The sequence below is a fragment of the Nesoenas mayeri genome (assembly GCF_963082525.1).
Source record: "Nesoenas mayeri genome assembly, chromosome: 2".
Classification (NCBI taxonomy): domain Eukaryota; kingdom Metazoa; phylum Chordata; class Aves; order Columbiformes; family Columbidae; genus Nesoenas; species Nesoenas mayeri.
In genome coordinates this window covers 76586453-76647400 of record NC_137543.1, presented here as the reverse complement: position 1 = coordinate 76647400, position 60948 = coordinate 76586453, and the positions used below count along the sequence as shown (strand labels likewise).

The following is a 60948-nucleotide window of genomic DNA, read 5'->3' as shown; positions in this document are numbered from 1 at the left end:
CACCTTTGCCTTGTGATAATAGTAAATAACTCTTATCAGTCTTTATATTATTGCACAAAAAGTAAATGGTACTGAGAAAACACAAGGAAGAGCAGAACCACCGGTAAGCAGCAGAAGCTATAAGGCGACCTTCCCTTAATGAGCAGAAAGATGTCAGCAGACTCAGGATAATACTCTTTTTTTCCCTACTAGCAGCAGTCAGTTTTTCCTCTGTTCTCAGCTTTGTGCCAGGCCCCATGTCTCTCCTGTACTGGAGCTCAGCAATGAGGAACGGGGCGTAAAGGTGAGATTCTGCTTGTTTGGAACCGTGCCATGGGGAAAGCAGGAAAAGGAAAAGTGTAAGGATGTAATTAGTGGGAAGAGAGAATGAGGTGAGACAGGAAAGGTAGGAAATATCCTGGCTTGTTGCTTTGACACACAGTGTTGTGTGGGACAAAGCGGGCGGGAACAAATAAATCTTCTGACTAAACAGGATTCCATCAAAGACTTCTAAGCAGTTCAGGTGTGGCTGACTATTTACTAACGTTCTCCACAGCCTGGTGCCTGGAGGAGAGCCAGCTGGCTAGGCATCAGTCAAGACAGGCCAAAGAAATGATTTATGTGAAGTAACTAACAGGCAGTAAGTAATAGGCAGTAAGCTGTTCCACAACTATTGCAAAATTTAATGCCTCCTAAACACAACTTCCTTGTGGGGACACCATAGGTTGTGCCCTTCTGAAGGGAAGACCTTTGTGGGGTAAGATTGTGGCTGCCATCTCAGAAGCCAGTGGTGTTAGCTATCTTTGGGAGTGTCAGTGAATTTTCCAGGTAGCCTCTTGCACATTGACAAGCTCATTCATCTTAGGTTAAAAAAAAAAAAAAAGAGGTAGGAAGTACTTTTGCATAAATGGACATCTCTCAAACATGTTCAGGCCTATTACTGGGAGCTTAAACTAGGACATACTCTCCCATGCATGTTACAACTTCCACTTTCATACAATGCCAATCTTAGTACTGAAGATCAAGCTACATTACACTTTATAGCACCAACCCTGACATTCAGATGTTGAGAAAGGTGGGAGAATAATCAACAAAGTTGAGCAGCTCTCAGTTATTAGCACAAGGGATTTACTTATAAAGTGAGATCATCCACCTCATGGCTATTACTGAAGCAGCTTGATTCTAGCAGTGAAGTCACATTCATGCTGTTCCTGTATCTCTACACCGTGCTCTATCAGCCAGGAATTACAGCTGTAATCAAGCATATCTGCTCAAACTCAGTGCTGGCCCTGCCAGACCTGGTGACAGCAGCCCTAGAGTTGTGAGAGGATGAGGAAGAACATTGTCTCTGCAATATACATTGAGAAGGCTGATTATCTTAGGTATAAGGCAATCTAAATGCATATAAAATTTGAGTGCTGTTATTGAGCCTACGTTAATCATGCAAGCTGGGAAATGTGTAAAGCACAAGCAAGCAGTGAGTCTCTGTGGCATTGACTTCTTCAGTCTGTGTGCACCGTGGTTCCAAATAAGCCCGTATTGCCTAGGCAAAATTTCCCATTACTCAATGAAACCTAGCTCTCTGCTGCTCTGGCTAATGGAGAGCTGAGGATGGTTTACATTTCTAACAGAATTTACCACACTTCCATGAAGACTAGGTATCTGAAGTATGTGTTACAGAGCAAACAGAAATAATAGGCTGATGTAGAAATAATGAAGCTGCGACAGTCATAATATATATGCAGGTGTGTGTACTGTATCCTTGAGGATAAAAGTCAGTACATGGCTAGGAAATGCTACTATTAACACTGCCTCTGCAGACTTAATTTGATTCCTTGTATAAATGCATTATAACACTATTTTTAATTACAGGATCACCTTCAACTTTTTGCACAGAGTCCATTCCAAGCTCCTGACACAGAAGAGTCGGAACAAATTTTGACTTTAATTTCTCTAACACAGCTACGAGCTCACTGTCTGTAATTACTATTTTTGGAAAAGGGACAAAACCAAATACCCTCACATATTTTGAATGAGATTTGCATATCTGTTTATTTTCTTGCAATCCCTTTCAAGAGCATATGGGCTGAAGGCATTGGAACCTAATTTAGAAATCCATACTGCAGTCTTTCAACTGCGCCAAATACCTCTGCTCCCAGAACAACTGTTGTGCAGCCACCAAAACTGCAGATTAGTTTGCAGGCACTGGCACAGAGAGAAGCATGGAACACTCTGCTTTTCTGCAGCAGTTTAGTTCTGTCATCCCTACCCATCACATAATTCAGAGAAACCAGCATGGGATTCCCCATGAAGATGGGTGTGATGGTCCCATACCAGGAGAAAGAGTGACATCTGAAGCCGAGTGGCATGGGAGAAAAACAAACATGACATGGGAGTCAGGACCTAACTGTCCAGGTTGCTTGTAATTTAATAACTTTGTTTTTTGGTATTTCTCTTAATTCTCAGCTTAATAACACATAGTGGGTTAAGAGCCATTCTGCACTGGAACATTGCTTTTGCTTTTGTTTTACTTTCTCCTTTAGGCAAGGATGCCAATGTTATTTACAGAAGTTATTGAACTACTTTCTGCAGATCATATTTACCTTTATTTTCCCTTAATAATTTGTGTTATCGAATTATTTTTGCTTTCTTGCTCTCATTGTTGTCTTTTTTTTTTTGTTGTTGTTGTTTTAGGTTTCCAAATGTCAAATCCTTTAATATATGATACTGGGAAAAGATCTCCATATGGGTGTCTTGGACATGAAGTACAAATTGAGCACATCAAGGCATATGTTTGCAGACCATCTTTTTTCACAGATAAAGCTGTGATTGTGATTCATGATGTATTTGGATGGCAGTTCCCAGACATTAGATACATAGTCGATTTGATTGCAGGTCATGGATACATGTAAGCAACCATCTTTCCTATCTTCCTCTTAAATGCACTGATGGGTCACCAGGCCTAAAGCTTGTGATGTTTCCCACACACATAGGGCAACTATACCATCTCAGTCTGAGCGAATAAAAACACAAAGGGACAAAACGTTCCCATGAGGTCACCCAGTCTACCAAAATTGACCCATCAAACATGACTACCTGGGCACAAAGCCACAAGGAGAGTCATGAAGTGCCAGTGTTCGTGCTTATGTGGTAGCATGGGTGATTAAATGTTGGTATCTATCTTTAAGTTGTATAAGCTTTTCAGAACCAAACCTTTCAAATAGTTGCTATTGCTTTTACTAGCAAAGAGGCATATATCTGTTTAATTAAATCAGGAGTGTTGCTTAATCCCTTTACTTTTGTATTAAGTATATCTAAGGAAATAATGAGTTTATCTGTAGCTTGTTGGTGGTGGTGGTGTTGATGCTGTTATTGTTGTTTTTTCCATAGAAAGACATATATTTTTAGCTCTGCTGATTGCCAGAACAGGATGGGTAGAATATGATTCAGATAGTAACCGTGTAGATGTGTACTCTGGAGTAGAAAAGACATTAGGAAACATTTAGACATCCACAGATTCTCCCCACCTGGATGTGAAACTTGACTTGATATCATGTCTCACACAGAACCATTTGCCCAGACTTCTTCAAGGGAACAGAACCCTGGAAATCTACTGACCACTGGGCTGACTTTGCTGACTGGATGAAAGAGCATGATCCTATGAAAGTAGACAAGTAAGACGCATGTTTGAACTTTAAAGAACATCTAGCAAATGAGGGGTATTTGTATGAAATGTTAAAAGTGGCACCTGACTGCAGGGCAAGCTGGCTGCACACACACAACTCCCTATTCTGGGTGGTTCTTCCGTGGTTCTGAGCACTGTCTTGGCTGGGATTCGGAAAGGATCATCTGCTCTGTCCATCACTGCTTAACTGTCCTCATCTTGTTTTTCTTGGCCCTTTTCTAACTATGCCACACTGGCCGCACAGGCTCATAGCCCATGTTTCACAGGCTGAGCAATACTCAGCATTCTCACCCACAAGTGCTGACTCTGCCTCCAGTTCCTCAAGATAAGGAGGAAAACTCTTCCACAACTACTCATGTTATTAGCCAGCTGTCACTTGCTCATGTTGCTTTCTGCCTCGTAAGTCATGATAGGTACAGATGATATTCTCCTGAGCAACTAAATCAAAATTTGCAAGACTGCCCAAAACCTAAGATATATCTGATAAACTATACTCTTTTTTTCAATGTGAAATAGAGTGCCCACTATTTGTAGAGCCTAGCAGTGCCTGGAACAAGGTTTCCCTGTTTTTTCAGCATCTATCACCACAGCCCAAAACTCCAGAAGATTAGAGTGAGGCAGTGACACCCTATTACTAAGCTATCATCTTTTAAGCCACAAGTAGTCTGCTGACCCTTTCAAGAGGTTCCAGCAGTCACAGCCTATCCTCAACATATTTCAGCAAAACTTTTGACCATAAAATAACAACTTTTTGGAAAAAACCCCAAATGACTAACACCTATAAAAAGTAAAAATCCTACTCCAAAGAGTGAGTAGATATGTGGGCACCCTCTTAGGCAATTAAGACCTCGAGGACCTACTTGCGCTGTCTTTTAAGGGTTCACCTATAGCTTCCCTCAAGGTCAGATCTATTGTACTTTCAGAGCACAAAGACTGCAACACACCCATGACTTAGTACCCTTCCAAACAAATAAAATCTGAGAGAGATCATCCTTTCACAGCGCACACACTGTAGGCCTAGGACACTATCTTCTGATTGTGTCACTCTCATACTGCTTTTTTTGTCACACTAACCAAACCTGTGATGACCACACTACTAGGCACAATGTTTGAAAATACAGTTATTAGTATGTGCAGTCTGCATTTAAAATTCACTTTGAACTCTGTAGATAACAAAAAAGATAATTATACTGAGACCTAAGAAGACAGCAATTAAAAAAAATTTCCTGCTCTGACCAACTTTAAAAATAATTTGCATATTTTTTTATTGCACATCATGTGATACCTGATTTTTTTTAAACATTATAGTTACTGACAGTTTAATTTTGAGTGATTGCTACTTTAGTATAGTAGTGTTATAGCGTTATTGCATGTGGGCTTGGTAGAATATTTTAGTGTTAACTCATGCAACAGGAATGACATACTCAAGATAGATCTTTATCTAAACAGCTGAACTCTGTAGAGATAGCACAGTGAAACTTATCTGTTCCTATAATCCATAATGCAAGATGTTGTTCTACTTGCAGATATGTCTTTAGCTTTCCTGTCCTAGACAAAGTAATTCAATTAAAAATTTGCTTCCTTTGAAAACAATAGAAGCAGGTCACAATTCAGATAAGCATTTAAGTACATATTCCTGTACTTCCCTACACTAGAACCAGAGATGTTAACTCCTGTTCAAGAACAGAAGCTGCTGCTTTGGGCTGAAATGTGTTTTTAAAATATTCTCTGTTTAAAATGATTGGAAGTGCAGATGCAGAAAAATTCATGTATCTCTTTTAATTTTTTTCTTAAATTGTCAAGTATTGATTCTGCGATAGATTCCTTAGTTTGCTTTTGTTTACATGTCTTAGGGAAACTGATGTTACCTTGAAGTATCTAAAGGAGCAATGTGGTGCAAAGAAGATCGGTATCGCTGGGTTTTCCTGGGGTGGAATGGCAGCACATCACTTGATGCTGAAAAATCCTCAATTAGCCGCTGGGGTATCCCTCTATGGTAATGTAGAACACATGAAAACTTATATGGGCTCACATGGCTATGTGTAGTTTGTAAGTATAGTTACTGCTTTATAATAATTTCTGTAAACAGTCACCTCAAAGATGAGTTGCAGATTTTAATTATCATTATTTCAGCAACGTGCTATATTAGTATCAAAAATTAAGAATGATGGAAACCAGAAAAAAAGTTGTTTCCTTTTGCACAGAAATTTTCTAATCTATTTGTTTAGTGCTTGGAGGGTGGGGAAATATATTTTCCAAATGCTTTTTTTCCCAATCAGAATAGAAACTCTCCTGATCTTAAAAAAGTATTTAATGAGTAAACCAAAGTAGAAATTTTGTCTTTTAATTAGACATTTATCTTGCAAGAATGTTAACCTCACTAACAGACTGTTTCTCAAATACATTCTAGGAATAATTAGGGACTCTGAAGAAAGATATGATTTATTAAATCCCACATTTTTTATTTTTGGTGAGAAAGACCACACTATTTCTTATGATCAGGTAAGCTGTTGTACTGGAAATGCTTTTTCTTTTCCCATAGTTCTTTTATCTCAAACAGAAATCCTAGCTTGTTAGAAACCATTTTCAGATAGAAAAAATCAGTCTGGATTGTTTCGCTTATATATCTCCTTCCCACATATTTTGCTTTGGTTATTCAAAGCTCCTTTTTTGAGGTGACAAATGCAGTAGAGACAAGTCATCGATCTATGAGTGGCTGGATAAGCAGAGTGTGAAACTGGGCAGGGAAACCCAGCTGGTATGACCCTAACACCACAAACATTTGGATAATGCTGCTTTGGCTGAGAGAACAGGTAGTTAAACCACTGAATTTGGACTTCGAATGGATAAAAAAATAATTTCAGCCTAGTAACCGAACTTTCTGATGATGTGGACCAATGACTAATTGCTTTTGGTACAAGAAGGCAAAATGAACTGTGTCAGAAGAGTGGATGTGAATTTTAACCAAGACGATGACAACTTATGGACTCTGTTTTGACTCCTGGCTGCCATCCATATTCTCATATAACCTCTACCGTAAGCGTATCTGAGAGGCTGGATAAATATATGGGTAGGAAACTGGTGCCCTCTTCAGTGACAGGGATAACATTCCACCTCTAGCATAGTTTGTTATGTAGGAGTAGGGCCTAACTGAGGAACTGGCAGTGTGCTCTGGGAATGCAGAAGCCAGTCAATATTTACTTCTAGTTGTGTTATTCAGTATGTTGATCTGTACTTCAAATATGTGTCTCCTCTGCACAAGAAAACAAATCATTCACTCCCTGTCCCTTTTTTATGGGGAAAACATCTTTTTCCCAGGGGCACAATTTTCATGAATACATTTCTTCCATCATGTGTTACACATTGAAACCATACCTTTTTCTCCTGAAGCTCTGTCTCTGAGCTGTCTGTGCAAATTGTGTAAGAAAAAATCCTGTATTAAAAAAAAAGATCCTCAAACCAAATACATTGTTTTCTGCACTGAGGAATAACAGGTTCTGTGGGGGAAAAAAAAAAAAAAAAGCAAACAAGAAATAAATTACAGTACTGCCTCTAATCTGAACAATGGGTAGAATTAAGTTTGAAGGGGTAAAATAAGTGAACATTCTCCTTTTTTCCCCCCTGACTTTTTAATGGAAATGAGCTCAAAATGTCTACAGATGTGTACAGGTACATAATCATATGATTGGTACTCTGTGCAAGCATATGTGTACTTATCTTCAAAAGAAGAGAAGTGTCTTTTATTATACAGTAAAATTTTAAAACCCTGTGCTTTCTCATATTCTATTATTAAACTTACCAAATATTTTGGGCAAAGAATCACTGAGGTTTAGGGAGTGTGTTCTCAAGATCAGAGCTGAAAATTAGGTTACAAGCCATATTAAGTCTCTGAATAAAAAAGCACCTGTTCCTTTATGGCAATAAGATTTACTAAACCACCTCTGCAGTAACTGTTGAGGTTCTCGGACTTACCCGCACCTATTAAAAAACTTTTCTTTCTCACATTCCAAAGAGAGGTTTTCTCATCTGTTGAGCAACAGAACGTGCTTCAAGCATGGCAGTTGAGAAAAGGCGTAGATGTAGCAGTATGAGAAACAACAAGTTTAGCAAACTTAAAAAATAAAAGCCACAATATAATAGAAAAAATATTTTATTTTACAGATCACCTTACTGGAGGACAAGTTGAAACAGTACTGCAAAGTTGCATATAAAATTAAAGTGTATCCTGGACAAGTTCATGGGTTTGCACAGCTGAAGCCAGAAGATATGAAACCTGAAGACAAACCTTACATTGAAGAAGCCAGAAAGGATATGATTGATTGGATTAAACAATTTATTTGACAAAGGCATAAAGTAAAACTAAGCTTCAAGATCAGCATTTGATTTAATTAATTTTTAGAGAAGAAAATGTTCTAGAGAAAACTATCTGGTTTTAAAAATTATCAAAAAGAAAAATAAGAACATTTTAATTTATAGGTCTTAATTATTTTTTTACAAAATTTACACAAGATTGTTAAACCCAAGTTGGACTAAAGGACAATTCAGAATTAAATGTCAATTGAAATTATCTTGCTTTGTATTTGCTTCATTATTCTGCACTATGACATCAATAGTAATGATATATCCATTTGTTTGTGCTAGTGTGCATGACTTCATTCTGACTTTACCTGAATAGTTTCAGGATTTATTTTGGTATAATGATTGGTGGTCACATGTGTTAACACAGAAATGCCCCAGTTTTGCATATAGACTTTAATTAACTAACTACAAAGCATTTGTCTCAGGTATACTGCTGTACTGGGCAGAATTCCCCATGCATGAAACAAACATTTGGCTATGTTAAGGAGTGAGGAAGGAATGATATTGTTAGGTGGCAACCCCCAGGTATTCTCCTGGCAGTGTTGAGAAGGGCACGTCTAGTATTCCTTCATCAATGTCAAAGGGAAACATAACCAGTCCCTCCTGGCTGCAGAAGTAACACACTGTGGAAACAGCGGGTTTATTGTGCTGGTTCATGCTGTGGTGGTCAGGCACAGGGCTGACAAACACATACTTCCACTCAGTCCTGGTTACATTGTTTGCTTTACATTATAACATTATATCCTTTGTTCCCCTCTCCAGTTCTTCCCCTTTATCACTTACCTCCTCACAAGTACACAGCATATAAACAACAATAAATAGCCATGTTTACTCTTACCACACTGGCTTCAGTTTTGCTCCTCATCCCTTTTTCTTTTTTTAAAACTCACTGCTTTGGCAATGACTTGGCAACTTGTGTTTACTCAGAGATCTTCTAAGGGACCTGCATCCCTTTTTATTTTCTTCAACATTTGTTAATCTCTTACCCTGTTTCCTTGTCAAAGTAGCCATAAATCAAGGCTACTGCACGGATCCTGCTTTCCCTTCCATATCAAGAACATTTGGCAGTTTTGCACATTGCCATCCTGTCAGCACAACTAATTGGTCACAGTCTGCTGGTTGCCTGCTCACCTCAGCAGACTGAGGATTTTGAACTATTGCTGTGAGAAGTCACAAGCTTAAAGGCACTGTACAAACCACATGCTTCTCAGCAACATTTCCTCTGACATCGAGATAGAGGGATAAAATAAAAATATATCACAGAATCATAGAATGTCCTGAGTTGGAAGGGACCCACAAGGATCATTGAGTCCGACTCGGTGACCTCATTAATGTTTACAAATATATAAAGGGTGAGTGTCACGAGGATGGAGCCAGGCTCTTCTTGGTGACAACCAATGATAGGACAAGGGGTAATGGGTACAAACTGGAACACAAAAGGTTCCACTTAAATTTGAGAAGAAACTTCTCAGTAAAGGTGACAGAGTGCTGGAACAGGCTGCCCAGGGAGGCTGTGGAGTCTCCTACTCTGGAAGCATTCAAGACCTGCCTGGATGCCTTCCTGTGTAACCTCATCTAGGTGTTCCTTCTCTGGCAGGGGGATTGGACTAGATGATCTTTCGAGGTCCCTTCCAATCCCTAACATTCTGTGATCCTGTGTGATTCTTGTCCTGGCACAGGACAACCCCACAATTCACACCATGTGTCTGAGGGCGTTGTCCAGGCTCTTCTTGAATACCAGTGACCCTCCTGGCCAGATTGCTCCAGTGGCTCCCCCCAGGGCGGTCCCACCGTGCCCAGGGAGCGCCAGGCCACTCTGCACCCCACTGGGGTGAGGTACCTGTGACCCGACACCGATTGCTGCCCAGAGCCCTCCCCACCCCAGATCCCAGCCGCTGACACCACCCTTTGCACTCCCGAGCAAGAGGTCGACAGTTTCACACCCAAGCTCTGGAGCAAGCTGCCCAGAGGAGTGATGGAAACTCCCCCTTCAGAGAGTTTCAAAACCCCTTGGGGTAAAACCTTGAGTGATTCCGTCTGGCTTAGAAGCCATCCTGGCCCGTGGCGGGAGGTTGGACATGGTGATTTCCAGGGACACCTTCAATGACAAACTTCCTCTGACCACTCCCAGCATCCCCATGTTAACCTGGTGCTTTCTGCATGATGACCCAAGCCTGTGTTAGCCTGGGTCCCCAAAGGGAAATATGAGGTCACTAGCTGTATGTCATGTAGCCAAACATCCAGATCCTAACCCTGCAGCATTCCTGCATACCACAAAGAGAGCTCCAGGCCCTTGGCACCACTCCTGTCCCTCTATGCCTTTGTGACCTTAGAAAAATCCTCCAAGTATTGTTTGTGAAGGCAGCACCATACATAATATCATTTTTTTTGTAGGAGGTGAGTGCAGTGAAGCTTTTGCTAATCAGAAAAATACAAATTTGAGGGAGCTGGTAAAGAAATATCTGCTTTAGCTTGGCCCAAATTGAAAAATGTCAGTTGCATTTTTGACATTAAAAACCTATTCAAAGTAGGCTAGAAACACACATCACAGGTGCAGCAGCTTTCTCCTGTTTGTTTTCCCAAATACTACACAGCTTCTTAAAAATAAGTATTCAGTGGGGAGCCTCCTTAGATTAAGCTAATGAGGTGGGTGTTGTATCTGTGGGATAGCACGTGTGGGACGCAGCTGCAGGTTGTGTAAACAGCTCTATGGAAGAGGTATGAGAGCCTACCTGTGCTCTTCTATCAAATGCATAGAGCCTGGGTTGTCATGAGTGGCACAGGGTGTCTCTAGCTGTGCTTGAGGATCCAGACTCTCCTGCCATTCACAGCACATGGCCACGAGTGCCACGGCCTCTGGGGCTGCTGCTAAATTGTTCCCAGGTTTGCTTGGTTGACCTCGGCAGTGGTGGTTGCCCTGACCTCATACCAGTTCATTCCCCTCTGCTGTCAACCCTCAGTGCACAGGTAAGGAGTTTGCAAGGCAGAGCATAAACTTTCCTCCAGGTCCTTAAAAGACATATTGAGACCAGATTCCTTGCACCTGCAGAAAGGGGAGGATGGTTTCCCTCGGGAGAAAGAAAGCAGATGTTTTCTGCACATAATGCCACTCAGCCCGGCCTTAACTCTAATTTAGGCAGGACCTGTCGCAGCTCACTATCAGAGCTGGCTTTTCCACACCACATTAAAAGCACCGTGTTCAACAGCTTCCCAGCCGTACTCGCTCAAGGAAATGTCCACAAGATGGGGCCCCTCTCCTTGATTGTCACCATGAAGACTTTTAGGGGGTTTGTCTCTAAGTGGAATAATCAACACTCTAAACAGTTCCTGTCAAATCCTGCAGTAAATGCACACCACTAGCGGGGGGAACCGGGTTTCTTAGTAAGTGGGAAGCTGCAGCAAGCAAAGCTGCTGAATGTTGTCTCCGTGCAGCAAGGCAGTGTAGCCTGCTGCATTATGATAAAATGTAGAATGTCACCTCCTCCTTAGGACTCTCTAGCTATTCAGAGGGAGCCCTGGTTGTGATACAATGTTGTCACACCCTACATTTTGTTTGCACTGCTGAATGTTTATCGATTGATCTCCTGTACATGGCAAAATCAGATTGCCTTGGGACGTCATTAAAACTTGATAAGCCAATGAGTTGGAAGAAGCATGATTTGAATTGCACCCTGAGGGTATTCTGTTTATGCTTGCTCATCATGAGTCAGATTTTGTTTTTTAAAAAACAAATATAAGTAGAGGTGTACTGAGCTGTATAAGAGCATTTTACCCATGACAAACAGTATTAGTTCCAGAATGCTGCGTTAATCTCTGTAATTCTCTGTTATTTAAACTTCATTGGCTAAATAGTGCAAAGTCACATTAAAATTACTCAGCAAACTAAAGCACAATTGGAAGGGGATGGACTTTAGACAACTCAAATATATATCACAGAAGAAGTAGCATTCAAAGATTAACAACTAGTAAATCTGAACTTCTGCTATCCAAGCATCACCAGCAATCAGTAAAGGTAGGAGAAGCCTCTGCTATAGTGTGGACTGTTATGGAGACCATTTTTTCCAGTTTCATATCTGTTGCTCCTGTCACCTGAAGATCAGAGCTCGCTGGATGAGAAGACAGGAGTTACGACCTTGATGACATCCCATAAGGAAGCAGGAAAAAAGCTGCTGAGGTGTTTCTGAGCAATGGAAAGAATAAATAGAGGGGTGAAGGAGAAGGCACAGAAGTGTTTCAAACTGAAACTGTTGTGAGTCTTGTTACCTCTTTCTGTGTTGATGCTGTAGCCCCAGGCTCACCGCTGTGGGTGGGACAAGGGCACAGATGCTGTTGTGCTAGGGCCACAATATTAGAAGTTCACAGATCAGACTCTTTGCTTAAACTGAGTCTTACCAAAATTGTTTTACTATTTGGTTTTATTTTATAGAAGAGGCTTATGTGGTAGCCTAAATCTTGAAACTGGGAAAGGTAAATCAAGGCAATGGAAATGCCAGATCTGGTCTGTAAATATGCAGTGTGGGGGCTTGATTAAATGTGACAAAGCATCTAAAACTGTGAGACTGTAACATTTAGTGAGTAATTTTTTGAAAAAAGGCAAGCCATGCAGCTCTTTAAAGTCATGATGAAAATCATTTTTCAGAAAGCTATGAAAGAAAAGTCAAAAGAGATGGTAATGCAGCTGAGTTCTGAAGTGGAGAACAAACCTGAGTAGTTGATATGTAAAAATTTTTCATGTGTCCCAGCCTCAGACGAAGTTTCATGAATGCAAGTGCGAAGAACTGATCTAAACTGCAAATACAGTCAGATTCCTAAACTAGCAATCTTCTGCTCATTAAATTTGTGGTTATTGAATTACATATAGGTGAAAATTAGAATTCAATTAATAAACAACTTTTAAAATCCTGAGTTCCTGCAATTTTTATTTAATCTATTTCAGCTGTACTAGATCAATTCTGCAGGGTGTGGGAGGAAAAGAAGTGTTTTGTTCATGGTCTGCTCAACATCTCCATTAATCTCTTTGGTGAACTGTCCTTACATACTAGTGAAAATCTGCATCCTTGACAGGTTAATTAGTATTTTTCACCACCATCACTCTGTTAAAAGGTTATGCTGTGAATTTTGACCTGTTTTTAAGGATAGCCTCAGCAGTGCAAGACAATTTACCCCTTTCTGTGAATAATTAATAAACATTCTTCAAGTCATTGGTTTTTTTAAAAGAACTTACTGATGCAGTGTGTTGTTGATGTTTAATAAACCTTGGCAATGCTGCTGCTTTGTTTATACACAGCTTGTGTTTTAACATGTATTTTTAAACAGATTTATTTTAAAGAAACAAGTCTTTTACTTAAATAGAAATCAATTATTGTCAGCTTACTGCTCAGATGAACTGCTCATAAAGAAAGACAGTTGGCAAGCACAATCGTATGAGAGTTGTTCTAAGTCAAGCCAGTTATACAGAGTGCATTTGAAGTCTCATGCCTTTACTTTGCATGGGATTCAGAAAAGGTACTTTGGCTTCATTGTAATGCTAGCAAAGCTGCAGTCAAGTCTGGGAGGTTGAACTCCAGCTGCATCTTTTGGAGGTTGGGTGGTGATTGATTTCAAAAGGCCAACTTTGTTCACAGAAGGTACTGTTGAGAGGTAACCTTAGAGAGAGACAGTTCTCAGTGCTGGGAACACCTCTGCGTATCACCCCAAAACGTGCTGTCCTGTGAAAAGAGCATAACTGCTATAAAGAGGCAGGATTTTGAGTAATTTGTTGCTCACTGTAATTTCCTGTTTTGTTTTTAATACCATTTACTGTGATACACACATTTGTAGCAGAGACATTGAAGAAGGGAGGGAGTACTGGAAGTGCATTAAAGGTCTGTTTGAATTAGTTAGAAAATCTAGAAGGGGTTAAATGGTTAAGATATACTCCTAACAAAAAACAGTAAAGCATTAAAGAGTGCATTCATTTTTTATTGCCAGCATGCTGCATTTCACTTTAGCAAGGGGACCAGCCAGACCAAGGAATGTCATTCCAGTACATGTACTTACTTGGGAAGAAAAACTTGTTCTTTTTAGTAAGCTAACAGTGCCATTTTGACTGGTTAAGAGTGGCTGCAGAGCTATTAGTAGGTTAAACAGTTTCTCAAACTGGGGTGGAAAAAAGGCTATATTATGACCACCTAGTGCTTGGTGGGGAGGAGGAGTAGGAGGTACCAAAAGTTAGTCGAGTTTAAAAAAGATCCTAAAGTGGCCTATCCCCAGGTCAAAGGAATAGGAAATTAAACTGAGCTTGAGGGATCCTTCTGAGGAGACCTCTTTGGTCATAAATGCTTCAGAAACCTCTCGAGTTGAGAAATAAAGTAGCTTCTAATTTGTCCCTTAAACTGCTTACCTCTAGAGAAGTTACATATCTGTGATCTAGTGTATGTCTGTATTCCTCTGACCATTCTCAGTTCAGATTACATAGAGAGTAGCTCAGAGAAAACCCTCTGCTGATTTGCCATCTTCTAGCTGATTTATTAGAACTTTTAGAGATGTCAATTAATGATGGGCCCCTTGGTAAAGGGCTGTAGGCAGCAGGGGATACAAGGGCATCAGCAAAGTACAGGTATGCAGCAGCCTTGGATTCCCCATAGAGGAAGGGAAGGGGGACATGCACGATGAAAACTTGGAGAGGTCTCACAGGAGTAACAGCAGGAGCTACCAGGTGCCAGCCTGTGAGGAAGAGCTGTAAGAACAGATGAGAGGAGTAGTCATGAAGCACAGTGTGTGGGGATATCACATGGAAATGTAGTTATCACATGCTGGATTGCTCCAGGCACCAAGCCAGGAATGGTGGACTGACATAAACCCTTCTGGCCTCACTGCACTCCTGGGTTCTGCTGACTGACCTGGATTTCATGAATATTTATGGCACCAGACAGGACTAGGTGTCAAGAGCCGCCTGTTTACAATAAACACCTGGAGCTTTCACTTCTAACCTTGCAGTACCAAATGTCTGAAGGAACTGTGGGGACTGCATGAAAATGACTCATGATCACAGTTGTTACTTGTCCTGGTTTTGTTAAAAAACAAGTTTCTCTTTCAGTGAATTTTTTCCTGTCAGCTAAAGCCTTCATATTAACTGCATTTTCCTGGAGAACCAGACACATGTTTTGGTAAAACCTAGCAATGGAATGCAAACTTATTGATAAGCATGGATGGACATCTCGCGAGAGGGGTGACGAGGAACAACTGACCAACTGTGTATAACATTCCATTCACATGAATACTTCATATAAAATGGGAGATCACGAGGATCTCGTCCCTTTTTCCCTTCTGCTTATGGCCGACATTAGGAGAGGACCTTGCTAGTCGTCCCTGCGAACTGAGGCCTAGTGAGAGACTGAATCCAGCTCTGGTTGGCTGTGGAGTCTAATCCAGGACTTTGGGTGCCGGCTCTGCAGTTGCTGAGACTTTCAAGATTGGTTTTGTATATTTTGTATTATTTTCTCTATTCTTATTAGTAGCATTAGTAAAACATCTTTAATTTTTCCAACTCTCTTCTCTCTGTCCTTCTTTTTCTCTCCCGATCGCCTGTCCTGAGTGGAAGGGGGGAGAGGGAGGGGCAAAAGGGGGAAGTGGGGGGGAAGAAGGGGTTAACAATACATCTGCCAGGGTTTTATTGTCATCCCGCAATCTTAACCCTCGACATTACTGTAAATAGATTATATTACTGTTTGTCCTTTCTGCTCTCTTGCAGATTCCTAGATGGCACATGAATCAAGGCCCTGCCCATGTGGTATTGGAAACAGGTTTGATTATGAGGCTGTGGGAAAGAAGTGCAAGTTGAGCACTTCAAGGCGTATGTTTGCAAACCACCTGCCAGCACAGACAAAGCTGTGGTTGTGATTCATGATATATTTGCATGGCAACTCCCAAACACCAGACACGTGGATACATGTAAGAAAGATCTTATTCTTCAAGAAATCCCACTTTTTATGATTTATGTTAGAACAGTTATTCCCCTACATGAGAGGAAACTATTACAAGGGTAGTTTGAGTTATATGTCTTCATAATAAAAAAACCACAAAGGAACATTGCTGTGAAATGTTGCAGATTACAGCATGCTTCCTCCATACTGTGCTGTTTACAGAAGAAACAATGGCACACATAGAACTCATAGAATATTGAAAACACAATGCTGTAAAAAGTGATTCTGCTAAATTTCCTAACAATGTGCAATGGCTTTAAAAAATAGTGTATTCTGAAACATTCTGCTCTTAGAAGCCTTTTAAAATAAGCAGCCATTAAGGCTAAATTATATAATAGCATTTTTAAAAAGTTATCAGCAGAAATATGAATGAATGTCATATATTTTGACTATGATATTGAATATGAACATTAAATATGTGCATAGGAATGACTCATATACACACATGGGGTGTTGAATACAATCTCTTCCCCCCTTCAAATCTTTCACACTTATTTTCCGTGCCATAGAGCAGTTATATTCCAAAATGCAGCAACATTTTGCAATAACTGTATATGCTGCAAGGTACTCCATTTGCAGTATACATTGCAAATATCCATATAGGGTTGGGACTGGTCTACAGATCAAAAAAGCAAACTTTCACCTAATTCCGTAGTGTTCTAGGTTTGATATATGGTGCCTTTAATGCCCTCAGGCTATGGAGTGGGAGGGAAGTCAGATGCCAGCAGGCAATTGCCATGTGGCTGAGATCTGACTGTGGAGCTGAAAGGAGGTCTGTGTCTCTGTCAGATCAAAATACTAACTTTGTGAGGATTATGGTTTTCTGATGTTCTGGAACAATTAATTGGTCTACAGTCTGCTCCTTAGTACTGTATTTTCTGAGGACTTGACATCCCCTATTCTGCTCCATGATTGGAAGTATGGTGTTCTTGTGACTGAATGCAATAATTCTCAACACGAGATTGGACACACACCTTTCATGCTGTGCAGGGTATGGGCAAATCACTAGTATGGCAGGGTGCTTCCTTATTACAGTAAGAATCTGCTCAGTGTCTGATGAATTGGTATTTCTCCACACTTCCTGTAATTTTGCCTTGTGCTTCATTCCATGTCACACTTCTTTTTGTAACACCTTCTTTCCCTCCACCCGTAGTGCTAATAAATCAGTGGTGAAGGGAAGAAGGTTGAGGTTTCCATTGCTCTAGGCAGGAGGAGAGCTGAGAGTTTTCAGGCAGCTGTGTCTGAATGAAGAGGGTCTGTCTGTGTCTTCCCTGATTGCTTCAAGATGCTTCTGCACTGGAGCACCAATATTTTTTGAGAGGAAAATAGCAGGATTTTTTTCTTAGTGCAGTATGAGATGAGGAGCTGTAAGACCTGTGTTTCAGAGACCACATGAAGACTGCTGGCTTGTAGCATCTAATCAGGCTAGCGTGAGTGGGGAAAAACCTGTTCTTCTGCATGGGCTTGGGAAGGTTCCTTGTCAAAGCAGTATGTAACCTTTTTAATGGGTACTTAACCAAAGGCAGTGCAATTTTGCCCGTATTTTTCCAAACACAAGCATGTTGTAATGTCAGTGTTTTTTCACAGAAAAAATCAAACACAGTAAAAAAACCCCAAAACTTGCAACATACTTTGATCTGCTTTAAGCCAAACTGATCAAGTCATATCACCATGATCACTGAGATACACACTGTGTGTCTGAGAAGGGAGAGATCAAAGGCATTTAATAAGTGAAAGAGGAAAGCAGATTGCCAGGGAACCCATTGCTGCCCTGTGGGCTGGTCTTGGGAGAACACACAGCAGCATCTAGGGATCACCTCGTGATGGCAGCTTCCTGAGTCTCTGCTTGTTTCCTTCTGCTTGAGGAGACTGTATTATCTTCTAGTGACTGCACCATCACAATTCTGCTGCTGGTTGTGCAACACATTTCAGCTGAGGTCACCCCAAGCCAAGGTTTGCACACCCTCTTTAGTGCTGAGTGGACTCTTACTGTGCTTCCCTTTTTCTAGTCACCAAATTATGTCTCTTCCCTTTCTTCCCACATGTGATACCTTCACTTGTTCTTTTCTGACTTCAGTCCACCAGGTGTTTGTATGTTTGTTTGTTTGTTTTTTCTGTCTCATAAGTAAGTCTCATGACGTGTTCTGTAGAAAATAACTGTTTTACATAATTGTCTTTGTTTAAATGGAATGCATTAATGGTGGATTTATGTTAAACAGTATTATGTTGTATGCAAAATCTAAAATGGTTGTAATCAGGACCTAGTTTGGTCATCTTTTACAAGAGAGTGTATTGTTTTGCTGTGTATAACTTAAAAATAAATACTCAAAGCAGGTAAAATAATAGGGATAAAAAAAATTTATATTTTCTAGATTTGTATCACAAATTGTATTATATGGTTTAGTAATTGAAAATAGCCTGTATGGAAACCTATAAATATTTTCTAATGCTTGTAGGCATTTCTGTGGAATAGTTAACAATGATACTTAACAATATTACTTTCTCAGGAAAAAAGAAATCAAAACAAAATTACACCTGCATAGGAACCTTCCATGTTATGAATTACAAAAAAAAAATTCAGTGTTTGATTAATTAATTTTTTTTTCATTTGTCTGTGTGTGTGTGTCTGGGTGTGCAGAGGCATCTGCCCAGACTTCTTTGCAGGAAGAGAAACTTGGAAGTCTTTTGATGACTGCTCCAAGTTTGATAATTGCCTGAAAACTCAAGATGCCAGGAAAATAAACAAGTAAGACGTCAGGGAGCTGGATATGACATTGCCTGCTGCTGTCAGATATTGATTCCTGCCTCCACCTTTTTATTTTCTTTGAGTTTGGATGCAGTTAATCTATCAGTGAAGGGGGACTTTTAAAATGACTCCTTAGAAGTGGATGCAATCGGTGACCTTTTTATTTTGCCTTGAACAGAGTTCAAGGACAACTCTTTCAGTAGTGGCTTAGTGTTTTGTCGTCTGATGTTGATACCATAGACTGCTAATTCCTTCCTCTGCCTCAAAAAGCATGGTTTAAAAATGACTGGTGACACAAGCAGTGAGAAAGCATAATTCACATATTGAGTCTCAATGAGTGCAACAGACTGATGCTTTAAGATGTTCTATGGAAAGAAGAAAAGAGTTTTTGATAGCGCCATAGTAACTTGCTCAGCATGGTGTAAGTGGCCCCGGGTAGCTGATGGCCGGGTCTTTTGTCAGGGCGCAGTGAGGGCTGGTGGCTCCCTGGGGGGCAGAGTGCTGGGAGCCAAGAGAAGTGCCAGGGCTCCATCCCAGGGTCCTCCACAAAGATGGGCAGGGCAGAGACCTGGGTGTCAGCCAGGGCCAATGGAGGCAGGTCTGAGCTCAAGCTGGGAATGAGGCAGTTGGGATCAGAGGCAGGTCCAGACACATTAACCAGTACCAGACATAGTCCAGTGATCTCCAGGCAGGTCTGTAGTGATGTGGCAGGGCCAAAGCCAGGCCAGGAGGTTGGTCTGTGGTTCCATGATCTGGACAAAGGTACAGATCTACAGCTGTGACAGAGCAGGAGCTGTAGGGCAAGCAAGGCTGAGTGGCAGAGCCTCAGCTTAAAAGCAGCTCACACAGGAGACGGGTTGTCAGGCTTGTTGAGGCTGCCCCACAACACTGTATTTGATGAGAAGGTTATGGGAGATGTAACTGAATCATTCTCAGAGACCTCCTGTCTCTGAGGTTTCACTTGTCATATAGGCTGTTCAGATTAGCAGCCCCTAATATTTGCCTGAACTAATGAATTATTTAAAGTATGTGAAAGAAAATGTAGTAGCAACATGATATGGGGACCCTTATATGCATCTCTGCATTTTCTTTTCATATTTTCAAGTACTGGTATTACCGTACCTGCTAAATTTCCATTTGTTTGTATGTTTCAAAGAAGCTGATGTTGTCCTGAAATATCTAAAGGAACGGTGTGGTGTAAAGAAATTAGGGGTCGTTGGTTTTTGCTGGGGTGGTGTTGCTGTACGTCACCTGATGATGACTTACTCAGAACTGAAGCCTGGTGTATCTCTCTATGGTAGGTAAATACAAGGATGTAATATAAGCAGGTACATATGCATATCTATATTGTGTAGCTTAGGTACCTGATATAGCATTATTTCTTCAAATCAGGTTGTCAACTGATAAGGAGAGATATTTTGCCTTGGAATACATCAAAGCTGTGCCAGGGGAGGTCTAGACTGGGCATTAAGAAGCACTTCTTTGCTGAGAGGGTGGTCAAACACTGGAACAGGCTTCCTAGGGATGTGGTTGATACTCCAAGCCTGTCAGTGTTTAAGAGGTATTTGGACGCTGCCCTTCACAACATGATTTAACTTGGTCAGCCCTGAATAGATGAAGAAGTTGGACTAGATGATTGTTGTAGGTCGCTTCCAACTGAAATATTCTATTCTATTCTATTCTATTCTATTCTATTCTATTCTATTCTATTCTATTCTATTCATTCTTCAGCGAAGTAGGAAGGCTATTATGCAAAGAAGATGGTGGTGAGGATATTTATTTCTAGTTTCAGAATAGACCACAGCAGCCATGTCTTTTTTTTCAGATCTGGACAGACACACATGTTGTCCTTTGGACACCTTCTCCAACTTATTAATAGCTCCCTTTTCCTGTTCAGTACTGCTTTGCATGCTGCAGAGCTAGAACTTCACCTGGGAGCAGACTGTGTTATTTTTGATCTAGCTGCTCTCTAAAGTTAGATTGTGGTTATTTTAACACCAGCTTTCTATTTACACTCTGCTCAAGAAGCTGGGATAGCTAAAGCTGTCCTTTGCTAACGTTCTCAGAATGTAAATTTTGGTCTACTTACTAAAGCATTGACTTTCCCAGTCAGTTAAAAAGAACTCAAGCTCATATGCACAAAAACATCTTTCAAATCTTATTTATTCAGATATTTGATGTATCTTAATAAACTGGCTTAAATAGAGTTTTAATCTAGGACAGTGTTCTAGGAGCCATGGTTACAGTAGGTTGAAAGTAAAGCTGGTATTTATGGTTGCATATTGCCTGAGACATTAAAGCTTTTCACTGCAGAAGCAGAGTGCTCTATTTGAATCTGAATTTCACCTTAAGAGTCAGCTGGAGAGTTTTTTGTTTCTTTAATGTTTTCTAGGACTAATCAATGATTCTGATGATATATCCAATCTTCTGAACCCTACATTTTTCATTTTTGCTGAAAAAGATGACTTCATTCCCCTGCATCAAGTGTGCTGATAACCTCCATGTTCCTTCATTTCTTCATATTTAAATTTCCATCCTGAATTTGGAGTAAAACCCCAGCCTCATAGTAGGGCTTGAAGTTCAACAAATAAGCAGAAAAGACATAGAAGACATAGAAGGGCAAATGTAACCTAGGCAAAGAATGAAAACTAGATTTAAAAAATTTTAGTCTATTTCTTTTGTAAACAGCATGACTAGTAAGCCAGGTAACAAAGTTCTATGAAAATCCCATTGCTATTTGGGAGTACTCTCATCTGGGAGCTACTATTTGCTGTATTAATTTGGTTTTTATCGATCCTAGGAACCCACGAATGGTGTAGGATATGCCAAATCGCATCCATAGATGTCTGTTAGAAGCTTTTTTTTCAGTTGTAGTGTATTTAGCATTGTTACGCATTTCACAGGCAGAAAATACTTTTGTTATGTCTGAATTGGTACAGATTGTTGGCCCTGCCTTTATATTCTAACAATTTTTCTAGACACTTACTGTAAAGGTGTCTTTTCTTATGGTTTTTGCTTTTCGGTTTGCCTATATGGAGCTTCATTATTAGTGCTTAGCCTGAATGATAAATTAGGGAGTTGAATTATGAATAAGAAGAGGACTGGCATCATGGAATATAGCTATATTAATATAGCTACTACTGTGGTCTATATTACAGGCCACCCTGTTGAAGCAGAAGCTAAAGAAAAACTGCAAAGTCAATTTTGAAGTTAAAATTTATCCTGGACAAACTCATGGTTTTGTACATCACAGAAGATTGTATCAATCCTCAAGATAAGCCTTACATTGAGGAAGGAAGAAAGGATATGATCAACTGGCTGAATAAATACATTTAATAGAAGAACAAGAAACTTTATTTGTAATACAATTGTACAATACATTGAAGTTTTTCGCTAACACATTTTAGAAAATTGGAGGGGAGAGTTTGTTGAAATAGAAATTAAGGGAAAAAAAGCAAACAGAATATTTTAGATATAGTTTTTCAGTAGATTCTAATTGGTACTTTCATATTACTTTCTTTTGAAGAAGCCTCAGATTGCACCTAACAGTGTCATGTTTTAATATGCTGTGAAATATACTCAGTTTCCTTGAGGTTTATCTTAAGGCTTGAAACAAGTTAGACTAATGGTACATTAATGTCTGTGTGTATTATGGCCCATGTTCATCTAAGTTCTAAACAAATCACGAGCCCAAAGTTTAAGGATGCAAAGACATTATTTGGTGAAGCACATTTTGAGAGACTATTTCTTTTTGATGTGTACCTTATTCTGTGAAACTCGATAGATGATCACCTGGTCAGTTTAGGAATTCAAAAGTACAATGCAATGTGCAAACCTGGCGTTTTAATGTATGACTTACAAACTAAAGTTACTGCTTAAAGAAGAAATGTTACGTGTTTTTGCATAATGTATGTTGTTACGTAGTTCTTCCATTGATCTTATGACACCTCAGCACCCAGTCTCGGATGACAACTGCCCGGAGATTTTCCCCTCTCAACCCACGTTCCGGCGGTTTGAGAGAGCCCTGTGCTCGATATGGCCACTGCCATGGTGTGTCACACAGCAGCTGAGGGACCGAGCTGCTGTGGGTTTGCCAGTCTGTTTCTGAACCCTCTGGCAGTGTTGGCCTCTGGTGCAGCCTGTGACAGTGACTGCCATGGGTTAATTACATTTCCTGGGGAGAAAGGCCTGTGTTCTGCAGTTTGAAAGCAACTGCCATGGATCTTCACTGGGGGCTGGTACTTCCAGAGAGAAATGAAGTTATGTCCCTTTTCACCTTCTCAGTGCTACTGAAAAGATTGCTATGTGATTTAATGGGAAGAAAATGCAATTTTGGAAAGGCTTAATATTACTAATGACAATCTCTCAAATTGGACTTGTATACTGAGAAATATACATTTTGATGTATCATTTAAAAATAGTCAGCAGTATATATTAGCCATCTCTCTCCTGATGGGATTCTAATTTCTTTTGCTTTTTCCCATCTGTGTTTTCCTTCTTTACATGCTGCTAATGGACCTTCATCTTTCCCATGGGGAGGTCTTCAGAGAATTCTGGCCTGCGACTGCTAATAAGTTGTCACTTTTCATGATACCATCTATATGTAAAGTATGAGTCCAGTTGTTATCTGGGTGATACAGCTCTCACAACACATTTTTTTCTGGGAGAAGAATGTCAAGGTCTGGAAGTTTCCTGTGCCTTGATTATGCCGGTGTAAAACTATGATGATTCCGCTTTCCTGGAGTTCCATTAGTATCAGAAGGTTAGCTGGTGTGCAAGAGGACGATCAGGTCATATATTTAGAGAACAGCAGTCATCTGAAATACTGAAATGGCATGTGTGCTGTAACACTAATACCATGACGAAGCAGAAAGGAAAACAAAACAAAACAAAAATAAACAAGTAAACTGAATGAGATCAGGAAAGTGTTAACTCATAAAATGTAATGAGTGTGTGCAAGGATCAGATTTCTACAAATAAGAGTTATGTAAGTTACTGCCTTTAACTTTGTATATCTCAGAGTCACAAAGTTCACTCTTTCTATAACTGTTATTTTTATTGCCAGTGTATGCAGGGTGTGTTATTGTGAGGAGTACTACTAAAGCTGAGTACCAACCTTCTTTTTAAGCTACACAAAATGGTATTAGGCATTGGAGGCCTTTTCACCTTAAGAAACAGGTTGATGTCGCTGAACAATTCATTTAGACAAAACTTTTTTTAAAGGGTGTTCCTAGTTCACATAGGGTGTAGTATCACTTTTCAACATGACATTGCCATTGTTATTACCACCTTACACCATCCATTGGTAAAAAACACATCTGAAGTCATCAGCGGGGTGAGGTACTGAAGTAGAGACATAATTTCAAAGCTCTACACAAGACAGAGTTTATAAATCGTAGGAAAAATATTTTTTCTTTCAGAATGAAAATAAAATGTGTAAAAAGCTAAGAGTTCTGTAGATTGCTGTACATACCATTGTAATAAATGTTTAATATATTGATACATTTTTATGATAACACAGGATATTTAATACATTTTTTTCCTTTTGTATTAAAGTGACCGCCTGATCCTTGTATCCCTCCCATTCTTTGATTTTCTTTTTACTGGACTATCAGGATTATCCTTTAAAGAGCTTTATTTAAGGATATTAGCAATCAGAACTCTATTTCCTCAGAGGCACATCTAAAAAGTAGTACTAAATGCACGTTAGACTTTTGTCTTGGGAAAGTGATCTTAAGATGTTGTCCTCATGTATAAGTTGTTTTCCTGTATTCTAAGTAACTTTGTCAATGCTATTTATTTACAATTCCTAAAATGAAGTCAAACAAATGAAAAAAATCTCTACCAAAGATTTCCAGAAAGAAGTCATAATATTAAAAACCCAGCCCTTTTGTTTTGATTTGGGCTTTGGCTTTTCCCACTCGCATACTTCAAATAGTATATTATACCACACAGGGAGTTTAAATACTCCACAGCTCCTTCAAAGAACAGTAGTAAAATTAATGCAAGAAAAACTGGCAGTTTGAAGCATTTCTAGAAAATTCCTAGGAAATTACAGCAATGCTTGCAGAACCTTATCTCCACTAGAGCTGCTTAACCACATTTCCACTCCCTTAGTCACAGGACTGTGGCTCTGGAAATTCTTCCTTATCCATAAGACTGTTCCCCATTACCTTAATATTAACATCGAATTTCATAAATTAAACAGATTTTAATTTAATTTTGTATTGATTCCCCCTTCCTTGCTGAACAAGTTGTTCAGCTTTTCTACTTGGAAGTCCAGACTTACTTCAGCACATTCACGATCTCTGTACGATACATACTGTTGGTTGCACTTTGGACTCTAATGCTGTGTTCCAATTTGGCTGTTGTCATTTTTTTGTAAGAGTCCACTCAGCACTAAAGGGAGTGTGCAAACCCTGGCTTGGGGTGATGTGGAGAGTTTTTGGCTGTGGTGCACCAGGACCATACGGAAATAAGCAGAAGCTGGTCTGCCCTTGACCCAGGCTGCAGGAGGGGCCGTCATCACTGTGGACAGTGCCCTGCAGCTAATCACCATCGTGGTCGGGGGGGGAAGAGTGACTGCAAGTGTAGCAAATCGTAGCCTGTGCTTGCCGCCTGGCCTTTGGGTATAGAGTATATAAGGGCTGGAAAAACGTGGTCTGGTGGACATTGATATTCAGTGTTGTTAAGAGTTCATTAAAGGGTATTGATGGTAAATTCATATTGAATTAGACTCATTACTCTCGCCGGCCCGCCCGTCGTACTCAAAGAGGTCCTGTCGGCAATTTTGCATTCTCCACGTCGTCTCACGACAGGGTGACCTCAGCTGAAATGTGTTGCGCAACCAGCAGCAGAATTGTGATGGTGCAGTCACTAGAAGATAATACAGTCTCCTCATGCAGAAGGAAACAAGCAGAGACCCAGGAAGCTGCCATCACGAGGTGACCCCCAGATGCTGCTGTGTGTTCTCCCAAGACCAGCCCACAGGGCAGCAATGGGTTCCCTGGCAATCTGCTTTCCTCTTTCACTTATTAAATGCCTTTGATCTCTCCCTTCTCAGACACACAGTGTGTATCTCAGTGATCATGGTGATATGACCTGATCAGTTTGGCTTAAAGCAGACCAAAGTATGTTGCAAGCATATTTTTTTTACTGTGTTTGATTATTTCTGTGAAAAAACACTGACATTACAACATGCTTGTGTTTGGAAAGTTACAGGCAACTACGGGTGGAGGGAAAGAAGGTGTTACAAAAAGAAGTGTGACATGGAATGAATCGCAAGGAAAAATTACAGGAAGTGTGGAGAAATACCAATTCATCAGACACTGAGTACTTGTGATTGAGCAGATTCTTACTGTAATAAGGAAGCACCCTGCCATACTAGTGATTTGCCCATACCCTGCACAGCATGAAAGGTGTATGTCCAATCTCGTGTTGAGAACTATTGCATTCAGTCACAAGAACACCATACTTCCAATCATGGAGCAGAATAGGGGATGTCAAGTCCTCAGAAAATACAGTACTAAGGAGCAGACTGTAGACCAATTAATTGTTCCAGAACATCAGAAAACCATAATCCTCACAAAGTTAGTATTTTGATCTGACAGAGACACAGACCTCCTTTCAGCTCCACAGTCAGATCTCAGCCACATGGCAATTGCCTGCTGGCATCTGACTTCCCTCCCACTCCATAGCCTGAGGGCATTAAAGGCACCATGTATCAAACCCACAACACTACAGAATTAGATGGAGGTTTGCTTTTTGGATCTGTAGGCTAGTCCCAACCCTATGTGAACTAGGAACGCCCTTTAAAAAAATGTTTTGTCTAAATTAATTGCTCAGCTAAGTCAACATGTTTCCTAAGCGGAAAAGAAAAGGCCTCCTATGCTTTATACCATTTTGTGTAGGTTAAAAAGAAGGTTGGTAATCAGCTATAGCAGTACTCCTCACAGTAGCACAGTCTGCCTACACTAGCAATAAAATCAACAATTTTAGAAAGAGTGAACTTTTAACTTTGTGATTCTGAGATATGCAAAGGTAAAGTCATTAACTCATATCTCTTATTTGTAGAAATCTGATCCTTGAACGCATCCTTTCAATTTTATGAGTCGGCACTTTTGGGATTTCATTCAGTGGTCATAATCTGCTCTGAGCTCTTGCAACTTGTCTCTGCTGTCTCACGCTCTTGCTGTGCTTCAGGTATGTGTGGTGGTTTGTTGGTTTGTTTGTTTGTTTGTTTGTTTGTTTGTTTGTTTTAATGGCTTTCCTCCTGAGAAATGTAAAACAAGTGCATTCTGAGGTCTGACTTGGCATGTTTGGGGGAATTTCATTTTACCTTCATGCTTTGTTAAAGAGTGCATGCTCATTCAAATGCCACCATGGTGCTACCTTTTCCCCCAATTGTTTGAGATGATCATTCAGAAAATTTTATTTTCCCTTCTGAGATGAGGAAAGAATCACAGAACACTTAGTATGAAATGCATTCTACAGCATATGTAGAAACACTGGTACATTTTGACTACACTATGAAGCTTGTAAGTCTATATGGCTTATGAACCTTAAAAGCCAATGCTACTGTTCACAGGCTTTTGTCTAGAGCTGATTTCCTCAGCTTCAGTATCTGCATCTTTAAATATTTCATGTTTTACATTTTACTTTACATTTTACCCAATAAAGTGAAATATTTGCAATTAAACCCTTCAAGGATGTACTGTTTGGCAAGGTAATTGTGTTTGTGTTTCTGGAGTTCTGAAATATATGTTTATTTAATATTCAAGTGCTGGCTTTTGTACTATTTTCTGATTTTAATCTAATCAAATGAAAACAGTTTCTGAATGGAAAATCAGATATCAGCTCTTTTCCATTATATATTTAAACTGTATTGTGTCTTATGTGTTCATCTAATAATTCATTTTATCCTGGTAGACTTATCTTAAACTTCTATGTGTTTGACTACAACATGTGAAAAAAAAAAAACCACTGGATAGATGGATAGATGGATAGACGTTGATTAATAATAATAGTAATAAAAATAATGTAGAGCATTAGTATCATGTAGTAGTATTAATAGCATGGAGGGTGTTGGTATCTTCTTCCAAGCAGCAAGTGATGGGACAAGAGGAAATGGCCTCGTGTTGTGACAGGGGAGGTTTAGATTGGATATTAGGAAAAAAATTCTTCACAGAAAGGGCTGTCAGGCATGGGAACAGGCTGCTCAAGGAATTGGTGGAGTCACCATTCCTGGAGGTGTTTAATAGGCATTTAGATGAGGTTCTTAGGGACATGGTTTAGTGCTGGAGTTAAGTTATAGTTAGACTCAATGATCTTGAGGGTGTCTTCCAACTGAAATGATTCTATGATTCTGTATGATGAAGAGTGAAAGAACTGGCTTCATCATTATTTAAATAATTTGTGGTGACTCCTAGCTAGTTGGTCACAGCTTTATTTTTACTCTATTTCTTACTGTAGGGCAGGGAAATCCTAGTTATGTACCACTGAAGAGTTCATAACAAGAAAGTCTAACAAGATTATTATTTATAAAAAATCACCCAGGGGGCTTATGGACTTCTTCATCTTAGTTCTAATAGTAATCAGCATATTCACAATATTACTGTAGTGATTCAAAAATTCAGCAGTCTATGATACCTCTGTATTTGGATCTTTTTCATGACGGTATGCTGGAATATTCTCAACTGAATGGTTTTTGCACTTTAGTCTCACACATGGCAAATGAATCGAGGCCCTGTCCATGTGATATTGGAGACAGGTTTGACTACGGAGGCCGTGGGCAGGAAGTGCAAGTTGAGCACATCAAGGCGTATGTTTGCAAACCACTTGCCAGCACGGAAAAAGCTGTGATTGTGATTCATGATATATTTGGATGGGAACTCCCAAACACCAGATACATAGTTGATATGCTGACAACTAATGGATACATGTAAGAAATTCTACTGTTTTCTAAGCGTATTTTTTATAAGAAAGATTGTTGAACCAATTATTTCACAGAGTTGTTTTATTATTTTATTTTAAATACATATATATAACCCATACAAGTGGGAATAATTTCATAGGCTTCACTTACAGATTTCTCTAAAGAGGTTCCTGTTTGTTAGAACAGTGTCAGAAGTTTAACAAAGTTGAGTAGTCCTACCGTAACACGACAATAGGCAAGTACAGAAGAAAAGAGGGGAGATATAGAAAAATCTTATCCTGTATTGTTCATTGGGTTATTGGAGTGCCTCCATAGCCCGAAGCAGCCTGCTTCCCCCCCCAATGTAGTTTCTGTTTAACTTTGCTGGTACGGTAAAAATTCCAGAAAAGATAAAAGTGATTCCTTGAAGGTACCGTGTACCAGTTCGTGCCAAAGAAAGACACATTTCTTCAAATATATGAAAAGCATACCAGGCATTCTCTTTACTGTGTTGCTGGGCCAGCATTCCTTCTGATGTCAATGCATGTACCACGTAAACTGTAGGCCTGTTTTTTTTTTTACCAGAAGGTAACCGCCAATATTTTTATTTGTGGTTAACAATTTGTTAAATGATGGATTTTAACAGGGCAAAATATATCTGGAAGTTGTGCTAAGTTTCCTTATTAGACACAGAAAAAGAATAAGGGTGGCTTGTACAGTGCTTTGATGTAGATTGAGTTCTGTGCATATTCAACAGAATAAATTTTTTGTATAGTGCAGATGGACTTCCCTTTAATCCATTCTCAGTATGATTTAATAGGCATAAAATATTTTTGGTTTTCTTGCAGTTCTCCTCCTTCAGTGCCTCTCAGTGTGATTCACAGTAATCACGTGGTGAGTCCTTTTCTGCATCCGTGATGCTGAAAGGAATAGCTGCAGCTAAAATCTTGTACTGAGCCCAACCCAGTTTCCCCTCAGTGAAATGCTTGTGAGCCCAGCGCATCCCTTCAGCTTTCACAGAATATTATCCTTCAAGGTGCTGCCCCTGTATATAAAAGAAATGTCCCCTGTTTTTAAAAGAAAATATTAAACCATGGTTTCTGCTTAAATAAGAAATGCCATGTGGTTTTGCATAATATATGTTGTTACATAATATTTCCATTGATCACATGACACAAATCTCTGCATTGCAACAACTCAGGGTTGCATCTGCCTTCAGCACCCAGTCTCAGTCGGCAGCTGCCTTGTGAGTTTCCCTCTCACCCCATGTCCTAGTGGCTCTGGGGAGCCCTGAGCTGGATGTGGCTTCTGGCACGTTGTGTCATACGGCAGCTGATGGACTGAGCTGCTGTGGATTTGCCAGTCTGTTTCTGAACCTGCTGGCAGTTTTGGCCTCCAGTGCAGCCTGTGACAGTGGCTGCCATGGGTTAATTACATTTCCTGGGGAGAAAGGCTTGTGTTCTGTAGTTTGAAAGCAACTGCCATGGATCTTCACTGAGAGCTGGTACTTCCAGAGAGAAAAGAAGGTATGTCCCTTTTCACGTTCTCAGTGCTACTGAAAAGATTGCTACATGATTTAATGGGAAGGAACTGTAATTTAGGAAAGGGTTAATATTATTAATGACAATCTCTCAAATTGGACTTGTATCCTATCAGAGAAATACACATTGTGATGTATCATTTAAAAATAGTCAGCAGTATATATTAGCCATCTCTCTCCTGATGGGATTCTAATTTCTTTTGCTTTTTCCCATCTGTGTTTTCCTTCTTTACATGCTGCTAATGGACCTTCATCTTTCCCATGGGGAGGTCTTCAGAGAATTCTGGCCTGCGACTGCTAATAAGTTGTCACTTTTCATGATACCATCTATATGTAAAGTATGAATCCAGTTGTTATCTGGGTGATACAGCTCTCACAACACGTCTTTTCTGGGAGAAGAATGTCAAGGTCTGGAAGTTTCCTGTACCTTGATTACCCCAGTGTGAAACCTGGATGACTCCGCTTTCCTGGAGTTCCATTAGTATCAGAAGGTTAGCTGGTGTGCAAGAGGATGATCAGGTCATATATTTAGAGAACAGCAGTCATCTGAAATACTGAAAAAGCATGTGTGCTGTGACTCCAACACCATAACTAAGCAAAAAGGAAAACAAAATTTAAAGTACAAATTTACTACTGTTCTTTGAAGGAGCTGTGGAGTATCTAAGCTCCCTGTGTGGTATAATTTATTCTTTGTAGTACGCGAGTGAGAAAAGCCAAGAACCCATTTTGAACACCATGATTTCATACTGGAATTCTTTGGTACACTTACTTTTCATTTGTTTGACTTCATTTTAGGAATTGTAAATAAATAGCATTGACAAAGTTACTTACAATACAGGGAAACAGCTTATACATCAGGATAAAATCTTAAGGTAGCCTTCCCAACACAAAAGTGTGGTAGAACTAATGTAGATTTAGTGCTAATTTTTAGATGTGCCTCTGAGGAAACAGTGAAATAGAGTTTTGATTGCTAATATCCTTAAAAAAATGCTATTCAAAGGATAATCCTAATAATCCAATAAAAAGGAAATCAGAAGAATGGGAGGGATACAATAATCAGGCAGTCACTTGAATCCAAAGTTCTGTCTTGCGTAGATCTTTGAAATTGTGTCTCTACTTCAGTACCTCACCCCGCTGATGACTTCAGATGTGTTTTTTACCAATGGATGAATAGTCTAAGGAAATAATAGTAATGCCAATGTAATGTTGAAAAGCAATACTACACCCTAGTACTAGGAACGCCCTTTTTAAAAAAAAAAAAAAAATCTTTTGTCTAAATGTTCATGTTCATGTTAACCTGCATGAACATGTTTCTTAAGGTGAAAAGAAAAGACCTCCTATGCTTAATACCATTTTGTGTAACTTAAAAAGAATGCTGGTACTCAGCTATAGCAGTACTTCTCACAGTAGCACACCCCGCTGACACTGGCAATAAAAATAACAGTTACAGAAAGAGTGAACTTTTAACTTTGTGACTCTGAGATATGCAAAGTTAAAGGCAGTAACTTGCGTAACTCTTATCTGTAGAAACCTGATCCTTGCACGCACTCATTACATTTCGTGAGTCGGCACTTTTGGGATCTCATTCAGGGGTAACAATCTGTGCTGAGCTCTTGCAACTTGTCTCTGCTGTCTCACACTCTTGCTGTGCTACAGGTATGTGTGGTGGGTGGTGTTTTTTCGTTGTTGTCTGGTTTGTTTTGGTTTTTTTTGTTTGACTTTTTGTTTGTTTTTAAACAAGTGTGTGCTGAGATCCGACTGGTGTTTTTGGGGGACTTTCGTTTTACCTTCATGCTTTCTTAAAGAGTGCATGCTCATTCAAATGCCACCAGGGTTCTACCCTTTTCCCAAATTGTTTGAGATGATAGCTCAGAATTCTTTCATTTTCCCTTTGAGGTGAGGAAGACCTCTCAGGAGGAGGACTCAGGAGAATCTGTTGAAAGTGAAAGAGCCACAGAACACTTAGTATGAAACACGTTCTACAGCAAATGTAGAAACACTGTCACATTTTGACTACATTAAAAGCTTGCGAGTCTATATGGCTATAAAACACTCAAGCCAATGCTACTGTTCACAGGCTTGTGTCTGGAGATCATTTAATCAGCTGCTGTATCTGCATCTTTAAATATTTCATGTTTTACATTTTACTTTACATTTTATCAGATAATGTGAAATGTTTGCATGAAAAACTTCAAGGATATACTGACTGGTAAGGGCATTGTGTTTGTGTTTCTGGAGTTATGAAATATATATTTATTTAATATTCAAGTGCTGGCTTTTGTTCTATTTTCTGTGTTTCGTCTAATCAAAAGAAAACAGTTTCTGAATGTAAAATCAGTTATCAGCTCTTTATCACTATATATTTATTATGTTTTTTGTCTTATATGTTGATCTAATAATTCATTTTTTCCTGGTAGACTTGTTTCAAATTACAAGTCCTATATGTTTGACTACAACATGTGAAAAAAAAACAACCAACAAACCAAACCAAAAAGTAACCAAAACCAAAACAAAAAACCCACACACACATAAAAAACCCAAACAAACTCATATGGGTAGGTATGGCTTATTAAAAAAAAAACACAAACCACAACATAGAGGATTAGTGTTATATAAATGTGTTCCTGAAGTTAATATTGCTTCAAAATAAGATACAGCTTGTCTTGAATTGGTCTGTGAAAATGAAATCTCACAGGAGGTTCGACACTAGCCCTGCTAACGCTGCTGGGATATGCTGAATTTTACAGTCCAGAACATCTTGGTCCCTGGAAGTCTGTGCAAATCCCCTGGCTGCAGGCTTGTTTGCTTGTTTGTTTTCCTAAAGGTGTCCCTTTAGTGCCACAGCTATTGAAATCTCACTAGTTCAGGGGCTGTTCAGTAACCTGCTTTTCCCCGTTTCTCTCTGTGAGAGCATTTGACATAGTCAAGATTGAATGTCCTTATTTCTATACTAATGAAGGTTTCTTAGATAGTGCAAGCAATTTATCTGCAGAGAGTTTACAAAAAGATTTATCTAAATTCTCTCCACATTCTTTAATAATTTGGAGATGCTCTACGCATATTCAAATAAGTTACTTGGATCATTCTGCAGCAATAGGAAGTCAGTTCACCCAGTTAGTTAACCTGCGGCCTGTGGCATAAAATTTTTAACTTGAGATCGAGGAGCTACATGTATCTGTGTTAGATTCAGCCGGTATTTTTTGACCTCTGTGATTTACTTGTTTATTTTCATTTAAATAATAGTTTGTAAAACATTAACTGTACCATACTGTTAGCTTGTTCATAAAACATTTAACTCAAAAAATTTTTCCTTATGCTCAGATTTTCTTTTTCCTATCTTGGAGTTCAGATGCTTTCCTTATTAAATATTAAATAAATATAATTTTCTACTCTGGCTTTCACTGTTGTATTTTTCTTGGCACCTTCCTTAAGTATCCTCCTTCAAAAGTCTGTAACATCTGAGGGTAAAACTGGTTTTCAAAAAAGATATCTCGACACTCAAAAGTCTATTATGAAACATTTTAAATCCCTGCAGGAAAATATCACATTTAATCTAAGTGTGGTTGTTTGTTTCTACACAGTAGCATTTTTTTTTTCTTCAGAACGCAGAGTCCTATATTAAGTCTTTACAGTCTATACTAAAGAAAGCTATGCATTCCTGGCAAAGGCTGAGCCCAAAAAGTTCTAGTGAATGGAACCAAATCCAATTGGCAGCTGGTCATGAGTGGTGTGCCCCAGGGCTCAGTAGTGAGGTCAGTCCTGTTTAATCTCTTCATCAGTGATCTGGATGATCAGGATTGAGTGCACCCTTAGTAAGTTTGCAGACAACACCAAATTGGGTGGGAGTTTTGATCTGCTGGAGGGTAGGAAGGCCATACAGATGGATGTGGACTGGCTGGATCATTGGGTTGAGGCCAATTGCATGAGGTTCAACAGGCCAAGTGCCGGATCCTGCACTTGGGTCACAACAACCCCGGGCAGCACTACAGGCTCAGGGAAGAGTGGCTGGAAAGCTGCTTGGCAGAGAGGGATCTGGGGGTGTTGCCTGACAGCCGGTTGCATATGAGCCAGCAGTGTGTCCAGGTGGCCAAAAAGGCCAACAAAATCCTGGCTTGTATCAGAAACAGTGTGGCCAGCAGGACTAGAGAAGTGATTGTGCCACTGTACTCAGCACTGGTGAGGCCACACCTTGAATACTGCATTCAGTTTTGGGCTCTTCATCACAAGAACAACATTGAAATACTAGAGAGAGTGCAGAGGAGGGTGATCAAGCTGGTGAGGGGCCAGGAGCACAAGTCTGATGAGGAGCAGCTGAGGGAACTGGGGCTGTTTAGCCTGGAGAAAAGGAGGCTGAGGAAGACCTTTTTGCTCTCTATAACTACCTGAAAGGAGGTTGTAGCATGGAGGGTGTTGGTCTCTTCTTCCAAGCAGCAAGTGATGGGACAAGAGGAAATGGCCTCATGTTGTGACAGGGGAGGTTTAGATTGGATATTAGGAAAAAAATTCTTCACAGAAAGGGCTGTCAGGCATGGGAACAGGCTGCTCAAGGAATTGGTGGAGTCACCATTCCTGGAGGTGTTTAATAGGCATTTAGATGAGGTTCTTAGGGACATGGTTTAGTGCTGGAGTTAAGTTATAGTTAGACTCAATGATCTTGAGGGTGTCTTCCAACTGAAATGATTCTATGATTCTGTATGATGAAGAGTGAAAGAACTGGCTTCATCATTATTTAAATAATTTGTGGTGACTCCCAGCTAGTTGGTCACAGCTTTATTTTTACCCTATTTCTTACTCTAGGGCAGGGAAATCCTAGTTATGTACCACTGAAGAGTTCATAACAAGAAAGTCTAACAAGATTATTATTTATAAAAAATCACCCAGGGGGCTTATGGACTTCTTCATCTTAGTTCTAACAGTAATCAGCATATTCACAATATTACTGTAGTGATTCAAAAATTCAGCAGTCTATGATACCTCTGTATTTGGATCTTTTTCATGACGGTATGCTGGAATATTCTCAACTGAATGATTTTTGTCCTTTAGTCTCACACATGGCGAACGAATCGAGGCCCTGTCCATGTGATATTGGAGACAGGTTTGACTACGGAGGCCGTGGGCAGGAAGTGCAAGTTGAGCACATCAAGGCGTATGTTTGCAAACCACCTGCCAGCACGGAAAAAGCTGTGATTGTGATTCATGATATATTTGGATGGGAACTCCCAAACACCAGATACATAGTTGATATGCTGACAACTAATGGATACATGTAAGAAATTCTACTGTTTTCTAAGCGTATTTTTTATAAGAAAGATTGTTGAACCAATTATTTACTTTTTTTTTTCTTTAAAATACATATATATAACCCATACAAGTGGGAATAATTTCATAGGCTTCACTTACAGATTTCTCTAAAGAGGTTCCTGTTTGTTAGAACAGTGTCAGAAGTTTAACAAAGTTGAGTAGTCCTACCATAACACGACAATAGGCAAGTACAAAAGAAAAGAGGGGAGATATAGAAAAATCTTATCCTGTATTGTTCATTGGGTTATTGGGGTGCCTCCATAGCCCAAAGCAGCCTGCTTCCCCCTTCTGATGTAGGGTCTCTGTAACTTTGCTGGTACAGTAAAAATTCCAGAGAAGATAAAGTGATTCCTTGAAGGTACCATGTACCAGGTTGTGTCAAGGAAAGAAACAAGTTCTCAAATACATGAAAAACAATTGAGTATTCTCTTTACTGTGTTACTGGGCTAGCATTCCCTCTCACCAAAAACATCTACCATGTAAACTGTAGGGCTGTATTTTTTTTAACCAGTACGAAACTGCTAATGATTTTTAATTGTGGTTAACAATTTATCAAATTAAATAATGGATTTTAACATGGCAAAATGTATCTGGAAGTTATGCTAAGTCTCCTTATTAGCCACAGAAAAGAATAAGAGTGGCTTGTACAGTGCTTTGATGTAGATTGAATTCTGTGCGTATTCAACAGATAAAATTTTTGTATAGTGCAGATGGACTTCCCTTTAATCCATTCTCAGTATGATTTAATAGGCATAAAATATTTTTGTTTTTCTTGCAGAGCCATCTGCCCAGACTTTTTTGTGGGCCAAGAAGCTTGGAAACCTTCTAATGACTGGGCAATTTTCAAGGATTGGCTGAAAACTCGAGAGGCCAGCAAAATAGACAAGTACAACTGTTGTTCCTTGTCCAGAGAGAGGTCATCCTTCTGTAGCAGGATTTCTTGCTTCAGTAAACATGCAAAATTAGATCCTAATGGGTCAAATACAGTTGGGTGCCCACAGAAATTTCATGCAGTTACTGGGTTAAGCTCATGGTTATGTGAGAGGTGCTTTTTGGAGAAAAGTAGAACTTTGAACAAGAATAAATGACCACTGTTTCCCTGTGCAGAGAGTAGAAGTGAGGTGAATGACTCAAAAGAAAAGAACAGGCAAAGGCTAGAAGATTGAACTCACTCCTTCCACTTCAGTTTGATTCAGTTCCTGCAGGCAGGCACAACATCTAGGGGTTTTAACGAGGTTGCAAATGTAGCCACCAAACACTGTTTAGCCAGGGCAAATTAGTCCTACTCCCTATCAGATTCCAGCTAGTTCAAAGTATACTACTTTGTCATTCTTCTCACTGTATTTTTCCCCATTATTATCTGACATGTAACTTAACTGCATTACGTTACTGCTGATTTTGAAACAATATCAAATTTGCTTCCACATTTGCATAAAGCATTGGTCTTCCCTATGAGAGACAGTTTACCTACAGACACATCTGTGAGAATGGGATGTTCTTCACTGGCCACGTGTCTCAAACTTTTATTTATGTTAGCCTTTAAGACAACTGTTGCCATTTATAAAGTTACTTGGACTGGTCTTTATAAATCCCCTTAGTTTCTCATAACAGTGATCTTGGAAGACTGATCTTGTCCCCTGGATTTTCCTTTATATTTTAAAGCTCAATAATAGTAAATTAGAGTTATGGGTTGACCCCAGCCAGCAGCCAACACTCATGCATCTTCTCATTTGCTCCCCTAAGAGGGACAGGGAATAGAGAGAATAGGAGGAACAAAAGCAAGAAAACTCATGGATTGAGGTTAACACAGTTTAACAAGTGAAGGCAAGAGAAAAAAACACGAGTGATACAAGTGCAGTCACTCATCACTTCCCACAAGCAGAACGATGTCCAGCCAGTCTCTGGGAAGCAGCAAGGGAGGAAAAGGAGGCCAGGGAAACAGAGATGGGGTCTTAATTCACTTTCATTCACATATCTCAGGGAAGTTGCTGTCGTCCTGAAGTATCTGAGGGAACAATGTGGTGCAAAGGAGATCGGTGTCATTGGGTTTTGCTGGGGTGGAGCAGCAGTACAACATCTGATGCTGAAAAATCCTCATATGAAGACTGGAGTGTCCCTCTATGGTGAGTCTCAAATGCCCATTACGATGTGAGTAGATGGGACCAGGGCAGGAACTTACTCTATAGAAGTATTACTGTAACAAAACTCAGTGAGACATCTTATGGAAGAAGGAGGTGGTTTTGTAATACAAACTCTTCAAGCAATTTGATTTTATGCACTCATATTCTTGCACTGAGATAACCATAGCCAGTAACATCTACGTGATCATTTGGCACAGTCAGGATCACTTCAGTGCAACATAGCACAGAAGGGACAATTGCCAAGGCCTCACTGTAAGTCAGGTTCCTCCTGGCTCGTGATATAAAAATGGTTTCTGGACATAATTTTTATTTCTTTTAGGAGCCACCAGTAACTCTGAGGTGAATCTTTGCCTCAGTGTCTTGCTCAGCCTTCACAAGTCTTAGGACAGGTTGCTGCCCACTCTCTACTTTTTATTGTTTGGAGAACCTGTCTGTACCCTATTGCCCTCTTTAACCTGCAGGAAAAGACATGGCAGCATTGACACACTGTAGCCTTTCTGCTCCCCTGCTGTTAGAGTACAAGGGCTTTTGCCAAGGAGTCACGGGAGCTGGAGTCTGCACAGACCGCAGAGCTTCAGGTCATGACATGAACCCCTTTTTTCTCAATGTTACTGCTGGCAGGGGTCCCTCATTATTAGTATGAACCATTTTTTAACTCCGCGTTTTAACCATCGCACTCTTACTCTTCCATTATTAATGCATTTATGTGACCTTTAATATTTTTGTCATAAACCTCTGTGCTTCTGTATAACCCAAAGCAAGTTATATACATTTGAGGTGAAAGGAGGTTGAAGGTATTTTCCCAGAAAGATTATGGGCAATGTTTTGCTACATGATTTGCTGATCAGTTGAGTCAATTCATCAATGCTATAATACTTGCTATATTTTTACTATTCTGTTGTATGAATTCCAATAATGAAAAGAGTGGCCAGGGCAGTAGCTACTTCATTTTCTTGAGATTTAAATTCAAATATATTTGAATGGTCAAAATTAAAACAGAATTTGTTCTGAATTTTTGTCAGTGTAAATATATGCATAGTGAAATCCTAGCCAGGTATCTGAAATGATGAATATTTACAATTATCTGAAAAATCGCCATACCGGGCTAGAGGTAGCAGCTCTGAAGTGTCCGTCTTTCACAGGACCCTGATTCTGACAGTGGTCAGAAGGAGACACCCAAAGAGAAATGACAATGGGGTAAATGTATAATAATAATTCTCCTACTTTTTGGACAGAGCTGGTCTTTCTATCTCTAGTGACATCCCAAAAGACAGGAAGTTCTCATAACAAAGGGGACTTTTAAGCAAAATGTGTTTAATTTTATTACAAGATGATCAGCTCTAACTGATCAGAATATCTTTTATTTTGACTGTATAGTTTTAGTAGCAATTTAACCACCTTACGAAGCATGACACCTTTCATATGTTTCTCGCTTCCCTAGGAGTGATCAGGTACTTTGAAAGCAGATCCAATTTGCTTCATCCTACCTTTTTCATTTTTGCTGAAAAGGATGATGCTGTGCCATTGGAAGAGGTGAGTTTCCCATCAGAAATATTTGAAGGTTTTTATTCTTTTCATGCTTGTTTTTTAGTTTAACATTTAGTTAAGATAAATTAAAATATTCATTTACCTTTTCTTCCTCTTCCACTAAGCCTAACAACAAGTGTAACTCTACTCAAATTTATGTTGTTTATCTCCAAACCAAAAATATTTACAGTGACACCAAAAAAAATTTTTTTTTTTTTTTGTTTCTGTTGCAAAAGATGGATGATTTATGTATGGGAGATCCAATGAGAAAACTATCAAGAATCATATGGCAGTCAAAGGAAGACTTCAGTCAGGTTTAAGACAGGACAGACTCTTTAATCATATTGATATTACAAAAAGTCAGCTTAAAGACCTCAACTGTACCAGTGCAATCAGTAGTTTCAGGAGACTGAAAAAATCCTATGACTATCCTTTTCCTTCCCCCACTGTGCTGCAGAGCTTCTCCTTCCTGGTACGCTTGCCAAGAGCTCTTGGGGAACATGGGCAGAGAAAGCCTGGATAAAGACGATTATCTATAAAAGGGATCAAAGAAGGCGGCACACTTTCACTGAGTGTTGTTTGCTTTAATTTTCCTGCTAAAAATGCCACTAGCTTGGAAGAGCCATTTTTGTATCTGTGCCTCTCCTCTCTCATTTTCATATTAATTCAAATTTCTAATTAATACAACATCTTACCCTATTTTTTTGTGAAGTCTGTCAACAGTAACTTGTGCAGTGCTGTCCTTCCTGTCCTTCTCACGACACTGAGAAGTGCTTTTATCTTTATCAGGTATCATTACAGTAGTACCTTTTGTACCTTTTTTTTTTTTTTTTTTTCCAGTTTTATACGATAACATGCTGTTATTTTACTGGAGGAAAAAAATCCCAGTTAAAAAAAAGAAAGTGGAGTAACAGGAATGCATTTGGGTACAAAATTAGTAGAAGAGAAAATTATGTCAAGAACACCCTGTATCTCCCAGACAGTAAAAAGCCAGGACAATTTGTGGACTATAAACACATAACATGTTAACTTTGTACTCAGCCAACATGGAACGTTCTGTGTTACAGGTCACCCTACTGGAGCAGAAGCTTAAACAAAACTGCAAAGTTGATTATGAAGTTAAAATCTACCCTGGACAGACTCATGGGTTTGTACATCGCAAAAGAGAAGATATCAATCCTCAAGATAAGCCTTTCATTGAAGAAGCAAGAAAGGATATGATCAACTGGCTGAATAAATACCTTTAGCATAAAGAAATGCCCATAAAAGAAGCCATGTGTTGTGGGACATCAGAAAATAATAAAGACTATATTGATTAAAAAGTTCTTAAAGAATCAAAATATTTTGTAGAACTCTTCTGCAATAACACTACTTACTTGCACTTATTTTCTAAGGTGATGCTTAGGAATGGCTTTTCAAGTGCTAAAAGCCATATATGTAAAAAGTGTTTTTAAATTTCACCTTGTTTATCTTAATGTAAAAAGGATATTTGAATTTAATATTGTCTATCTTAATATTGTGAGAATCTCATGTGTGATAATTTCTAACATAGAATCTGAAATTTTCACTTTTTTATATTAATGTCAATATGATAAAAAATCATTGGAACTCTCCCCACACTTTAGAAATGCTCTTATAAAGAGCTCTGAGATTTTCAGCTTTGAGGAAAATACAGTTCTGGTTGGAAGGTTGAGACATTTTCTTGGAAACAGAACATCCTAGTCAGAATTCATAAAACCAGCCCAACATAATGCCGGAAAGTGGGAAGGGAAGCAGGACAATGAGAAGAAATGTATGCAGACTGTAAAGGGACCCTTCTCTCATTTTTGATGCATTTACAAATATTTTTATTCCTAGTTCATTGTCACTTGATGGCAGTAAGCTATGCTGCTGCCTTAGCCTGTCTGTGGGTTGTGTTGTTGTTCCTTTATGCTTGTCCTCAGGCACATGCCTGTGTTTCCCCCATTTCTAAGCCTCCTTTTGGATTCTGAAACACTCAGACATCTGGACACAGCTGCAATGGCCTCTTGCTAGGCTGTCTGACCTTCACCCACATCAGAATCCTCTGACATTTAATAATGTCTCTTTTGCTAAGCACCGGTGTCCTTCATTCCTTTCTCCCTCACATTATCTTCATCTGAAGCCCCAGCACCAGATGACTTTCTGATGCTGCCCCTTCGTTTTTTTCAGGAAAATGCATCACATCATTTCACAACCAGCTCAATGCAAACCCTCTGCCACTCTTTCCCCTTCCTCCTGCAATTCATCGTGTATCTCCCATGAGAAAACAGCTCTCCCTGCACCACAGTGAGCTGACATTGAAGAAACTCTCCTGTCTTTCTAAACTATTGCATACAGACCTCTGAGGTGAAAGTGCAAAAGCTTCCTTTGCTCCTTGGCTTACGCCCTCGGTCAGCAATTAATGCTGTTCTCTGGTTTAGGCTCTGCACATTGTGTTCCCATCTCCTTGCTGTTTGATTTCAGGAAAAATGAGCCTGTTCTTAGTGGATCTACCCAGCTGAGAGAAATCTTCTTCAGGTGTGCAGGACATTGTTGCCTTTGCCTTGGAGGACTCACTGCCATGAGTCATGCTGGTTGAAACAGTTCCTGTATGTTAAGGAATGTCCTTTTCCCTAGATTTCCCACACCAGAGACTCAGGCATAGATTCCAGATATTCTTCTTAAATAAATAATTTATTTGCATGGTACTGTGTAGAGCAGCTTGACCTTGGTGCCTTCTGAAGAGGGACCCTCAGCAGAAAAAAAACTTGGACAATTATACCCTCACAATCCAAGCCCACACCCACCCTGTATGTCACTCCAGGCCAGCTGCAAAATTAGAGTCTGAGTTCTCCCCGTTCTTCATTGGATATCTTTATTTTTGTTAGATAGGCTGTCAATTAAATTTCTTACCTTCAATTGCTATTTTTCACCCACAGTTGGAGGTAATAACTTCTTGGTAATAGCCAAAACATTCTTCTGCTAGGCACTGCTTGGTACTTTTTCTTATCTCCAGGGTCGTAGCTGCCCTGATCTTCCAGCTTGAAGACTCAGAGGCCTTTTTTCTTAATGAAGCAGAAGGCTCAAAAGTTCACAGGTTGCAGAAGTTATGCCAAGAGAACTTAGTTATGCCAAATGAATTCTATATAATAATTTTCTAACCAAGTTCTATAAGAAGCAGTACACCAAATAATTCAGTAAGTTAAGGCAGTCTATTCCCTAACATTCCACATTGGAGGTGAGCAGTTTCCTGATGCCCTCTACGATCCTGTGCTTGGGCTGGGTCTGTGCGGCTTCCTTGTGACGCACAGAGAGAGAGAAGGGCCGGACAGTGACTTCTGTGCTTCCTGCCAGTCGTGACATGGTTCTGGACTCAGCACATAAAGCAGAAAGAGTTTTGACATGGGAGAACTCCAGACACCTCCTGTCGCTGGTGCAGGCACATCTGGTGTGTGTGCCTGAGCAGTTTGGGGTAACAGGAGGATAACAATGCACAAACCTTCCCAGAAGAAAACAACATGGGTATGTGGATCAGATAGACTGTGAAGTGTGAATTCATTTCCCAGCTATGGATTCACACCCAATTTATCAGGGTTGCTATGAGAACAAACACAAATGATGAAATTGAACTCCCTGTAACTATTGTCTCACACGGATTTTAAATAAAAGAGCCTTGGTTTCTCAAAAGGTAATATCTTGGCTGGCATACCTTTTATGTGGATGAACAGACGTCTCAGGGAACTGGGATAGGCTTTGCCAAATTTCCCCTGAGACAGAGGAAGACTGTGAAATTAAGGAGTATTTTGTCAAAATTCATTGTCCTTGGAGAACTCAGAGTGGTTTGCTGTAGGACAGGTATTGCCTTTCATTATGTATTTGTTTTTGTTGAAATATGTCTATATGTTTTGTAGAAATATGGCATTTAAAATGTTAATCTCAGAATTTTGCCAGTGTTAAAATTTATTTTACTAAATTCCCCCCACACACACACATTATCGAAATTTGTATTTGAGAATATCCTTTGTGTCTAGAGAGCACTGACATATGGCTATATAGGTTAGACATTACAAATTCAGGTTTGTAATGTTTGATTCTACCAAACCTAGCAGACTTGAGACAAGGTAAATTAGCTGTAGAAAAAACACCAGGGTAGACAGAGCAGTCATATGGAAAGCTTGTTCAGGGAACCTCATGCAGCTGCTTTTGTTCCCCTGGGCATTGTGCTGCCTTGTCAGTTCCTTCATAGTAACTTCAGAGCCCTTTGATCAATTCCTAACAAATTTGACAAAACAGTGAGGTCCTTGGTGCTATTTAGTTCTTCTGCACTTTTAGAAAATCCAGCAGAGAGGAGACAGACTCATTCACTGAGCAAAACGGTGTGGTGTGGATTCATCAGTTCTTTGTCTCATTTGTCTCATTGACCAGCTGTCAACTGGCTGGTCAGCACACAGAAAGCCTGAGCTGCTTGTGTAGGGGTTGTCAGAGGATACAGGGGGAAGCAGACTAAGGAAATGTAGGGGGCAACCGAGATGCAGGGGAGCAGTAGGGCGGGGGGAAAGAGCTGATGGTAACTCATGGGATATAAGGAAGTGAGACCTTATGTGGGAGCCATCACATGGTATGTGGACAAAATAGAAGAGGGAACTTGGAAGAGCCTGAATCTCACTGTTTGTAGACTGAGTGGGATTTTGGTCACTAAGAAAGCGTTGTACTGAGGTGGGGTCATGGCCTGCATGCAATGAATTCTTGAAACTTGAGTGAAGAAAGTTGTATGGACTGTAGTGAAAGATGTCTCTCAGAGGAAAACCCTCAGAGACTGGAGATAGATAGGACAACAGAACATAGTGAGATAAGAGTCCTGAAGAACAAGAGCAAATATCCTATCCACTGCTGATAATGTCCTCTTCACAAGAAGATTGAGGTCCTGTATATAAAAGAAAATATTAAACCACAGTTTGAATATGGACCACTGGATCCTCTGTATTCTTGGAAGCTGAAATCCAGGTTCTGATTTCTGCTCTATGGCACAAGTATTTTGGTAGCATCTGATATCTTTCACCAGTTTAATACTAAACAGACTTCTAGTTCTTCTTCATTTGCTTACTTTTGGATTTTTTTTTAATTATTTTTTTTTTTTTTACACATTGAGTGGGGGAGCTCTTCGATGGATTTTCAGTTTAATCTTTATGGCAACCAACAAGATCAGAAGATCAAGGTGATTCTTCAACTCTGCTCCATTTTCTGTATTCCTCTCTGTCGAGTTAGTGGGTTTTCTTTGTTGGGTTTTTTTTGGTGTTTTGTTTTGTTTTGTTGTTTGTTTGTTTGTTTTTTACTGTGGTGTCTTAATAATTTTTCTCATCTTTTCTGACTCCTAAACTCCAAACAGAAATGGCTTTTCAATGTACAGGCCATAATCAGCAAGAACAAAGAAAAGCACTTCCCCAACTCTCCCCCACGCACACGTGCATGTGTACACAGCAGTGCCAATATTCCCATAAAATAATGTGCACTCAGTCAGTATAAATATATCTCATAGGTTCTGACCTGCAGGCAGGATGGCATATATGCTTTTTGCTAGATTATAAAGGACTGTGCGCTTACTTTGAGAACATGTCCCTCTGCACTGTGCCAGCTTTACTAGTGTGAGAAGCAGCTCTCCTTCCTCAGCTGCAACCTCTGTCTCCAAGGAATATTGCTGCTAGGTCTTGGAGGGGTTTTTTGACTTAGCCTTCTTCAGAGGAGGCTTTAGAGAAGGAGCTGAATGATTGCTCTACTGGATTAGTGAGGCTTCAGGGGTAGAGGGCTGACCAGAATTTGAACTTGATGGAATTTGGGGAATTGATGGAAGATGTGGTAGAGGTGACAACACCCATAGATTCATCTGAAGGTCTTATTGTAACTCATTTTTGCCACATCCACAGGCATACTAAACTTGTTATTTAGGATTGTAGTTGCCTACCTAGCATAGGTTTTAATGAAACTAGACTTCATTTCTTTAGCTAATGATATTTCACCACAGGCAGTGAGTGGTAGCTTAGCCTCTAGAAAGATGCAGTGAGGAGACTGTTTTTCAGGGAAACAGGTTTGTCACAGGGACACAAAGCAATCTAGCTTCATTTCATGGAAGATAAGAAAAACTAAAGGCAGACTCACAAAGAGTACTTTGTTGCAGAGCTCTCTGAGAACAGTGATGGGAGTTTGGTGCCTGTCTCCTCTGTATGCCTTCAGAAACCTCCCTCAGCACGTTTTACTTACTTGCCTGTTTCTCGTCTTTGGCACTGAAGTATATCAAAGTCCAGCACATAACAGAATGCTTGATTTTAGAAAGTGGAGAGTGGAATGGGCTAATAAAGCTCCAAAACAAAGTTCCCCTATCAGGCTGTGGAGCAGATGGTAGCACCTGTGGCAACACATTTCCTTTCCTTCCTGCCACTGCTTTATTAAATGCTGGTCAGGAAATTTTGCATCTGGCCTGGTAGTTTGCCATGCACTTCAGCAAAGCTATGATAATGTTATTTGTTAAGGGGATTGGAAATCTTTCCAACTGGACTATAAAACTGTTCTTTAGCTTTTCTTCCAGGTGTTGAGCTTACAGATTGTTGAAGATTTCTTTAAGGTCTTTATTTTTTCCAGAGTACTTAAAAAATTAAAGAAGTAGCCAAGATACCTTAGACAGGTGGCCATCTACAAGTAAAAACCCCATGTCCTTCAGCAAAACAAGGTGAGAGAAAACATTATTGCTTCCTCTGACTCCTTTGAGCAAAAAGCTGAAAGTAATTTTTAGGAACTGGTGTTTGCAAGGGGAAAGAGATGCAGAGGAAGAGGTAGTTTACATGTTGGTGTATATATCTGCAAACACTGTACTTGTAGTGCTCTGTGATGTTGCTTTAGAGAGTAGTGAGCAGCTGTAACTCTCCCTGTCACTGGGACTGTCGCTGTTGCTGTGAATCGCTGTGTGCAGCAGCTAGAGTTCAGGGTAGGTTAGCAGTGCGAGATAAGGTGATCCCATCAAATGTTTTGAACAAAGGGAGTGCTTGCTATGTCCCTGGTTTTCCCTGTTTTGCTCACCCAGCTGATTTAACTTTGGCTTTGCTCAGATTTTTTCTTTCAGACAGACACAGATATCCTGGATCAAGATGAAAGGTGCAGGCTCACTCCTGTCTCTTATCCAGTACAGGGGAAATCAACTTCTGGTTCCACAGAGCAAGGTAAAGCAGAGCTCACCTCCTGCTCAGGTGTATGCCTGATATACACAGGATGTGTGTCACATCTGTATTTTCAGATGTGATAATCAGAGAAATGTAGAATGCGATAAATAGTGGTAGAAAAATTAAATAAATAAAATGGTGGTATGAACTTCCCTAGCTAGTGCCACTGTAAAATCACTTCAAGACAGAAAAACAAAAGTAACAATGCCCTGCATCAATGTTATTTCTTGCAGGTCCTTTTCAACTCACTCTTTGTTGGTGTCACTTTGCTACATAATATCAAGGCAGAGAGCAACATTGTTGTGTTTGGCTTTTTCAAGGCTGTTGCAAGCAGTGATCAACTTGTTCCATTTGCAGCCTGAGCTAGGCTAAAGCTGCACAGCGTTGCTAGCAGGGTGCTTTGCTTAGAGAATCTTACCAGGTTATATCAGATTGAAATCATTAATCACAGCTGAAGGGCTTACAGCTGGGACTGGGCTTGTACTGTGGTGGCTGGCAACATGGCTAGAGTGCACTTAATCCCATCTTTTTTGTCTCTGCAAAATACTGCTGAGGCCCAGCCCTAACTATCTATCTGTATAACACCTCACTCTTGCACATTTCTCACTTTTTTTTTCCAACTAAATGTCTGCAAGCAGCTACCTATGGCAGGTGGTTACAGGGAGAGCAGCAGAGGCCGTAGAACAGGAAGAGATGGCACAGCTTCAGGGTCTTTCCAGTAGAGCAGGGAAGTGCTGAAACTGGAACAGGCAAAGAGCGAAGCATTACCAGGTGAGATGAAGAGAGAGCACATGGTTGGCTGTGAAAGGGAAAGGTGTGGGAGTTGGGCATTGAAAGAAGCAGAAAGTGGTGCTGGTTGCTGAAAATCAGAGTCTTGTGGGAAAATCATAGGATTCGAGGACCTCAGAGAGAAGGAAAAGAAACACTGTGAACAAGAGGAAGAGAGACCTGGGGATGACCCTTGGGGTCCACCTTCACTAGTCCACGTGCATCTTACCTGTGTGATTGGTTTTGCTTGACAAGAATCTTTTGAAGAGGTCTTGTCTGCCCATGAGACCAGAGGGGTGAAAAACCAAATAGGCAAGTAGAAGGTGTAGGAGGCAGATAGTAAGGCAGGACAGGCAGAAGTGAGGTGTCTGGGTGGGGAAAGAAGTTGGCAGTGATGGTTCTTCCTGAAAGCCACAGGTATCCCACATGTCCCCTCCATCTCCCTGACTTCATGGGCCAAAAATCAGCTCTGGCTGAACACTAGATGATGTTACCAGAGGTACCTCAGATAGAGAGGAGCAGAAAGCCAGTGGGACAAAGTGCAGGTAGAGCCCCTCTGTGGAGAGAGATAAAGCGAGATCTGCTTCGAAGAAGAGGCAGTGGGTCAGCACTGGAGAGGCAAAGCAGGGAACATTTCTATTTCCAGGTGCCCTAGAGATTTGAGGAGACAAACACTCTCACTGTCCCTAAGCCTTTCTCCATCACACTGCCAGCAATGTCACTGTAAGAGACAGGTGGCCTTGTGTTGCTTCATGGCTGTTGCTGGGTGATTTGTAGATCTTATGCCAAAGTGCAAAGTTAAATTCACAGGAATTGCTGAACCCAGAATAATGGTAGGAAGTAGACAGCACAGTCAGTCCCACGATGAAAGTTAGTTTTCAGTCAGATAAAAGCAATTTGGGGAAAAATAGGCATCTGGGATTTTTCTGGGATCTCACCCACTCCTTTCCCCTGCTGCATCCTAAGTTCACTGTGTCCTCAAATATACTTATTCTGCTGGGCTGATGCCAGGTGGTACATACAAAGGGGGTTGAAGAGGAACATGTCCGGATGATTTGGCAGAAAGACAAGGAACTGGAAAGCAATTCAAAGGAGAAGGAAATAAACCAGGACTGAATAAAGAAGAACAAGTTTTGAATATTAATTCCTTCTTTTCCTCAAGCAAATTGGGGAATGGTGAGTCTGAAGGAAGGAAAAGATCTGGAAGAGAAAGGAAAATAAAGATGCCTACAGTGTATCATGCTATACCAGCAGAAGTGAGGCAGGGAGGGCTCACCCAAAACCTCTGCAGGCTGATGGGGTGCAGAGGGGACCATCTCAAGTTCTGTCATTTTCCAGCTGGCTCATATTGCTGGTGTTTGCTGTTCCCATGGTATCTTTGATAGCATCTGTCTGATGTACTAATGATGAGATACTCCCTTCACCACTCAAGAGAGGGATTAGGACTCAAATTGCAATTCCAGCTTGTCACTCAAGAAGGAATTAAAATCTTATTTGAATACGGAATTTACTGACCCCTTGGGAGAGCCTAAGACTAAAGGAAATAATGCTTTAAACATGAGATCACTGAAAGAAAATAATGCATTAGCTGGAGAGCTTTCAGCTTTCCAAGCTGTGGCTGAGAGCCACTGGGCAACATTACACAGAAGCACCTAATTCGTGCTCCAGCCATATCATCACAAACAACCCAGCCATTTCCTCCTCTGAAGGAATAGTGGAATAGAGTGCAGGGACCTCAATAAATGGATAGCTTTTAAATATCTTATATGGCAAATATGGAGATACTTTGATCTGTGTCTTTCCTAATGGAGGAAAATACCTACTTAATGTCCTGATTTTATCACTGACAGTTGGCCAATTTCACAAGTCTCGGTCTGTGACAGTAGAGAAAAGCACTTTGAATTTCATCTGAGCAAAAGACTCATGTTATAGTGACATCTTAAGTAAAATTACATAGATATACCCACATGGGAAGACCAGCTTCCTGTAACACTAGCCTGTGATCTCTGCTAGTTCAACTGTGCTGCAAGGTTTTTGTAGTAGAAGAGAGCTGTTGCTGAACAAAACATGCACAATGGTAAAGAGCAGCAATGTCACTTATCTTGGGAAATTCAATGATTGGGCAATGATACACAGTCACTTGGAGTGCTCAGGATTCCTCCAGAAATTACTGGCATTTGGGTTTTTAGAAAGTCTGTGGACAACAAACAATTTTTTAAAAAAATGTCTTCAGAAATGTCCAGAAAAAAACCCCTAAACCTTAAAAAAAAAAGAACAGCAGATTCAGATTCTTACTATTTTGTATCGGTTATAGTTTTTCTGTTTGTTTTTTCTTGTGTGTGTTGTTGTTGTTGTCGTCGTCGCTGTTGTTATTTTTAATTCTATGTCTAGTTTCTGTTCATACTACACATAACTTTGTTGGAATAATTTTGAACATATCTTCTTTGAAATAGAAGTGCAATTTGAGACAAAATGTGCTACAAATTAAAGCAATTCTGTTGTAGTTGGTAGAGTTACTACTGCTACTAACTACTACTAGAGATTGATGGAGGAACAAAAGAAAAAGATGTGACTCAAGGCCAAAAACTCTTTTTCTCTTCTCTGTTTTGCATGGGTTGGATCATAGAATTATAGAATAATAGAATTATTTTGGTTGAAAGAGACCATCGATATCTTGAGTCTAACCATTTATCTAACACTGGCACTAAACCATGTCGCTAAGAACCTCATCTATGTGTCTTTTAAACATCTCCAGGAATGGAGATGACCCCCTTGTGACCCCACCACTTCCCTGGGCAGCCTGTTCCAATGCCTGACAACCCTTTCCATGAAGAAATCTTTCCTAATATCTAACCTAAACCTCCTCTGGAGCAACTTGAGGCCTCTTCCTCTTGTCCTTTCACTTAGTACTTGGGAGGAGAGACTGACAACACACTACAGTCTCTTTTCACATATTGTAGAGAGTGATAAAGTCTCCCCTCAGACTCCTTTTCTCAAAGCTAAACAAGCCCAGTTCCCCCAGCCACTCTTCATAAGACTTGTGCTTTAATACACTTTGGTTTAGAATCTTGGAATGTCCACTCCTACTGGCCAAGCCAATTCACAGAATCATATAGCAGTAGAATGGTTTGGGTTGGGAGGGACCTTAAAGATAATTTAGTTCCAACCCCCTGCCATGGATAAGGACACCTTCCACTAGACCAGGTTGCTCAAAACCCTGATCAGCCTGGTCTTGAACACTTCCAGGGATGGGGCATCTACAGCTGCTCTGGGCAGCCTGTTCCAGTGCCTCACCACCCTCATGGTGAAGAATTTCTTCCTTATATCTAAGATAAATCTACCCCCTTTCAGTTTAAAGCCATTACTCTTTGTCCTATCACTACATGCTCCCTGGAAAAAGTCCCTCTCCAGCTTTCTTGTAGGCCTACTTTAGGTACTGGAAGGCTTCTATAAGGTCTCTCCATACCCTCCTCTTCTTCAGGCTGAACAACCCCAACTCTCTCAGCCTGTCTTCATAGGAGAGGTGCTCCTGCCCTCTGATCATCTTCATGGCCCTCCTTTGAACTCACTCTAACAGGTCCATGTTGGGTGCTGGATGTAGTACTCCAGGTGGGGTCTCAAAAGAGCAGAGGATCAGAATCACCTCCCCTGACATGCAGGTCACACTCCTTTTGATGCAGATGAGGATACAGTTGGCTTTCTGAGCTGCAAGCACACATTGCCAGGTTGTTGAACCTCTCATCAACCAATAGCTCCAAGACCTTCTCCTTAGGGCTGCTCTCAATTCATTCTCTGCCCAGGCTATATTTGATGCTGTCAATAAGCTTGCTGAGGGTGCACTCAGTTCTGCTGTCCTTGTTGCTGACAAAGATATTAAAAAACATCGGTCCCAATACTGACCCCTGAAGAACACCACTCATCGCTGGTCTCCTCTTGGACACTGAGCCATTGACCACAATTCTTTGAGTGTGACCATCCAGTCAATTCCTTATCCACCCAGTGGTCTATTCATCAAATCCATGTTCTGGATATCATGTGGGACAGTGCCAAATACTTTTCACAAAGGCCCAGGAGTTTTCCAAACCTGTTCAGTATATTCTTTCACAGCTTTCTGTTTGCACTGCCACATAGCAGAAACAATAATATGTTACTGCTTCACATGACATCTCTGATGTTCAGATCTTGAACTATGAACACAGTTTTGGAGTCCAGCTGTGAACAACCAGAGCCTGAATTTGAGGAGTGCTGAGCACTGTTTGCTCTCTTCACCTCTAGTGTGCACCATGATATGCTGACAGCTTGATGCTTAGGCTCGGGTTGTCCAACTCAAGAAGCCAAAGCTGCAGACTTTGGGAAAAAAAAAATTCTTCATATCTGAGCTTCCTGGTGAGGAAAAATCATCTCAGAAGAACTTTCCACTGCATGGTAACACAGACAAGATGACAATCTGAATGTTTCAGGACACAATAAGATGGAAGTGTTTATCTTGGATGTATGCTTTCTGCCTGGTTCTGTGATTTGGAAGTGAGGATTCAAGAGGAAAGCCTTTCCACAAAGCATGTGAGTGTTTTACCATATATGTGAAGCAATAAAGGGGAGGTAGATCAGGGTTCATCTGGAGGATCATTTCCTTTCATCTCTGGAACAATCCCTGCTAACATCTTTGCACCAGCAGCTCTCTCAGACTCTCTGATGAGGAAGGACTCTGAACCTCCCATGAGTGAAACCTGTTTTCATGTGATCACAGAGGCTGATGAAATCTCCTCTCTGGAAGACTCAAGCTGCATCTGAGCTCCCCTAGAAATGGAGCACAGCTGGGCATCCTCCCGTCATGCCTGCAGATCCTCCCTCAGAGGAAGTTCGCTGGGTGGGCTGTGCAAACTAAATAATCTCCAGAGTCCACAGCAGTAGACAGGTCCTACGGCTCCTGCAGGGCAGGATAGCATGAAGGTAAACCCAAGCCAGCAGGGAACATGGCCTGCCTGAAGATAGCCAAAATTTTCCTGCCTCCTTTTTCTGTGGAGACAGAAGAATTGTGGTAGCAGGGATATTGAAGTTGAAAACCCCATGCATGTCCATCCAATAACATCTCATCAGATTAAGGATTTTTTTCTGCCTTTTTTTTTTTTTTTTTTAATTCTATCTGCATATTTACATGTCCCTTCCCTATCCACTTTTGTCCCAGGTCCTCAGCCATCCATGTACTCACGTAGTGTCACCTCATACCAGAGATGGATTATTGGACACCAGTGACAAGGAATGCTGTAACTTAGAGTCTGGAAGGTCCCTGGTTCAGTAAAATGAAGGAATGAAGGGCTTAGATGTAACAGATTGCTTCTGTAGAACTGAATTTCAAAGTAGCTGAATGAATCTATACTATTAATGAACTTTTCCTTAGTTTAATATCACTTCCTAGTGACACTTGGGTCCAGTTCCCACGTGTATTTTCCTAGACCAGTCTTGATTTATTGCTTCTGTCCTTCAATAGAATCACCTTGCAGATGCAGCAACATCCACCCTGGTGGTCATGCTTCTGGGAAAGAAACATGAGAATTCAGATTTTGAGAGGTGTATTTACCAAGACATCAGACTTCAAATGTTTCTCCCAGGGACATGAAGAAGCTTCAGAGCTCCTTTCTTTCATGTCTGTCTGGGAGAGAAGCCTTGGGATCCAGCTGCTCCTTCCACCTTCCAGCAGAGAAGAGTCTTGTTTGTTGGGGAGATTTCCACTCCTGATGCCATATTTGCAGTAATTGGTCAAAGGAGACAGCTTAGTTTGAAGTAAGACTAGACAGATACTTTGAATGTTAATAAATCTTTAGGACTACATGCCATTTGCCTGAAAGTCCTGAAGGAATTCCAATGCAGCACTGCGAATTGCTGGTCAGGCTGTATGACCTGTCATTAATGTCTCTGTGCCTGAGAACTGATGGATTGTCAGTGTAACACCCCCACTATAAAAAGTGACTGGTGAGTCTGACTTCCATCTGTGGTAAGAGAGTGATGTCTATAATAAAGAGTAAGACTGATGAGTATGTGAATAGTAGTCTGTTAAGAAAGAGTTGGTGAGGCTTCTATAAAGGGAAAGCCTGTGTCTTTGCCATGCTGGGTTTTGTAAGGGTCTCAATAAGCACAGGGGAGGGGATGCAGGATATATTAAATTTGGACTTCCAAAAAGCCATTGACAGACAGGTTCCTCACCAGAAGTTATTAAAGGAATTAAGTTATTATAGGCTTGGAGGAAAGGTCTCTTTATGGAATGAAAGCTGAGTAAAGGACAAGAGGCAAAGTGTATGAGTGAGGTTTATAAAATCTCAAAGGTGATTGGATAATGTGAATGCAGATCTATCTTTCACCAAATTCTGCAACATGAAGCTGAGAGGTTACCTCAGTTACCAAAGAGTTATTTTCTAAAACGCTGGCTCACTGCCCATTCCTCCAACACTCCAACATAGAGGTCTCGCAAGTGTTCCTTTAAGAAAAAGACAAATAATCCAGGATGGTACTGCTTAGGGCTGGCATCCACTCCTTCTCTGGAAGCCCTCTGTCCTGAGGTCTCTATTACATGCACAAAGCAAACTCCCTCTCATCTTACCTCCTTGACCCATCTGAAATTTTTTACCCTGGCAGGGACACACTGCAAAGGTGACAAGCTAGCCCAGGAAAGACAATCACTTGCCAGCTATTTAAATAGCAGGTATGGGGCTGTTTGGGAGGAGTGGTTGCAGAGCAGGGCCATGAAACTTATTGCCTTGCTAGCTTTGCCAGGAGGTGTTGCAGCATACTCCTGCCACCACAGCATTTCATTAGTGGAATGAATGAGAACAGCTGAAACAAATCAGAATAAAAAAAAGACATTTAATGCTATATCCTGGCTATGAGACTGTCCGGTGGCAATTTCCTTGTGGAAGACATAAGAACAAGGAAGTATGTAGTAAATCCCCCTAATATTCTCCTAGCCTACAGCAGTCTAAGACAGATGTTGAATCTTTGTGCTTAATTGTGCTTTTCCTCTGCAGTGTCTCCATCCAGTTATTTTATGAAACCACATAAACATTTATTACCCACAGTCTCCTGGGGCAAGATGTCCATGGCTGAAGGCATGCTGTGCGAGGAAGCCTTTTGTTTATTTTGGACCTGCCTCTAGTTCTTGTGTCTTGTCTTTTTAAGAGACAGTGGAAAGTAATTTATTTTTATCTTATTTATTCCCTTCAAGGTTTTATTATATCTATTTATTATAGCTATTACAACTTCCCTCCTCTGTTTTCTTTAGAGAAGAAGACAGTGTTGCAGGCAGTTGGGACCACACATCAGTGGAAATGTTTCCGAGAAAACTGGACACAACTTTTTTCTAGGAATGACCTTGGCTGAAGCAGCCCCAGAGTGGGCACCAGGAAACACAAAGTGGCAATGAAAGACACCTCCTGGCACTGTGATGGTGCAATGCCCCTGGCCAGCACCAGAGCCCAGGTGACCTGTGTGCTGTAAACATGCACCCATAACTTCCCCCGACCACTCAGACCTGTCAGAAAGCAGGTCCTCACTGCTGATGCCCTATGGGGGACATCTCCCTCCTGTTTTTGTGGATGACCCCAGGAGAAACCCATGTGCAGAGAGACACCATCACTGGAGGCAATGTCCCAGCATCAGACGTGTCTGGGGGCTGTCTGGTGGAAGCAGGGTGCTGGCCTCCTACCCCATATAGATGAAGCTGTAGAAATGAGGTGAGGTAGCACAGGAGGGATCAGCTTTCCTCAGAGAGTGGGAGTATCCTTTGCTTTCCAGTCCATTGCAACAGGCAGATGTGAATCTTCTGAAAAATTTAGAGGTAGGCAGGAGCCATTGTTTTGCCTTTCCCTGAGGGCACTGGATGGCTTCCACCAGCCTCACCTGGGCCTCCATCTGCAACCTTTGCCCATGGACCAAGAACCCCATTTCAGCTTAGCCCTGGGTTTTCAGTCCCTGCCTGAGCTGTATTGTGGTCTGTCTCCACTCTTTTGTGGCTGTTTCTGGCCAAACAGGTTGTTTGTCTGGACACTGACATGTGGACTGCTTTCCTGGCTTGACTTCAGACCTGCCTGGCAATCACTGGCCTGTGTCTAGCACTGGCTACCGCCACTGAGAATGACCCTGACCTACAGATCAACTTCTCAAGTGAAGCTTGGACCTGCTTTGTCACCACAAACTTGCCTGATGATCTGGACTCTCACCCAATTCTCATCCATGGGACTCTCCTGCTCCCATGTTGTGGGACACTGTGAGACAAGACCTGGATGGCAAGCCCCTGACCTGCCAGCCTTGTTATCTCCCTTGTCTCCCAGTTCCCTGTTGCTTAGGAGCATCTGAACCCTCCCAGTGCCCTGACAGAAAAAAGCTTTCCCAGCAAAACGTGCTGTCCCTGCCCCATCAGCCAGGTCCCACTCTTCCTCCGCAAGTCCAGCCTTTTTTCCTGCAAAGTCCCACTGCAACCCTTCCTTCCCCAGGATCTGTTTCTAAGCCATCCAGAGCCCCAGCCAACTCAGCCTGCAGTGATGGCGACCATCTCAACAGGCTAGGGTGGGTGCTCCAAGGTGTGCTGCCACCTGGACAGTACCTAGCTGTACCCATGGTGATAAACAAGCCATTGAGCTTTAGCGAGAAGGCTGATGTGTATCCTGGATATTGTATATCCTTTTAAATTCTGGAGGAGAGGCTGAGGGAAATCACAATGGAAAAGGTTAATCACAGAGCTATTGTGAGTCCCTGTCCCTGTGCTAGGGGGGAACAACACAATCCCAGCATCTGTCTGAGGCACAGGGATCAGTGCTTATGGATCCCAGTGGCTTAGTACTGCCTCTTGCAACTACTCTGCACCCACGCACCCAACAGTGACATGAAGGGAGGAGGCTGAAATGGAAGTGGCCAGGGCATTTTGAAGCAGATATGGCAGTCAGCGGGTGACAGGAGGAGGTTTTGGGTGTGAGGTGCTCTGTTGAAGCTGGGGAACATGATTGGGAAGCACCCCTGGGGAGCAGGGCCTGGGCTCAACATGAACATGTTGTGTTAGCTGGCAAGCGAGCTGGGACATTGTACGGCACTGTCAGGAAGGCAGCCAGCGGATTCCTCAGCGATGGGGTAGCTCTGAATGACCTCAGAGCACAAATGGTCTGCGCAGCTGGTGGACTCCTCTGATCACCCTGCCTGTGCAGAGGAAAGCTCAGGGCCCCAGCTCTCTGGCCAGGAGGCAGCCCCCACCCCATAGCACCCTGCAGATTGGCTTGCTTACTTGCCTGCTGAGACTGGAGGGGAGGAAAATGTTGGCAGCTCACGGCATTATTAATAGAAGAAGTACGAAGGCAATGGGGAAAGTCAAAGATTTGTTCCAAACTTGGCATCAGGCACAAAGCTGGTTCTGAAAAGGGCTGAGCAAAACTGAGTGCTGGAAATGAGAGAATCATGACAGCTCTGAAAAGCTGTCTTCAGTGATGTTCTGGGTAAGTGCTTATAGTCAGTTTGAATATATATGGGCAACTTGAATATTGCCATGGACTACAATATTAAAAGAGCAGTGCCATCTTAAGTCCAAGTAAAGGAGCTAGACGTTCATATTTCAGCAGCTTTCTCTCACACATATCCCTGCTGATAAGCCTCCATACCACCAAAGAGTGCTCTCTTGGATTCAAATGGCATCAAATCTTCTATCACCTTAGACACTGCTGGTGCCTCTCAAAGTAGAGAATAGAAACTAAAAAGACATGTGGGGTTGGGCAACCCTGAAACAGGAGTACAGACCTCCTCACCCAACTTACCTTCTGTGGAAATCACCAGAGTCATTAGCCAGGGATATTGTGAAAAAGAGTTAACACTAAGGCAAACACTTGAGAAACTGAGTGTCCTGTTAAAGGTGTGTTTGAACAGCCAATCCCCTTAGTGTTCCAACTGCAACCATACCTCTGGCATTACCTGACTTAGAGCACTCACTAACAGGAATTCAACCCCGATACTTTAGAGTTATGTATGGCGTGTACTTGAAGAACTGCTAATGTTCTGATGAGAGTGAAATGGATTGTTGTATGTTTGATGAGGAAGAGGGATAAGGGAAGTAAAGCAAGGACTAAGGAGGTGTGGGAGAGTCCTTCCTTGACTAGGTCCCTTCACTGCAGTTGCTTTAGTTCCAGCTGTTCCTCATGCGGTTGTCACTGTGATGACTTTGTGACACTGGCTGCCACGTCTGGCCCTTGGGAATGTTCTTGTTCCATTATTTTAATTTGTGTTGCCTATTCTGAGTCAGGCATGCAAGGGACAGGATATTTATCATGCTAAACCCAGCAATAATTCAGAGGAGGAAAAGGATGCATTTTCTTAATTATTTGCTAGATATCATAGGCCATCTCCAATGCTTGTGTGTCACAAAATTTAAACATTCATCTGAAAGGAGTCTTAGCAGTGGACAATAATACATACTTGTAATGCCTTATTTCTCCCACTTTTCCTCTTCACCTCCAATGGTTGCCTACAGAGTTTTCGTGAAGGATGTGTAGACATCCACAACTGACTTTGACTTACTTCAAGATTCTTTGTGGGTCTGCTTATAGTGCTGAAGACAAATGGTTCTGCATGACTGGAGACAGTGTATCCTCAAGCCCACAGCCTGGGACCAACTTTCTGAAAGACAAAGGCAATCTTGGATACATCATATTTCCAGCTCTGCCAGTGTTGACTTTGACCAATATCTTGGTTGCCAGCAGGACAAAATGTGCGCAGCATGGGTGAGATAGTTGTAGGTGTTAAATTAAAGAAGTCCTGAAATACACAAATGCCAGCTTCATTAGTAAGACAGCAGGCTCTAGGGCCTCCAACACAGCTGCTCTGTGCTGAATCCCTGGGGAATAAAGAGCGGGGGAGTCTCACATGCATGTGTGATAAACAGTATGTGATATTTTCCCTGTGTCATTGGCATGCATGGCAAGCCCTGCAGATGTCATGGCACATGAACTCCAGGAAGGGGACCAGCCCTCAAATAAATTGCTACTTCTTGTTGTACTGCAGATAAGTCTGTGAAACAGGTCTCTTCTTTAAGCCAAACCACTCAGCAGGTCTCACTCTCAGCAGGAATGGAAAATATTGGGAATCTGTCTCTTAAAAAATTATCTGAAAAAACAGGATGACTACTGTATTTTGTTCCTAGATCTGGAACCAGCTTTGAGTTACTGATGGCAGTGGAGGGGAGAAAGACTGGGGAGTCAGGGAATCTGGGCTCCTTTCCCAGTGTTGACTTGTAACTGTGACTTCAAACAAGTCTTCAGGGAGACTTTGCGGTTCAACTTCAGACTTGTGTCTCAAGTAGAGGCAATAGTCTCACTCATTCTTGTGCCCAAGAAGACTAGATAATACAGAGGCCATGTGCCTGGGGAGCAGTGGTTAGACTACACCATTTATCCTAGTGCTAGATTCTTGGATATTGGATAGGTTTCTCCTGTAAACATGCCACACTCAGCTGTAATGTTCCTGCCTGAAGAGACTTTGTGCATTGAAGGCCTTTCCCAGTCGCTGGAGTATCCTTCAAGAATGAGTGTGATGGAGCAGCCCTGAATGGCACAAGACATTTAGGTCATCAACACCACAACCTCACTCCCCACCTCTTCTCCAGAAGCACAGGGACAGCTGGGATCCTGACTGTGCTACTCCCCCTGCCCTCTGATTCACATCAGCTCTGAGAGGCAGCAGACCAGCTTTTCAGAGGTCTGTGATGGTAAGCCAGTGCATTTCAACTTATTGCCCCTATAGAGGGCAGAGCACTGAGTGACAAACCTTTGGTGTAGTTACCCTCCCTTCAGAGAGCAAGCAAGAAGATTCAGCCCTGTGCTAGAGCCCCAGAGTACTTATGATTATGGGGGCTGCTCTGCTCTCTCCTGTTACACCGTTTTTCACCTCTGTCCCCTCTCAGCCTTTCTCACCATATTGTGCCCCCAGAAGGAGCACAGAGCCTCATCAGGGCAGGTGAAGCCTTATGGGTCCACTGAGTGGCCTCAGTTCTAGGGAACAGTGGACCTGTGCTGTGACACTCCTACATCACAACTGCATGCATCACTCCTTCAGATACAGAAGTTGATCCATCTCTGTGAAAGAAAAAAAACAGTGCTTCAGAGCCAAGACCTAAGACCTGCATGGCCTCTGTGTCCCCAGAAGTTGCTTTCTTCTCCACACTTGGGTGGAAGAAAGAGGACTTTGGCACAGGAATAAAGTCTTGGTGGAGGTACTGAGAACAGGCGAAACGACTGCAAGTCATTGTAGTTAAGGTAATGCTCTGTAGTACTGGTTTGTGTGAGCAGCCTGGCCCTGTGAAGGGGCTTTCAACCAGCTATGGCTTGTGCCTGGTCTCTTGTGTCCACTGGCACAGGCAATTGTGACTGACATGTCTTCAGCCCCTTTGGTGGCCAAGAGCAAGTGTTGGCAGCCAACGGTTGTTCTGAGCTCTACCATCAGGGACGTGCTCTTACTTATCACAGCCTGGGGAGCTGCTTTACTCCCTCAGCTGTAATGACAGCCCAGGCTGGAGGGAAGGGCTGAACAGGGTGGGTCTGCTGAAGGGTCCCTGGGGTGTATGATGATATGGCTAGGGCAGAAACAACAATCCCGCCCTGATCCCTGCAACACCTCTCCCTCCACAAACAGGGCAGATGGATAGCCCTCTACCTCCTCCCATTCCCCCTCTTTTCTTCCTCCCCCCAGAGGTGACCTTCAGCAGGGAGGCAGTCTGCCCCCAGGACCAGAGACATGGGGAAGGGGCGGAGCGTCACGCTTGGACCCGTAGTGCCTGGCAGCCCCCTCCGGCTGCTCGGCACAGGCTGAACCCAGCCCAGAGGCTGCCGCGGGGAAGCCAGGCAGTCCACAGCCGGCCGGCAGTGCTGCGCTGCTGGAGAAGGTGAGAGGCTTGGTACAGACAGGGAGGGAGTGTGGGATGAAAGGTCACAGCATGGCAGGATGAAAGAGGGCGGACAGGCATGTAAAAAGGCATGACTGGGACCACACCCCTCACAAACTGTTTTTGGAGACTGTCATAGTGTGCGGGCACAACGTGGAGTGCACCTATTTTCCACATCTGGTTGATGGTGAGCTTGTTAGATGGCTCTGCCCCAAAATGTTGCCTTGTGTTCGGTTATGTCCAGTGGGATGGTGCCGCGGTACCGGCTGGTTGATTGGGAGGAGGGTGTGATGTGGCTTGGTCCAAGCAAGATTGCTGCAGATTTCCATCTGAGGAGACCGCTGCATGGAGATAGTGGTGTCCTGCTTGCTGGGGAGAGGCTGGCGGGGGTCTCTCTGGGGAGGTTGCGAGGCGCTTCTTCCTCAGAAGAGCAATACGCAGTTCTGCTAAGGGGACAGTCATGCCGTTCTTTGCAGTGAGATTCAGTACTAGCCTGCTGACCAGTTTTAGAAAGAAGCTCATAAATCTATCAGCAATAAGGCCAGAAACAACCACTGCGATAATCCGTTCTGATCTCTTGCCTGTATTAAAAGTGGTTTGCACTAAAGTATACCTTTTGAGGAAAAAGAAAAGGTGCCATTCTTGAGCTAAAAGTTCCAGAGATGGAAGGGTATTTTTCCATACTGTTCAGTGAGATTTTTAAGGGCAAATATCCTTCTTCACAAAAACTGCATAACAACTGCGTTCTGAAATCGCCTCATTTCAGCTTCAGCTGTTGGTTTTATTATAATGCTTTATTATAACGCCCTCTTTAGTGAACCTCTAGTACCCACAAACATACATACAAATGACAGAATCACTTCTTCGTTGTCTATTTGATGAGCTAAAAAGACTGCTCCCCTCTAAGATTTCC

The 60948-nt window shown here is 41.3% G+C and overlaps 4 protein-coding genes across 4 annotated transcripts in view; all 4 read left to right on the top strand.

The window, feature by feature from the left end:
* Positions 1–2376: 2376 nt before the first annotated feature.
* On the top strand, positions 2377–8005 carry LOC308037322 (carboxymethylenebutenolidase homolog; the record flags this gene model as incomplete). Its single annotated transcript, XM_080339040.1, has 5 exons — positions 2377–2887; positions 3546–3653; positions 5518–5660; positions 6075–6166; positions 7826–8005. Exons 1-5 carry the CDS (start codon positions 2529–2531, stop codon positions 8003–8005), a joined length of 882 nt encoding a protein of 293 aa, XP_080195166.1. The 5' UTR covers positions 2377–2528.
* A 7758-nt stretch (positions 8006–15763) lies between these two features.
* On the top strand, positions 15764–22069 carry LOC308037323 (carboxymethylenebutenolidase homolog; the record flags this gene model as incomplete). Its single annotated transcript, XM_080339041.1, is given in 8 exon segments — positions 15764–15814; positions 15820–15943; positions 15946–15955; positions 18626–18733; positions 19888–20030; positions 21126–21217; positions 21892–21989; positions 21991–22069. Coding segments are annotated over 8 exon segments (705 nt in total).
* Positions 22070–35237: 13168 nt separating this feature from the next.
* On the top strand, positions 35238–40402 carry CMBL (carboxymethylenebutenolidase homolog; the record flags this gene model as incomplete). Its single annotated transcript, XM_080340423.1, has 5 exons — positions 35238–35452; positions 36266–36373; positions 37468–37610; positions 39070–39161; positions 40223–40402. The coding sequence occupies 5 exons, from the start codon at positions 35238–35240 to the stop codon at positions 40400–40402; spliced, it is 738 nt and encodes a 245-aa protein (XP_080196549.1).
* Positions 40403–59790: 19388 nt separating this feature from the next.
* LOC308053305 (serine/threonine-protein kinase SBK2-like) overlaps positions 59791–60948 on the top strand; it is a gene marked incomplete at both ends in the record, with an annotated part of 10267 nt that continues 9109 nt past the window's right edge. The window contains 3 exon segments of the mRNA XM_080364161.1: positions 59791–59886; positions 59888–59935; positions 59937–60035. Coding sequence (XP_080220287.1) covers positions 59791–59886; positions 59888–59935; positions 59937–60035 — 243 coding nt within the window.